The sequence below is a fragment of the Peromyscus maniculatus genome, chromosome X (genome assembly GCF_049852395.1).
Source record: "Peromyscus maniculatus bairdii isolate BWxNUB_F1_BW_parent chromosome X, HU_Pman_BW_mat_3.1, whole genome shotgun sequence".
NCBI lineage: Eukaryota > Metazoa > Chordata > Mammalia > Rodentia > Cricetidae > Peromyscus > Peromyscus maniculatus.
The window spans coordinates 107,610,694-107,682,782 of record NC_134875.1 but is presented as its reverse complement, the minus strand read 5'-3'; the positions used below and the strand labels follow the sequence as shown (position 1 = coordinate 107,682,782).

General features: G+C 39.0%; 1 pseudogene across 2 annotated transcripts; it reads left to right on the top strand.

The window, feature by feature from the left end:
- Nucleotides 1-46,490: 46,490 nt before the first annotated feature.
- On the top strand, nucleotides 46,491-53,217 carry LOC102913281 (claudin-34 pseudogene; annotated as a pseudogene). 2 transcript variants are annotated; one of them, XR_013047986.1, is made up of 3 exons: nucleotides 46,491-46,630; nucleotides 51,651-51,730; nucleotides 52,345-53,217. The product of XR_013047986.1 is annotated as a claudin-34 pseudogene, transcript variant X1 (transcript). The 2 variants fall into 2 exon arrangements; XR_013047987.1 differs by lacking the exon at nucleotides 51,651-51,730 and having other exon boundaries at nucleotides 46,497-46,630.
- The last annotated feature ends 18,872 nt before the right edge of the window (nucleotides 53,218-72,089 follow it).

Genomic DNA, 72,089 nt, shown 5'->3' with positions numbered 1-72,089 from the left:
AGCCCTTGGAATTCTCCTGTATTTGTTATTAAAAAGAAATCTGGTAAATGGAGAATGGTAACAGACCTTAGAGCAATTAACAAAGTAATTCAGCCAATGGGCTCTCTACAATCTGGAATTCCTTTGCTTACTCTGTTACCAAAAGGATGGCCTCTCATAGTTATTGATTTAAAAGACTGTTTCTTTTCAATACTCTTACAAGAAAAAGATAGAGAAAGATTTGCTTTCACAGTGCCTACTTGTAGTAATTCTCAACCGGTTAAAAGACTTCAATGGAGGGTCCTCCCACAGGGAATGTTGAATAGCCCATCTCTGTGCCAATATATTATACAACAGCCATTGGAAATGATACGTAAAAATTTCCTAAATCTATAATTTATCATTATATGGATGATATTTTACTAGCTGACTCAAATGCAGATACTTTAGAAAGAGTGTTTGAAGAAGTAAAGAAAATTTTGCCGTGCTTGAGAATTACAAATTGCTCCTGAAAAGATACAAAGAGGAGATTCTATTAATTATTTAGGATATAAAATAGAGCTACAAAAAATTAGACCCCAAAAGGTGCAAATTATGAGAGATAGACTACAGACTCTTAATGACTTTCAAAGATTATTTGGAGACATTTCTCATCTATGAACTCTTGTTGGGGTAAAAAATGATGAATTGAATAATTTGTTCAAAACCTTAGAAGGTGACAAAGACTTAAATGGATTAAGAGAATTATCACCTGAAACTCAGAAAGAATTGGCCTTGGTAGAAAAGAAAGTACATGAAGGGCATGTGGATCGTATTGATCCAAAACTGGATTGCATTTTGGTTATTTTACCTTCTAGGCATTCCCCTACTAGAATATTAATGCAGAGGGAAGATATTATATTGGAATGGATATTTTTACCAAATCAACCAAATAAAAAATTAAAAACTTATGTGGCAAAAATCTCTGACCTGATTTGGAAAGGAAAATTGAGACTTCGTCAATTAGCAGCAATAGACCCAGCAGAAATTGTCATACCTTTAACTAAGGAGGACATTGAAAAATTATGGACAGAAAGTGAACCTTGGCAAAGAGCTTGCAGTAATTTTTTGGGAGAAGTTAACAGCAAATATCCCAAAAGCGATAAAATTGATCTTATAAAGAGAGCTGATTGTATCTTGCCTTGAATTGTACAGGAAAAACCCATATCTGGAGTTCATACATTTTATACAGATGCCAACAAACAAGGAAAGGCAGGTTACAAATCAGAAAATCTAAGTAAAGTGGTTCAAAGTCCGTATAATTCAGTTCAAAAATCAGAATTGTATGCTATTCTGTTGGTATTAATGGATTTCTCAGAACCTCTCAACATAGTAACTGACTCTCAGTACGCTGAAACAGTGGTATTACATATTGAGACTGCAGAATTTATCCCTGATGCTTCAGAATTAACTTCACTATTTATTCAGTTACAAGATACATTCAGGAAAAGGAGTTATCCTTTATATATAACTCACATTCGATCCCATACTGGTCTGCCAGGCCCTCTAGCACAAGGCAATGATGAGATTGAGAAATTATTGATAGGAAATGTGCTGGAGGCCTCAGAATTTCATACAAAACATCATGCCAATAGTAAAGGCTTAAAAAAGGATTTTTCCATAACCTGGCAACAAGCCAAAGAAATAGTAAAGAAATGCCCTACTTGTTCCTTCTACAATCAAATACCATTACCAGCAGGATGTAACCCAAAGGGTATTCAGAGGAATGGAATCTAGCAAATGGACGTTTTTCACTTTGCAGAATTTGGAAAATTGAAATATGTACACCACACCATCGATACTTATTCAGGATTTCAATGGGCAACTGCTTTGAGTTCTGAAAAAGCTGATTCTGTAATCACTCATTTGCTAGAAATTATACCCATCATGGTTATACCTGCACAAATCAAAACTGACAATGCTCCATCATATGTCTCTGTTAAAATGAAACAGTTTTTTTGCTCATTGCAATATAAAGCATATTACAGGCATACCACATAATCCTACAGGTCAAGCAGTCATAGAAAGATCAAACAGAACTCTAAAGGATATGCTAAATAAACAGAAAGGGGTAACAAAAACCCCCAGAAATAGATTGCATAATGCTCTATTAACTTTGAATTTTCTCATTGCCAATGAGAAAGGAACAAGAGCTGCAGAGAGACATTGGATAATAGAAAAAACTACAGGATTAAATCAGTCTAAATACTTTAAGGATGTGCTGACCTCAGAATGGAAACCAGGGTATGTGTTACGTTGGGGATGAGGTTTTGCTTTTGTTTCTACAGAAGAAGATAAGCTGTGGGTACCATCAAAATTGATAAAGGTTCAATTTGAACAAGAGAAACCTCTTAATTAGAGGAGATGATAGTTCATCAACCAGCATGAACATCCAATTTAAACTAACTTATACCAGTAACACATGCCTTTTCATTTAATCAGATAATAAATTGCCAAAAAAGAACCTCCACAAAATTAGTCTTGGGGAAAGGTTTTTGTTTTTGTCTTTTAGGAGAATGAAGGTTAAGGAATCTAAAGAACACTGGACAAATGAGACAACTGAAGAAAAGGGACAAATCATCTATCCCAAGAAACAGAATGAAACGGTGTATGGGTATATATTATCTAAAAAATTTTATGTCTTCCTAAATGTTTGTTTCTGCTCTTCTCTAAAGAAATTTAACACTATTGGTCTTCTAATAGTCCCAGTTAAATTAAAATTTAAAGCTGACTTTGGAGTTGGAGAATGGCTCTCTCCTTCTTTAAACTCAAGCATGTTGTTAAAAGGAAAATGCAAACTCCCTGTATCATGCCAGAATAAAAGAGCCATCTTCTGCTATGGGACAGGAGAAAAGGCAAATTAATTAAGGGACTATTCTATTAATAATCTCAACTCTTTGATTCTATTCTGATTCTTTAAACTTTTCTTAAAGTATAAATTTTATATCAAAATTTACAAGATTAACATATATAGATATATAGATATATATGCATTTTAAACTTTGTTAAGATATGAATGGTCATATAGAGTACTAACCAATTCTAGAAAAAAAAGAAAAAAAAAAAGGCTTCAATTACCTGCATATATATGTCTTTGTGTTCGAGTCTCTTATCAGTTTTCTGCAGGAAATCACGGCTAGGCCTAACATCAACTGAAGTCTCCAGAAAAAAGATGGGGTCCCACAACAACAACAATTCCATGTGGACAATAATAATATCAATAAGCTGACAAACATCATCCATAGAACAGCTTTGAACTACAAGGTGCTCAGAGCAATTTTGAGATGACTAACTGAGATGATCCAGTCTCAAAGACTACTTGAATAAGGACTTGAGATAAACCCTGAACTTTGGCATTATACACAGACTGGATAATGAAGGATATAGTTACCTCTCCTAGAATTTGACAATTAACCTAAAATTTTTCTTTCAGGATAAAGAAAACTTCGCCCATACCCCGCAGGAAGCAATTTTCAGAATACGACGCCCACATTCCCAAAGAGGTGGTGTGGGGCGGGTGGCTTTTTGGTCTTTTTAATGGGTTTTGGGTCTGGGATAATTTTCAGTATTTAGGGGGGTTGGTTACAAGTTATTGTCAAGGGTTAGGAAAAAGGCTAAGCAAAGGAGATTAGATTTAAGGTTCTTGTTTAAAAAAAAGAAAGAAAAGAAAAAGATAATTACTAGTTTTAAATACTTTACATTAGATTGGATTGTTTTATATTGTATACAAATTTGAAACTGATATTGTTAGAAAATGCTATATGTATATTTCTAATTGTATTTATACCATTCATTTAACAATGTAATGCAAATTTCTGATCCTTGAATGTTATTATTACCAACTATTAGGATATAAAGAAATGAAAGTTAGTAGTTAGACATTACAAGAGAACTTGTAGTCATATTAGATATGTTTTAAAAATTGAGCAGAGATGTTTTAGACAGGTCATCTTCAAACCCTTCAGAGATCTACAGAATATGGCATTTAAAATGTTTTAATAACTTAGAAAATTTTTCTTTTTTGAGACATGTTGGCTCCTGGCAGTACCAATCTACTTCAGAGAAAATATGGGCATTGAAGAAACTGCATATTGAGTCAACTTTCATTGTGGCAAAAGTTAGCCACTGGACAACAAAGTAGCCTCAAATCAACAAGACAAAATGGACAGACAGAACACGAAACAAGGGACTACTGATTCTTGCCAAAACAAGTGTGGTTATGGCTTTATTAAAAGGCATCTTCTGAGGCCAGGACATTATGGCCCCATCACTGAAGTGGCTTTCACAATCCAGAAAAGGTACAGTGCCCTTTTCTTCAAGGGCAGCTTAACAGGCAGAGGGCCGATGGCTTCTGTTGTGCAATGGAACAGCAGCTGAAAGCTCACACCTCTCGATAGTAGACTGGCATTTAATAGAGGGATGTGGAGAAGAACAGGATGCTGAGATGAAGCCACATATACACAGCCAAGAAGAATGGACAGCTGAATTAAAAAACTGTCAACAATTTCCAGAATTTAAAATCCTGAATCATGATGGGACACTAGTGGAATTCAGGTGTTTCTGGTACATGGACTGCTCTCACCCAATGTGAGGTTGAACTGTTGACCTTGTGTACATCCTACTTCACAAATGAGTCTGTCAGATACACTAAGCCTATAGGCTGAAGATGATGCCCCAACACTGTGGAGAAACCCCAGGTGACTGCCCAGGCAGCTGGCTGTTTCTGTCAACTCACAAATTTTTTGGAAGTTGCTTTCATGTACTTCCTGTTTTTATTTTTGTTAGCTAATATTATTCCCTTCTTGGGTCTCTGAGGGAGTTGAAGATTAGTTAGTTATGGTTGAAGATTAGTTAGTTATAGTTGAAAATTAATTAGGATAGAAAGTACATTAGATACATCTTGGATTTACTAAAATAGGATAGATAATGGAATTATTTTCTCTGATTTGTCAAATACCTGTTTAGGTATTTATTACTTGTATATATTGTATATAGTTATTGTACTTTTGTATATAGTTTTTCTTGTGTTAGTTATAACCTTTTGCTTTCTTTTTCTTTTTATTAAAATAGAAAAGGGGAAATGTGGTGGTATTCTAATTGTACTGAAATGTGATTTTGATTGTATGTTAATAAATAAGGTTGCCCGGGGGTCAGAGCTATTAGAGCCATAGACAGAGTGTGGCGGTGGTCGCACACGCCTTTAATCCCATAGATCTCTGTGTGTTCAGGGATACAGCCAGCATTGGAGACATATGCCTTTAAGACCTAGGGGGCTGTACATTCAGACAGTGACGAGGCAGTCACGTGTTTGGGTTTACAACCCATGAGAAGGCAGAATGACTATGAAACGACTTACACACAGGAAATAGCTCTCTTTTCAGGAAGCTGGGATACCGCAGGAGGAATGGTGAGATTTTAGCTCTGAGTTCTGACCTCTTGGCTTTCTCTTTTACATTGGTTCTGTGTTTCTTATTTAATAAGACGGTTGGATACATCTACAGTGAGGGTTTGATATGATCAAGATATAGTATATGTGTATCTGTATGAAAATTTCAAATGAGAAATAAAAGTTAAAACAAAAAAGGCCAAGGTCAATCCTCCTTCAAGCACAAAGGCCTAGGCTACTGGAAAACTTAATGTACCCACCCCAGGCCATGTCCAACATGCAGAGTGGATTGTCTCTCTCCTCAAAGTTGAAAAGAGTCAGTTCCCAGTCAGTTTAAAACTGAATGTTGGCTTCTACTCCTGATTTCTCAATTTCTTCTGAAGAACCATAGGTTATACCAGCTGTGAAATGTAGGTGATCTCCATGCCCCATCATTTACTGAGGAGCTGATGATAACTGATAGTTGTTGGTGGAAGAAGAATCACTTCTACACATATGGACAGCATTAATTAGACTTAGTGGATCATAAGAAAAAAAACAGAAAAAAGCCATGAAGTTTGGGTGGGGCTATTTTGTTTTATACATGTATACATGTACAATTCTAAATAGTAACAAGGATGATGTCAATGAGCTTATCAAAGTGAACAGGGAAAAGCCCATGAGGTCTCAAGACTACAGAAAGAACTATAGGCAACTGAAAAAGCATGGAGTGCGGAGAGGTGTTCTTCCCCAGGGAAGAGCACGCCATTTGGTTTTCCAGTATCAAGTGGTAAGCCCTGAAAACAGACATACAAATCTATTATATGGACTCAACAGGTTACATTTAGAAATCTGTATCTAGATCTGTACCTATGCATGTACATATTGACATACAATAAAACTTAGTGAAAAAAGAGGCCATGAACTTGAAGGGGAGTGGGGCTGGGTATATTGGATGATTTAGAGGGAGGAAAGGGAAGAGGAAAATGTAATTAAATTATAATCTCAAAAATAAAATAAAAATTAAGCTGGTCTTCAAGTTGAAAGATGACTGGGAGAGTTTTGGGGGTTGCTTCTGCCCTGTTGTACATATAGATCAGAGAGCAGGAGTTTGGATCCTGAGGTTGCTAAGAGTTGAAATTAGACAACACCACATAATTCTCAGAACTGTAGGACAGTCTTTCCTGTCCAAATGCTCAGAGCTGACTGAGAAGCCAGAAAGAAGTCATACACCACACATGAGGGGAGCAATGTGTTCTTGGTCCTGCTGGCCTACCTCTCTGCCTATTCTGAAGCATTGCTGGTCACAAGTTCACTTGAAGATGCTATTCCTGGTCAGCAGAGGCTCTGTTCTTTCTTGTATATTCTGTGCAATGTTGGTTATATATACATATGAAAATTTACATCAGGCTTTGTAAAGTGCGCAATTTCATTATATATATGATAATATACATGATTATATATTTGTGTGTGTATATATATATATATATATATATATATATATATATGTATTCATAGTATTATAGAGCTATCACCAATCATCTTATACAACAGAAAGGGTGCCTTCATTGAACATTATCTCTTGTTTCTCCCTACTGTGGCCCCTATAAACTACCAGTGTGCTTTCTACCTCTGTGGCATTGTTTACTCCAGGGACATTGTAATGGAATAACACAGTGTTTTATCTTTTGTGACTGGCATGTTTCATGTACTATGATATCCTCAATCTTTATCTGTATGCTGTCCTTGTGTCTTAAGACTATACATAGGAATAATCTTCTATCATCTGTAGAATTATCCATTTATTTACCATGGTTCTATTATTTGGACATACCCTGTCTCTGGAGGTGCTATTTTGAGAGGTTCTGAACAGTTAAAGAGATGATATGTAACTGGAGGAAACTGAAATTAGCATCTGTGGTTTTGAAGATTTTGTCTTGTCCCCTGTCCTCTTCTACTTCCTGTTCATCAAGAGATGAGTAGTGTCTGACTCCTGAACTTACCACAGAGATGTTCTGCCTTGCCGTATTCCTGAACTAATAGATCCAAGGCCTATGTTCTCAAATCTATAGATATGCATGTGAATATTTATAATGTTTATTGTAACCATAAATAATCCATGCTCTCATGTAGTCAGAAAATTTACTATGTCCTACCCGGCCCATGATCAGGACAAAAATCTCTCATCTGCAGACCCATAGCCACTTATAAGATTATCACTCAGAGGCTTGATATTATTTACAAACTGTATGGCCTATGACAAGCTTCTTAATAGCTAGCTCTTTTGTCTTAAATTAACCCATTTCTATTAATCTATGTTTACTACGTGGCTCTAGAGTTACCAGTCTGTTGGCATCTTGCTGCTCCTTAGGCAGTGACTAGTGTCTCCCACCTCTGCCTTTCTTCTTCCTGTCTCTCTGATTGGATTTCCCACCTGCCTCTAAGCTGTCTTGCTATAGGCCAAAACAGCTTTTTTTTATTAGCCAAAGGAAGCAACACATATTCACAGCATACAGAAAGACATCTCAAGTTGGAAAGATGACTCAGTGGTTAAGAGCACTGGCTGTTCTTCCAGAGGTCCTGAGTTCAATTCCCAGCAACAACATGGTGACTTGAAACCATCTGTAATGAGATCTGAAGCCCTCTTATGGCATGTAGGCAGAACATTGTAGAACATAATAAACATAATAAATAAATAAATCTTTTTTTAAAGACATCTCACAGGACTTCCCCTTTTCTATCTAATCAAAACAGATGATTTTAACTTTAACATAGTAAAATTACATATAATAGAACAGTTATCAAACAGGAATTATAGTTACAATAGCTAGTCTATTTGTATTTGATAAAATTAGAGAAAATATTCTATCTATCCTACATTTGTGAGTTCATTTTTCAACATGGCGCTAAGTCATGCTTACTGCCCCAATTCTTGGAAGTAGTATTAAGTAATATGCTTATGCTTTTAAGCCTGCAGCTGTGCTCCCAAGTCCACAGGTAGCAGCTGAGATAAGCCTCTTTGTATTGTGGCCAGCTCATCAGAGACCATAGGAATCTGCCATGTGATGTTGTTGGCGAAGTCTTCCATGACCAGGGGACATGGCTCTTTATCATAGTCAGTAATGAAAGACATGAACTAGGAAGCTGTTCTTAGCTACATTTTAGAATCTCTTTTTAAAGCTTTCTTAGGTTTTGGGTAGAAACTTGAGCCAACACCTTGGGCAGCCAAATGTAGTCAGAAGATTTACTGTGTCCTGCCCAGTCAGTGGTTGGTGCAGCAAGCCACAAGAATATATTATAGAGATTCATCTGTATATAATATGCTATACCTTGACTGAGTAAGGTGTCCTTCAAGAGGAAGCCATTTATCAAGGAATATTTGGCATTATTTGGCTTATTAATATATATCAGCTATCTTCTGCTATGAAATTTTTGTCACCCATATACCACTAGGCCATTTGGTAAACAGTTTATCTTCTCAGACCTACTGCTGATCCACTAGTTAACACCCCTGCAAGGCCTAGGAGACATGTGGGATGTAGATGCATAGCTTTGTTTCTTGTGCAAATGAAGCTCAGACCTCCCTTCCCCAGACAGGGAAAGCAGCATTCCAGAGCATTTGACTCAGAACAAAGGAGGTTTTTGCATAACCAAGTGCAGTAAGGACTGGAGTGGATTCTAGAGGCAGGCAGAGGTGCATGTCCAGAGGAAAGGAGAGTTTCTGTAGATGGTGAATGGAGCTTTGTGGCCAGAGAGAAGAGAAGAAGACAGAATTTTCTCAGGGCCAGGGGTAAGGAGCAAAGAAGGAAAGATGGAAGGTGAAGGAACAAAGGATGAAGATGAGGTCAAAAGCATAGGAGCATAGTTAGGACTGTGAGAAGACAGAAAAAGTAGATACATAGAGGAACTGAGTGTCAGGACAGAACTAAAGCTGTATAGATAGAATTTAGTCTTAGAGAAATAAAGTAACAGACAAAAGAGCATGGTGTACATAGATTCTTTTCCCTCAGAGAATCCCATGCCAAATGTAGTGTCTTTCCCAGGGCTCTGGGAGGAATCTTCTCAGGGGAGGCCCCTGGGAAAATCCCATTAGGTCAGGACAAATATCTCTGACCCACAGACTCATAGCCACTTATAAAACAATCACTCAGAGGTTTGATATTATTTACAAACTGTATGGCCTATGGCAGGCTTCTTACTAGCTAACTCTTTCATCTTAAATTATCCCATTTCTATTAATGTATGTTTTACCATGTGGCTGTGACATTACTAGTCTGTTGGCATCTTGCTGTTCCTTGGGCAGTGGCTGGCATCTTTCCCTGCCTCTGCCTTTCTTCTTTCCATCTCTCTCGTTGGATTTCTTGCCTGCCTCTAAGGTGTCTTGCCATAGGCCAAAACAGCCTGATTTATTAGCCAATGGGAGCAACACATATTCACAGCATACAGAAAGACATCCCACAACACCCCTTTAAATTGTTCTAAGTCTATTTTAACCACAAATAAAGAATACAAATCAACACAGAAAGGTGCTTGCATTTGTGATGGTTAAACTTAATGATTTTTCAAGAATATTGTGATGTGAAGGATGCAACATGCTCAAAATTAAAAAAATATATACACTTTGAATTTCAACCTTTCTTAGAATATAGTGACATTCAATATGATCAACATCACTATCATGATGCTGGCATGGCTCTCAGTCTGCATCTCTTTGTCTTAATGTGCCATCATTGGTCTCACTCTGTCTTTCTTTCTATATAGCACTTTTTCTGTCTAAGTAGTGGAAATCACCATGTAAATACTAAGGAAATGTTTTCCAATGTCCAGCTGTCTCATACAGAAGCCCTTCTACTTACAGTTCCCCCTAATGAATGGATCCAACTGCTAGTCCTCTTGTTTATCTATGGTTATTCAGAGGCATAGAAAAGGAACGAGCTGGACAGAGGGTTTAGTGGTTAAGAAAGCATACCATTCTTGCAAAAGGTTCAAGTTTATTTCCCAAGAACCATGTAAGATGGCTTACAACCAATATAACTGTAGTTCCAGGGCATCTTGTGCCTCTGTTCTCTCTCAGTGCATGTACTCACATGCATAACCCACACAATACACATAAATAAAAACAAAAAGGAAATAAATGACAAAAATAGAAAATGGTATGTATGTGATTTATTTTTATCAAGAATACAATAAAATATTTGCTATTTTGTAACATTTAACCTAATAATGAATCTTCTTTCATCATGGTATGCATGTGTGCACATATATCTGCATATATGTTTTTATATATAGGTCCATGTGCCTGTGCCCTTGTCTATAATTTGAATAACTAGAGCAGACCCATAACTGCTTTCCCATTCCAACTGTTGCCCACTACAGGTGATGCTCCACTCTAAAGTTTGTCTTCTTGTCCAAACTATGTTTAGGTGATTCAAATCACTTAGCATAAACCTCATCCCAGAAAGAATCTTCCCAAGTATACAGAAAGTCACATGGATACTTCACCAAAGTTTCTATAATGCTACAGTACTCTGAGCAGCTTTTCTGATTTTCTAGTACCTTATCCTGCTCCTGTACAATGTCCTTAAACATCCTTTAACTCACTTGCCTCTTACCTCTACATGTGTGTGCACATAGCTCCCACTACTTTGAATTCCTTTGGGGATTTCGAAAGTATGACTGGACTGGAATACACAGCTATATGGTTGAATTGATGTCAGCTGAGTACAAATGACTGTTTAAAAGGGAGCTTTTCACCCAAGGACAGAGTCTACATTACATTACTTGGCCTACCTAGGGGATCTCAAAGGCATACCAAGAATTTAAGTTGTTTTTCAATGCACTGTCCTCATGAATACATCATAGTAGCCAGTTGTAAGCATGCATAGGCAAGGAGAAAAGCATTTTAAATTCAGGAGTGTTCTACACATTGTTATTTATTAAGCAGCACTGTTTACCATGAGAGAGAAACCACAAGGCACAACAAAACCCACTATAAGTATTTATTAAAGGAAGGGAATAGAAAAGGTGTGCATAGGCCTACAAAACGACTGTATTAGAAGCGAGAGAAGGAATAGGTGGAACTTTCTTTTATATTCCCCCACTCCCACCACACATGTATATGTACTTACATAGCTACACCACACATGTGCATAGATTATGTGATCACACTGCATGCAGACTATATAGAACATAAGGCTCTAGGATGACTAAACATCTTGCCTGGCTCTTGGACAGCACATGAGCAGTCATGTAGCTGGGAAAGTGGCTTGGAATTCTGAAACACAGTGCATTTGCATCCAGCATAGAAAAAACAGACGGCTTGTCTCAGAATGAAGCAAGAAACAATCAAACAACAACAAAGAGGATCCCTTTCTAGAGAACTCAAAGGATACAAGATCAAGTTGGGTGTCTTAGCAATACCCTTCCTGAAAGTATTTTTTTTTCTTTTTAAGGTTGGGGATATTGTTGCTTGGCAAAGAGCTTGCTAACATGCCTGATGCCCTAGCTTTGGCCTCCAGTATGAGAAAATAATAATTTCTTCAAGATAATTCATCCAAAAAGAATAATGTTTGCTAATATGTTCTCTACTTCCTTTGCTCTCTCCTGTCATTAATCATGATGTCAGGAATTTGCTTATACGAATCATCACCCTATGAGCCTGTTGATGGTATTCCTCCTGAAAACTCTGAACTTCTCTGCCGTGGAATGTCATTCTGTATGTTGTAAATGTGTGTTGCTCTGATTGGTTGATAAATAAAATGCTGATTGGCAGTAGCCAGGCAGGAAGTATAGGCAGGATAAGCAGATGAGCAGAATTCTGGGAAGAGGAAGGTTGAGTCAGGAGTCACTAGTCAGACACACAGGAAGCAAGATGTCAAGGCAGAACAAAAAAATGTGCCAAGTGTTGTGGCTAAACATAGATAATAATTATGGGTTAATTTAAGTGTAAGAGCTAGTCAATAATAAGCCTGAATTAACAGCTGAGCAGTTATAAATACTATTAAGCCTCTGTGTCATTATTTTATGAAAACGCTTCAGGACTGTGGGTGAGAGAGTTGTCCTGAGCACAGGCCAGGCAGGACACAGGAAAACCTCCAACTACATTTGGCGTGCCTACACGGGGCTCTTGAATTTCCATAAAGCTGAAAAGAGATTAAAAAGGGCTTCTAAACATACAATAATGGAGCCAAAAAACAGCTTTCTATTTCATGTCTCATGTGGGCCATGATATAGACACGCCAAGGTACAGAGATGCCATGGCCTATGGACTTGAGCTACACTATGGCATGTTACAGCATGTGAGCTTGAGCTAAACAGTATGGCAGATTCCCACAGCAGTACACAGTGGTGTCTCTGAGCCATGTAGCACATTGCATGGTAGATTTACCTTTTGCTAGTACAGGCAAACAACAACAACAAAAAAGAGGTTTCTGTGCAACACACTGCTTCTTAGAGACATAGACACACTGCTTCCCAGAGTTGGCGGTAGGCATACTTCTACTATGTTGGGAAGCTGAAGTGAGTGGACTCAGCAGCCAAGGCTGTCGTGTTCGTCCTAGCCAAGCAATTCAACGGTTTAATATCTCTCCTGGTCAGAGGATTATAGATTCACAATAAAACAGATTCAGAAGAAATAAAGCCCTAAACAGTTTACAGTGTATGTAAAAATGTATGTAGGCTTGGAAGAAAGAGGAAAAGGAGGATAAAGAAATTGTTTTAGAAAATAAAGTCTTTGAGGAAAAAGTAAAAGTAATATAAAAAATAAGTCATATAAAGATGGAAATCACACAGAGACTAGATTATATTGTCTTTGGGATTTTTAACTGCAGAGAGATATTTGATTGTAAAAACTGCTGAGTTAAATCATTATGTATATTTTAAAGATATCTTGATTTCAAAATTTATGTCTAAGGATACATTGCTTTTGGAAAAGAGGTTCTGCTTTTGTTTCTACAGAAGATGAAAACCTATGGATTTGTTCCAGGTTAAGATGAATCAGATTTGATCAAACCAGACCCCCTGAACTTTAACAGATGGTATCTATCAAAAAAGGTTATAGCTGGTCTTCCTAGGATTTGACCATTATCTCAATTTTCTCAGCATCCCTATAAGACTACTAGTACCCACAATCAGCAGGAAGTAGTCTAGAAAACTATATCCACATTCCCTAAAAATTGATTATGGATGTTTGTTTTTGTTTAGGTTGTTAGTTATAAATTGTCATTGGTCATAGTAGATCTCTTTCTGAAAAGAGAAAGGGGGATATGATATAGAAATATAGGGTATATCTGTGATAGGATAAAATGGTAGATTATTGAATCTACTTTTAATGAGCAAAAACTTGTTTAAAAAAGTTTTAAATTGCTCTAGATTTTAATTTATTGATACAAATTTAAATTTAATTTTCTTATACTGTATGTATATTTTCACTCTTGTTTAAGGTATTATGTTTGTGCAGCTCTTTTAAATTGTAATGGATTATTAAGAAATACAGATTAATAATTAGTCTTCTATGATAGTCAAACTTATAGTCATGTTAAGTTTTCTAGGTATACATAAATATAATTGTTAGGTAGGTAATACTTCAAAGACCTACAGAATATGGCATTTAAAATGTTTTAAAAACTTACACTTTCTGGACAGTGAGACACATCTGCTCCTGGCAGCACTGATTTACTTCAGATGGAAATATGAGCACTGAAGACATTCCATGTGGAGTTTATCTTCTTCTTGGCAAAAATAGCCATTTGGGCAAGAAACCGTTCTTGCCTGGACTGCTTGACAAAATGTTGTATCGAATGGACATGAAGGACATATAGGAAGGTGACCACTAAAATTTGCAAGGCAAAATGGTCCTTCAGGTTCCTGTCAGATCGCCTACAGGACACAAGGAGAAGTGACTGAGAGACTAGGCCTATAGGCTGAAGATAGATGTCCCAACATTACAGAGGAACTTTGGGTGACTATCCAGGCAGGCAGCTATCTCTGTCATTTTGTAAATTGCTTACAATGCATTTCCGGTTTACTTAGGTAATATATCCTTCTGAGGTCTTTGATGTAGTTGAAGACTAGATAGTTATAGTTTTCCTTATTCATGATAAAAGATAAACTAGATATGAAACTTTATATTTACAAATATATGATAGATAGAATATTTTCTTTAATTTTGCCAAATATAAAGAGACTAGATATTATAACTGTAATTCGTGCTTGATAAGTGTTTTGTTACATGTAATTTTACTGTATTAAAGTTAAAACCTTCTGTTTTGATTAGACAGAAAAATGGGAAGTACTGTGTGATGTCATTCTGTATGTTGTGAATGTGTGTTGCTCTAATTGATTGACAAATAAAAGGCTGATTGGCCAGTAGCCAGGCAGGAAGTATAGACAGGATAAGCAGATGAGAAGAATTCTGGGAAGAGGAAGGCTGAGTCAGGAGTCACCAGACAGACATAAAGAAAGCAAGATTTATTAAGGCAGAACTGAGAAAATGTACTAAGTGATGTGGCTAAACATAGGTAAGAATTATGGGTTAATTTAAGTGTAAGAGCTAGTCAGTAATAAGCCTGAACTAACAGCTGAGCAGTTATAAATACTATTAAGCCTCTGTGTGATTATGTCATAAAAAGGCTTTGGGACTGTGGGTGAGAAAAATTTGTCTCAACTACAGGCTAGGCAGGACACAGGAAAATTTTCAACTTCTCAACATCTTCTACTAACTGATTTTGTATTTGTTAATCCCAACTATTGAGAATAAGACCACTACAACAGTTTAAAGCCAAATTTGAAGGAAGCTTTAATTAAATCCTGGCCAGATGGATTGGCTCTGGCCAGGTCCATACCCAGGTTCCTGGGAAGTGGCCCAAATCAAGTATGGCAAGGGCTTAGGAAGGAAAACCCATAATTCATTGTATTTTCTATCAGGCCCAATCAGGAGCAACCATATATCCTGACATATTTCTTGCCTGTGAACCTTGTGCTCACATGTGATCAAGCACATCCAATGCAGATGGGTGAAATAAATTTGTTTAGGGCAATCAAAAATATGTGGCTTTTTATTTCCCATAAACAATAGCTTCCAGAATTTTAGGAATTATCTGTCCTTCAGCAAGGAGCTTGCAGATCAGAGGCATTTTTGTCTCGTGGATATCTTAGGCATAGTAACTAAAACTTAAAATGTAACTTTGGATCTCACATATCCTCTTCTGCTTCACTCTTCATTCATTTGAACCCAAAACTGCTGCTCACCAGCCTCCAAGCATAGACTCATTTTATCTCACCATTCAAGGTGGGTCTCAAGTTCATAATAGCATCTCTTATACCCATATCTCATACTTAGAAACCTTCTTTTGGTTGAATTAGGGGAAATATCCTTAAATATTTTATTCACCCCCCCATTTTGCCACTTGTATTCCACTATCCATTTCTGCTGCCCTGTAGCATGTATATTTTTGTGTTAGTTCCTGAGGGACTATCTATAGTAGCTGGCAATACTGTTATTAGAATTCATGTAATAAGGGAATCTATGAACTAAACAAAGGGGCATTAAATGATAATACCATGTTGAATCCAAGTGGGTATTTCGTTGAAAAGATGTTTTCAGATTTGCTTATAGTATGTATATGCTACTGATTTTGTAGAAAAGTGGACTTCAAGGAAATGAAATAGCTTGGGTCCCTCTCTGCCATCCATATCTTAAAATTTCTTTGTAGAACGCCAAGAAGGACACAAACGTGAAGAGTACCTGACAGTAAAACCCATGAACACACTTTTTGGGAAGGGTATTTAGGTACCAGTAGAGCATTTTCTTAGCATGCACAGTGCTTGAGTTCTATCCACAGCACATTAAACATATCTACTTACCATATAATCAGTATTTAGCTGGCTTCATGTAGGGTGCTTTTCCAGGTTCCTAAATAAGTTGTTTTGACATGTGGTGAATATTTCAGTGAATGGGTCCCCTTCAGTTTAATGTATTTTAAGTATTAGACTGCATACACTTACAAGGCCAGTTAATCCTCCGTTACTTGAAACTGTTGTTTGTCATTATTGATATATTCTTTTTCTGAAACAGAGTTACACTACACAGCCTTATCTAGCTCAGAACTTGCTACATAGACTATACCGGCTTTGAACTTTTCCATCTTATTTCTGTCTCCTGGGTAGTTTGATAACTTTATAATGAATTCTTTTTATTGTTTACCCATTGCAAAAAAAATCCTGCAGAAACATGTAAACCATAAATATCAAGGCACTATTTAAAGACCATAAGCTGGGGCTGTTATGTGGGCCTGGTTTCCTATATATAATACAGATCAAAGGAAGCTATCCTCACAGAACTGACTCTTGCACTGCACACAAAAGGAAGGATAGACTCTGGCAGATTACTCATAAAATTAGATCCTGAGAGGAAGGGGAAGCAAGCATGATCAGGATGCATTGTACAAAATTCCCAAATAATCAACAAAAATATTATATTGGGGAAAAATGAATAATTGAATGAAAACCTAGCCACCAGGGTACCTAGCAGCATAGGTAACTGCTGCAAGAGGGAAAATCTGTTTTCTCCAAGAATGACACTGGGTACACCAACCACTCCAGGACAGGACTCATATTCAGGCACAGTTGCCCAACATATAATGAACTACGTGTGTGTGTGTGTGTGTGTGTGTGTGTGTGTGTGTGTGTGTGTGTGTTATTTGGTTATAGTTTAGTAGGGTTTGTTTTTTCTTGTGTGTGTGGGTTTATTTTGTTAGTTTTGGGGGCACTCTGTTATTGTGTTAAGGCTTTGTTTCTTGAGAAATAACTTAGAGTTGGGTGGTTAGGGAGGGGGAGAGGATCAGGAAGGACTTGAGAGAGGGGAAGAATATGATCAAATTATATTTAAATTTGAAAATTGTTTTAAATAATAAAAAGTAAAGTATAATAAAAATAAATAAAACTAAACAAAAAAAGCCTGACACAGTAGAATATGACTATAACTTTAGCTGTGAAAGAGTCCAAAGAAAAAGGATTGCAAATATAAGGCCAGCCTGAGTGACATAGTGATTTAAAGGCATTCCTGGACAACTTTCTGATTGTCTCTGAAAAACATTTTTTAAAAAAAAAAAAAAAACAAGCAGTGTAAATGAAGTCATCTTGAAGCTGAGGGTGCAAAATTTTGAAACTACTTAATAAATCAATTCAACTGGTGAGCATCTACTTAAAAGAAATGAGAACATATATCAACAACAAATTTTGTATGCTTTTTCATCCATACAATGTTCATTGTCAGTAAAGCTTAGAGCTAATCCAGATGTGTAAACCTATCTAGTGAGCAGGAAAAATGTACCAGTTCATACCCTGTAATGCTAGTTAGCATGAACTAGCTAGTTAGCATGGAAAATTCACAATACTACAGCATGTGGACCTTGAAAACATGATTTTATTAATAGGATGTGGTGACTCATGCTTCTAATCCCAGCACTTGTAAGGGAGAGTCAGGAGGATTGTCAGAAGTTCAAGGACAGCATAAGGGTACAGTTGAAGAAACAAGCTAGGGAGTGCAGCCTCCTCCCCAGACCCCTCATGGCCTCCTTCTCAGGCCTATGTCTGGTGAGCTGGGGGAGAGGGATGGGGGAAGCAGCCTCTGTCTCTGTCGAAGCCTGATTCCTCTCAGCAGCCACAAGCCGGAGCCCCTATCTTGCTGCGACTCTTTCCTCATGAATGAAGCACCTCAATAGTGGCGCTCTCAGCACAGGGCCTTCTTGACTCCACCCTGCTCTCCAGGGCGGGGCCCAGAGAGAAGCCCCAGCCAAGCCTTAGACACCCCAGGTGTCAGTGGGCATGGCATGGCTCAAAGAATGGCAGCCACCTGACTTCGGGGCCTCTGCAGCCAGAGGCAGCAGGTCTGCAAGGACCGCCCCAGGATGAGCCCTCAGAGCTGAATGAACAGAGACCTTGGCCCTAGAGGAAGGTGAGCAGAGCCTCGCATAGCAGCAGGAGGAACCATAGATCATAGATCATCAGGCCATGGGTCCTCCTTCCACCTGAGAGAAGGTGGGATGCAACATCTGCATGAGGCCAGCTGGAAACGTTGGCAAAAATTTACCCGCCGTAGAAGGCCTTGTATATAATATGAAACAGCTGCTGTCAACCTTTCCCCCCACCCTTTTTTCTTTATTAAGAAATTTTCTATTCATTTTACATACCAACCACAGATCCCCCTCTCCTCCCTTCTCCCGTCCCCCAGCCTTTTCCCCCTCCCAACCAACCCCCCCATTCCCACCTCCTCCAAGGCAAGGTCTCCCATGGGGAGTCAGAAGAGCTTGGTACATTCAGTTGAGTCAGGTCCAAGCCCCTCCCCCTCCACCAAGGCTGCGCAAGGCATCACACCATAGGCACAGGGCTCCAAAAAGCTGGATCATGCACCAGAGATGGTCCCGATCCCTCTCACTGCCTGGGGGCCCCCTAAACAATTCAAGCTAAACAACTGTCTCACCTTTCCAGAGGGCCCAACCCTTTTAGAGAGACCTTTAGCTAAATCTGGACATCTAGCTGTAGAGATTGCCAACACAGGGTAAAGTGGAGGTAGGGAATCACATATGTGTACACAGTCATCTTTAAAAACATCATAGATATGCCTTTTAGAAGTGGCTTTGCGCAGAGGCAGGCGGATCTCTGTGAGTTCGAGGCCAGCCTGGTCTCCAAAGCGAGTTCCAGGAAAGGCGCAAAGCTACGCAGAGAAACCCTGTCTCGAAAAACCAAAAAAAAAAAAAAAAAAAAAAAAAAGAAGTGGCTTTGCAATGGAACTGTTTAGGCTGCCTCTGGAAAGACCCCAGGAGCGACACTGGTGTTTGTTCAGTAGGTTAGAGGACCCAGCAGGATGAAGAGGAGGTCAGGAGCCAGATTAGTCATGTGAAGAAGACATCTTTTTTTGATGTGCTAACTATTGTATTGTTTACACACTCTACTCCTCATTTTCACCCACCCCTGTTTGTGTGTGTGTGTGTGTGTGTGTGTGTGTGTGTGTGTGTGTGTGTGTGTGTGTGTGTGACAATGCCAAGTATTTTTTGGAAATACCTTTCCAGGTGCTTTAAAATGCCTGATATATTTTATAAGTAGTACTAAAACATCACATTATGCAAATATATTTTTGCTAGCATTCATTTGAAATAGTGTTTGGGAAGGAATAGCCAAATCCCTGCTGACCACATGGTGTTTTTGCCCTGGTTCCCAGGAGAAAGAAATGCAGAGCTCTAAGCCACTGTGTTCCATGGGCAGAAAAGAACCACTCTCCCATTTTGTTTGGCTTTGCTGTGTACCTAGTATATATAAAGGACAAAGGATTCCTAATTTACAATATCTAGTCACTCTAGATGTTAAAGAGGTTGCCAGTGTATGACAAAGACATAGTAGAACAACACATTTTGTATTAAAAAATTTTAATTATTACTCTTGTTATATGTGTGGTGTTTGCTGAACTGCTGTGTACATAGTAGACAATAGTCCGTACTTAAAGAATTTGGTCTATCTAGATGTTTAGAAGTGCCCAATGTAGGTTAGATGTAGAGGTAGTAAAATATCACTTTGTAATTATCTTTTTGCTAAATTTCATGAAACACTGTCTGTACTTGCTCGGTGGTTTGTAAGAAGTGCCGGGAGGCAGTGAGATCATGTACATGTGTTTATATGGGACCTCTCCAGTTGCTATTTCAATATATTTGTATTTTGTTTTGCTCTGTGTATACTGTATATAATGGAAAATACATCTAAAATTTTCAGCTTCTAGTCTCTAGATGTTAAAGGGATTGCCAGAGTATGACAAAGTAGTAAAATTAGCACATTGCAAACACTGTTAAAATTTAGAGGAAAGATTGTTCTGTAAAGGATCTGGGGATACAAATTTGTTCAGCTATCTCTATCTCTAAGCATTACATATGCTTATATTTGTCTACTGGTTTGAAGGCAGAGAGAAGGGAGAAGAAAGTGGGTCAAAGCCCAGATAGTTATATTTAGAAGATACCTCAGATAATAACCATTGCTTTGCATACAGTTTTATTTACCAGTGCAGTGTGAATAGCATATAAGGTCTTACATGAAATATCTAGTCTTTCTAGATATTTAAAAGTGCTTGATATGTTTAAAAATAGAAGCAGTAGAATAATATTTTGTGTAAGTATTTTTTTAAAACTGGAGAAATACTATGTTTGGAAATAAAATTGTTAACACTTCTGAGAACAGTATACTAGATGTATTTGTTCAGTAGATTGAGGAGGTGGGAGGGAAGAAACTGCAGAAGATTTCATTAAAGTGCTAGACATCTTAAGCTTATCCATTACCCTGTATTTGTATGCAATTGCTGTGCTATATATATTGTACATACTGGACAAATGAGTCCTAATTTTATGGTATCTAGTCTCTAGGTATTCAAGAGGTTGCCAATGTATGACAAATGTAGAGTTAGTAAACACATTCTGTAAACTTCTTTTATTGGAGGAAGGGCTTCGAGACAGGGTTTCTCTGTGTTGTTTTGGTGGCTGTCTTGGATCTCAGTCTGTAGACCAGGCTGGCCTAGAACTCACAGAGATCCACTTGCCTCTGCCTCCTGAGTGCTGGGATTTAAGGCAAGTGCCACCACCACCGCCCGGTCACATTCTGTATATTTTGTGTTAAAATTCATAGCAATGTTGTCTTCTGAAAATAGATGTGAAAGAGTATCATCCAAGCAACAGGTGCCTGTGTCATATAATACAGCAGAGGGACTGGAGAAAAATAAAAAGTTTGGACAGAAGCCAGAATACCCTCACCAGAAGACACTTTGAGATCTAACCATTGTTACATGTGTGTGGTTTCAACACTACTGTGTATATAGGGTATGAATTTATGTCCTCATCTGAAACATCTAATCCTTTTAGGTATTTTGAAGTTCATAAAACATGTTAAAGGTAGATGTAGTAAATAATACATGTAGACTCTCCTGTTTAAACTCATGGTGAAATGCTGTCTTTGGAAATGGAATGATAAAAACCACTTCTGAGCAATACAGACTTGTACTGGTTTGAGAGGGAGGAATAAAGAAAAGCATACGAAGGGCCTAATACTAATGAAAGTTTTGATAATGAAAGATTAGTCATTGTCTGCTGGGGTCCAGTCTCAGCTCATGTTCAGGTCCTGAGACAGGGAACAGGTGTTTGTACAAGGAAGAAATCTGACCACCAGGTGGATTGCACTCAGGTGGCCCTGAATAGCTCGAGCCATATTTATTTATACTTAAACAGTTGTTCTTACCAGGTTACATGCACAGCTTTATTATTGGCTCCTATTTTTGGATTTTAGGAAATGCATGATATTATAAGAAATACATTGTAATTATTATGAAAGGCCCCCATTGTTCCCCTTTATGCTTCTCCAAATACACTTTCCCACTCCCTACCTAGCCTTATTCTAGACATAGAGTTCAGCATTTTTGAAGGCTTAACTAAATATCAAGCCAGACACATCCTGCTCTTACAGTATTTATGTCAGCTGGCAGCTACTGAGGTTACAAAGTTAAAAAGTAATAGACATGGGCACAATGCTTTAAGGACAACAATATACAAACCCAAACAATTTTTTCTTGTTTGTAAGATATGCTTTTATACAGTTCCCTTTTCTACAAGAGGGTCCCATGTCTCAATATTTCTATAAAAGACAGACCTTGATAAGGCACTCTTTTCCCATCTCACTGTACCATATTTCTTCCACCAATATAAAAGTTTATGTACGGTAAAGATGGATCTCTCCCTCCCATATTTTACATTGCATTTTCCCCATTGGATCATACTAGATCCTATCATTGAGTCTATATTCTTGATGTCCAGGGAACTTACTCTCAACAGTTGGCACTATGTGCATTCCTAAGGTTTTTCCCGTATTCTGTGTATGCATGTCTACTCTCTTTCCCAGTACTGTGAGATATGGTTAATGTTCCAAGAGTTGTTTTTCATACGTACCTAACTCCATTGAGTCAGAAAAGTTCCCAGGATTAGGAGTTGTGGTTAGTAATTCAAATAAGAGTTCTGAGAAGCATTAGTACCCTGCTGAAACTTAGGAGAAAATATATTAGAAAGAAAAGAATTTCCAGGGAAATTACAGCTATTGCATGTGTGACTGACAAGGTAAAACTAAAAACTACACAAAGAATCACCAATATAATGAGAAAGAAAGAGCCTGCAAGCTGCACTTATTTTGCAAATTTCTATTCTGTCCCATGAACTACTGGTCCTTGCTAAGTGAGAGTCCATTTTCATGGGTGCCTTGCCCCAAGGAAACCCACTGGACATGTAGTCATATGCTGATCTGAGACTAGGGGTCATGACTCCCAATTGTCCCTTTTATCTGTGCATCTTATTTTGCAATGTACATTGTATACAGAAGACAGAAAATTCCAAATATGTAGCACCTAGTCTTCCTAGATAGTAAAGTGGCTGGCTACCAGTGTGTAACAAAATAGAATTAGTGAAAAGATATGTTTTAAAGTTGTGTTAAAATTGATAGGAAAAAACTTTTAAAAGCACGTAGGAAGTGAAAATCGTTAACATCCCGCACAGAAACAGGACAGCTACATAAATCTGACCCCTGGAGTGAAAGAGATGGGAGGGGTTCTAGACCAGAAGATTGCTGTTTAGAATGCAGTTTCTGATTATAATCTTTGTTAGGTGTGTGCAGTTCATTAACTACACTGTAGGTAAACTGGGGGAACTGAAGTGATTAGTGGAAATATCTAGTCTGTGGGCCTTTAAGTGCATGGTAGACATAGTGTGGTAATGCACACCTTTAATCATAGGGTGAGGCTGGTAATCTCTGATGTCCAGGCCAGCCAGGGATACATAGACTTTGTCATAAAATGGTAAGAAAATGTGTATAATGGACTGATAGAATGGCTCAGCAGGTAAAGCTGCTTGCTTCCAAGCTGGTGGACCTGAGTTTGATCTTCAGGATCCACATGATAAAAGGAGAAAACTGATTCACAATTTGTATTTTAGCCTCCATAAAAGTGCAATGGTATGCATGTGCTCAATGCATACACTAATTTATAAATGTAAAAGTTTCATGACATGGTAAAAGTAGAGGGTTAACACCACATTTTAAGGATTGTTATTTCGTAGGAATGGTTACACTGAGGAATGGAATTGTTAGAATTGGTCTTGAACAGATGCTGTTATGTGGTAGAGGTGGGCAGGGGAAAGAATAGTGCAGAAGGAGTCACTGTACCTCTTGGTTGGTTCCATTGTTCAGGTGTGCATCTCAGTTACTGGTACTAGGCATTGGGGGATATGTCCCAATGCCCAAAGGATGTTAGAAGTAGCAAAAATAATCATTATAAATGCCCTGCTAGTCTTTTGGAAGAGCTGTCTTCTTGGGGTGGCCTTTGTAATACTCTCACTACCATCTTTCTGAAGTGGAGTTGTGCACAGAAGATGACAGATGAGGGAAGAACTCTTTGCTAGTATCACCACATCTAGAAGATTGTTTATAACTATACCTAGGGGTCTACATTTGTGTTTCTTGTAAGATACTTGTGTTTATTTTGCACCCACTTCATTCCATGGCATCTGAATCTTATAAATGTCCTAAAGGAGAGCATATGGTTAAAAGTGAAGCTTAATGTACATTTAATATGTTAGAATTGGCAGAAAAGGTTCTTCTTGAGCATAGAATTGTTGAGCCACATCTGGACAATGTGAGTTAATTCATGTTGCTAGGCTGACTGTGGAAGGGCAGATGGAGGCTCATAGGGCGAGATATGCAGTGCTGTGCTGTGTTGAGACTGACATCCTGAGAACCCCTGCCATAGGTGCATCTTCAGCTACTCCATAGGAATACATTTATTGAGCAGGAACATGCCTTCTTGATATTTTAGTATATAGATCTGATGATAAACTTAGGAATTCTGTACTTAATGTGGTCGTTTGGTTTGTGTTTCCTTGTAAGCTGAGCACTGAAGGAATGCAGAATTTTAATTCTAACTTCACCAGTACTTCTATCTAGAGACCTGATGTCATTTTTGTATTCTATGAAATTTTTGTTGACAAGAAAGATAAGGTTACAATTTTGGCAGATTGGGATGGCGTGGTGTGTTCTTAGTTATGGAAATTCTCATGTAGTGTTGGGTTTTTAGTTGATAAGTATTCACAATGTGGGGGAAAGCATGGTGCATACTATATAATCTCAATTACCTATGTATGTTCACTTGCAGAATCTAGAAGGATATCAAGTTGAGCTGTTTGTAACTGATTGACTTTGTTCTTAGCTTCTTGTGTTTTGTTTCCTATAATGCACATGTTTAAAAAATAAATAAAAGCTTCTTTTAAAAGCTAAAAGAAAAGAATATAGCTCAAGATGGAGAGTCATACACCTACTAGGAACAAACAAACACCAATCAATCATAGTAACTGTCAAGTGTTAAGTCCAAAATATCACACATTGGATATATGATGCACATGTATAATGTACATGGACATATAGCTCCATGCAGTGGAATTAGCATAAATTACCTATGCAATTGTCACACATGAAGTAATTTGCCAGTTTTTCATATGACAAATGGTGCATTTATGACCATCTTTGTGTTTAAATATTATGGCCATACCGATTGTGTGTCTGGAACAATAATCAGAAGTGGAAGCAGTAGTAGGGTATACAAACTGTTAGGCTGTCAGTAAATATTGCCTCAGGGCCCTCATAATTTACTCAGACCACACTCCTAGCAGAAGATCACCAGAACAAAGTCCAACCTTCTCAAACATAACATTCTTCTGGAACTGCTCCTACATAGATATTATTGAGGGTGGCAAAGTAAAAATCCCTACCTTTTCTAATTTTCTTTCTTTTGCTGTGGTAAAGACCATAACTAAAATCCCTTTGAGGAGGAAAGGTTTATTTGGCTTGCACATCTCTATCACAGTCCACTGTGATGGGAAGTCTGGGCACATATTCAAGCAGGAAGCTTCAGGCTGGAACTGAAGCAGAAGCCAGAGAGAAATCAAGTTTGTTCAGTCGGATTTCTTCTAACTCCAGGACCTCCTGACCAGGCATTGTACTGCCACAGGGTCTGGACCCTCTAACATCAAACATTAATTTTCAGAAATGCCCCACAGAGTTTCAAACAAGTCCAAAGTATAACAATGTTTCTTAACTGGGGTCCCTGCTTTTCAAGTGATTCTAGCTGTGTCACGTTGATGCAAATTAGTCAGCATACCACCTCACTGAGCACTTATTTTTAATTATTATTGTTGTTTGAAGCAGGACCATATCAATCTCAAATAATTTATCAGGCATAAAAACTATTGGTGGTTAAAATTTTATTGTAAGTAATGGTTAATTTTCCTGGGATCTGGTACCAATGTATGCTTATTTCTCCAGTCATTCTGTTCCAGACATCAGGAGGAAGCTTCAGGAAAGCAGGCAATGGGCTCTTAGACACTATAACTTAACTTTTAAGTTTGGCTTTTGGAGTTGTTAGAACATAGAAAAAATAAAGACAGTCCAAAAGTCCTGGCAAAATAATTAGAAACATAAGATCAAGGAAAAATGATGGCATTAAGGAAAGGAATATATTTCCCTAGACAGTTTAGTATCTACTTCCTCTGAGAAACCCAAAGACTGCAAAGAACTTCTCCTTGCCAAGCTTGTGGGAATCCAGGGCAATAGAAAACGGCATCCTTGGTGGGATTCAAAGAAGTGGTGCTTTATCCACTCTGCAAAGCATAAGGATTGTAGAAGGGATGATGTCCCATCTCCAAAGGGACATCAGCTTCATTGATGGGTGCCCAGTGTTCCCCAACAATAATAGATTCAAATGACTTCAGAAATACTCAGGTGCCAGTGTCACTGTTGATGTGGCAAACAACACTATTAAGTTTAAATAAATGCAGTAAGTGGTGTGAATGGAAACTCCAAAAACCAAATGAGTTGTCATCAAGCCCTGCCATGGTATTCACTCAACATGTGACAGAGGATAAGGCATGTTATTAGAAATACTCACCTAAAAGGCCCAGCCATGAAGTGCTTAAAACAGTCATGATGCTTAGAAACTGCAAAAGCTTAAAATAATGCACTGAAAAAAGTACTTCTTTCTGTGTGTTATACCTTGAAAATTACAACTTATTAGTGTTGACAATAAATATATAGAATAACATTTTAATATTAATATTGAAATAATGGCATAATTACACTATCCTCTTCTCTCCAAACACTCCCATGTACCCCTCTCCACTCTCTTTCAAACTCATAGACTCTTTCTGAACTATTTGTGTGTGTGTATGTATAACTTCTTTCTTTTTGGTCCAGGTTTTTTTTTTATTTCCTTTTCCTCTTCTATTAAAAGTAGATTCTTTTCTCATAAAATATATTCAGATTACAGCTTCCCTTCCCTCTCTACTCCTCCCACTTCCTTCTCGCCTTTTCTATCATACAGATTCAATCCCTTTCTGTCTCTCCTTAGAAAAGAACAGGCTTCTGAGAGATGACAACTAAACATAACAAAATAAAATTTAATAAGATAAAACAAAAACTGTCGTATCAAATTTGAAGAAGGCAAACCAACAGAAGAAAAGAGCCCAAGAGAAGGCACAAGAAGCAAAGATCCACTCATTCACACACTCAGGTGTCCCATAAAAAGACTTAAACTGAAAACTATAATATGTATACAGATGATCTGGTGCAGATTTGTGTAGGCCTTGGGCTTGCTGCTTCAGTCTCTGTGAATCCATATAAACTTGCTCAGTTGAATTAGAGGACCTTATTTTCTTGGTGTCCTCCATTCCCTATGGCTCTTACACACTTTCTGCCTTTTCCATGAGGTTTCCTGAGCTCTGAGGGGAGGGATTTGGTGGAAAAAGCCCATGTACAGTTGTGTGTTCCAAGGTTCTCTCTCTCTCTCTCTCTCTCTCTCTCTCTCTCTCTCTCTCTCTCTAATGAATTTTTTTGGGTTTCTATTTGTTCCCATCTTCTGTAGGAGGAAACATCTCTGAATAAGGCAATGATCTATGAATATAGCATAATATAGGAGTCATTTGTCACTACTATTTTTTTTTAAGACCATTGGTATTTGGTTTTACCCTAGTTCTCTGGGCTCTCCAATCTCTGGTTCTTGATAATTCAAGCAGGATGGATCAGGTATGGGTTCCATCTCATGGAGTAAGCCTTAAGTCAAACCAGACATTGGTTGGTTCCTCCCACAAGTTTTGTGTTACCATTGCCCTAGCATATTTTGCAGGCAGGACAGATTGTAGATCAAAAATATTGTGACTACATTAGTGCTTATCTTTCTCTTTTGGTATCCTGTGGAATGCCATCCTGTACCAGACACTAGGATGTAGTGGGGACGGTTCTATGCAGGCATCAGCTTATTCTTTTCATGTTTAATGGGATGTGTGGGTGTTGTCAACAGCAATGGAGCCTTGCTGTCAGTTTGTAAAGAGTAACCTATTGCCTTGGCAATGGCCTGGGTTGTTGGGCATTTCAATGGGACCCCTTTGGCCAACAGCTCAATTAGATGAAACCAAATCCCAGCAATGGAAGCTTTGTTTGATGACAAGAAATGGTCAGTTGGAACTCATTCTCCCTCATTATTTGGAGACTTCATTAGGATCACCTTCATATATTGTAGAAATTTAAAATGCATTAGGTTTCTATACCATCTTAAATGCCTTCCAGTTCCAGCTGTCTCTCCCCACATTCCCTCCCTCAACCACATCTCATCTCCCCCTGCCCAAATGATCCTCCCATTCTCACCCTCAGACCCAGTCCACCCATAAGATCTATTCTATTTCCCCCTACAAAGAAGATCAACATGTCCTCCCTAGTCCCTTTCTGTATACATAACCTCTCTGCGTCTAAGGATTGTACCTTGGTTATCATTAATTTAAAGGCTAATGTCCACATATAAGGAAATACATGCCACATTTATCTTTATGAGTCTGCACTACCTTACTCATGACTATTTTTTCCTAGTTTCATTCATTTGCCTGCCAATTTCCTGATTTTTTTAACAGCTGAGTAATCCTCCATTGCCTAAATGTATCACAGTTTCCTTTATCCATTCTTCTGTTGAGGGACATCTAGATTGTTTCCAGTTCCTGACTATTATGAAAAGAGCAGCAATGAACATGGTTTGGCAAGTGTCCTTGTGGTAGGATGAAGCATTCTTTGAATATATGCCCAAAAGTCGTGCAGTAGCTGGATTTTGAGGTAGACTGATTTCCAGTTTTCTGAGGATTTCCATAGTGACTGTACAGGTTTGTACTTCCACCAGAAATAGATGAGTGTGCCACCAGCAAGGGATGAGTATTCCTCTAATTCCACATCTTTACCAGTATGAACTGTCACTTGTGGTATTGATCTTAGCCATACTGACAGGCATAAGATGAAATCTTGAAGAATTTTCAGTTGTATTTTCCTGATGGATAAGGATGTTGAACATTTCTTTATGTGTTTCTCAGCCATTTGAGTTTCCTCTATGGAGAATTCTCTTTATGCATATATAGCCCATTCTTATTTGGACTATTTGGTTTTTGATTATCCAGTTTCTTGAGTTCTTTATGTATTTTAGATATTAGACCTTTATTGGATGTGGGGTTGGTAAAAAATTTTTCCCATTCTGTAGACTGACCCTTTGAATAAATGACACTGTCCTTTGCCTTACAGAAGCTTTTCAGTTTCATGAGGTCTCATTTATTAATTGTTAATCTTAGTGCCTGTGCTATTTGTTTTCTGTTCAGGAAGTAGTCTCTTGGGCCAATGAATTCAAAGCTATTCCCCACTTTCTTTTCTATCAGATTCAGTGTATCTGGTTTTATGTTGAAGTCTTTCATCCACTTGGACTTAAGCTTTGTGCAGAGTGAAAAGTATGGATCTATTTGCATTCTTCTACATGCAGACATCCAGTTTGACTAGCACCATTTGTTGAAGATTATGTCTTTTTTCTAGTGTGTATATCTGGCGTCATTATAAAAATTAGGTGTCCATAGTTGTGTGTATTTATATCCGTGTCTTCAATTCAATTCCATTGATCAATGTGTCTGCTTTTATGGCAATACTATGCTGTTTTAATTACTATAGCTTTGTAGTAGTACTTGAAACCAGGAATGTTAGGACCTCCAGCAATTCTTTTATTGTTCAGTATTGTTTTTGCTATTTTGGGTTGTAGATTGATTTTTCTTTGGGTCACCAGCTCAAAAAAAAACCCACAGAGACTTACTATAAATTATGGAAGCTCAGCCTATAGTTTAAGCTTGTTTCTAAGTAGCGCTTATAACTACATGGCTTGTGGCTTTTACCTCTCCTCCTGCATGCCTTGCTCCCTCTGCATCTGGCTGTTGACTTTACCTTTCTTCTTCACAGAGCTCTTTCTGTCCAAAAGTCCCTGCTATACTTCCTGCCTATCTATTGGTTGTTTGGCATTTTATTAAACCAATCAGAGTAACATATCTTTATACGGTGTTATCAAATATCTTGCAATAATTCCTTCTTTTGTCTAAATAAAAAGGAAAGGGTTTTAACTCTAACACGATAAAACTATAAACAATAAGGACAATTATACAATATCCACTCCATTTGCATTTGGCAAAGTCAGAAAAAATACTCCATTATTAATCCTATCTTGGTGAATCTAAGGTTTTGTACCTAATTTACCTTCTGTCATAACTAAGGAAAACTATAACTATCTAGTGTTCAACTTTATCAAAGACCCCAAAAGGGTATAATATTACCTGAGTAAACAGGAAGTGCAGAGCAAGCAACTTCCAAATATAAGAAACAACAGTGGCAGTTGGCTGCCTGGAAAGTCACCCCAAGCTTCCTCTGTAACATTGGGGCATCCATCTTTGGTCTTTGAGCCTAAAATATTGGACAGATTTTTCTGTGAAGCAGAAAGTTTTGAAGCACTATCCTGCCCTGTCTCAGCAAAGTTTGGTAATTGCTTTCTTTTATGTCCTGCTCATCTCATTTGACAGCATACTGTCAGCATTCAAGGCAAGGGCAGTTTCTTCTCCAAATGGCTAGCTTCTGCCACAAAGAAAGCAAGCTTTATATGGAGTTTCTTCAAAGTGCATCATTCTTTTTTGGAGTAGATTGGTGCTGCCAGGAGTAGATGTGTCTCACTGTCATGAAAAGCCATATGTTATAACATTTTAAATCCCATATTCTGTAGGTCTTTGAAGTGTTTGAAAATCACCTATCTATCTAAAATGTATCTCTGTATGACCTTGAAAACATGCCTAACATGACTATATGTTTGATTATTATAGGTGACTAGCTATTAACTTGTATTTCTTTATTATCCTAAATAGCTTTCAAGGACTAAAACTTTATAATACATTTTTTAATGAGCTGTATAGGTACAATACCTTAAACAAGAATAGAAACATATACACAGTATAACAAAAAATAACCTTACATTTGTATCAATATATAAAAATCAGTACCAAAGTAAAATATTTGAGACTAGTGGTTGCTCAAAAGTAGGCCCAACAATCTAGCCTTTTATCCCATCACTTAAACACTATATTCCCCCCTTTTTCTCCAGAAAGAGAGTCCTGAATCTAATCACCTTTGTTTAGCTTTCACCATGACCATGATAAGTAACAATTTGTAACCAATCCCCATAAATGATGACAAATAGTCCACCAAACAACCAAAAACCAACCACCCTACCTCTTGGGAATCTAAGTGCTGTGTTCTCTAGACTGCCTCTTATTGTCTTGGGGTAATGGCATCTTTGGGGATCCTGAGAAAATTAGGACAATGGTCAAGTCCTGGAAGAGCTGGTCATAATATTTGTTGTCCAGTCTCTGTGCAATGGGGAAGTGAAAAGCTTATCTTAAGTCTTGGCTGGAGTAGCCTGTGAGGCTGGGCCATCTCATCCAGCACCCTTGAAGCTGTTTTGGATGTAGAACTCTGAGGAAACTGCAACAGAGGCACTCTGAGAGGCTGGATCACCTGGGCTACCTGTTTTCATTAGTTTCTGGTTCCCTTGCTCTGAAAACACACTAACATTCAAAGGTAACATATATATCTGTATTAACACAAAGATGGAATTTGTGTTGTATACAAGCTAGCCAAAGATGTTTTTTTTTTGTTTCATGTCCGAGCAGGTAAAATATATATTACCTGTCTTATAGTTTTGTAGGTTTATTTCTTTATATCTATAGTCAAGATTTTCAGGAGGTTCCCCTGGACAAATATGATTCTCTTTAAGCTTGAACAAATCCAGAGCCTTTAGTTTCATGTGGAAATCAAAGCATAACCTCTTCCCCAACACAATGCAATTTTTGAATTCTATTTTAAAGTTTTTTTTTTAGTAAATTTATTTTACAACATCATTAACATCATTTAGTTCAACATAATAGCCACAGATTCCCCTGTTCTCCCACTCTCGCCCCCCTCCCCCTCCCCCCACCCTACCCCCCATTCCCACCTCCTCCAGATCAAGGTCTCCCCCGAGGACCGGGATCAACCTGGTAGACTCAGTCCAGCCAGGTCCAGTCCCCCTCTCCCAGACCAAGCCAAGCGTCCCTGCATAGGTCCCAGGATTCAAACAGCCAACTCATGCAACGAGCCCAGGACCCGTTAAGGCATTTCTAAAGTATCTGGGCTGGTTTAATTCTGCAATCCTTCTTACAATCCAATGTCTCTTAGCAGCTGTTGTTCACTCATCAGCAATCAAAAAATGTAAAGTCAACAAGATACCATATAGGATCCAACCTTTCTGTGTATTTTCCCTCTTTATGTGGGTTATCATTTTTATACTTTTTTCTCTATTTAAAGACTTTATCTTACTTTTTATTAACTTTTTTCTGTTACTGTCTATATCCATTTTGTTTTTTAAGCCTACACACATTTTTTAAATGCACTGTTGCTGTGGGAGGTCTTTCTGTATGCTGTGAATATGTGTTGCTCTGATTGGTTGATAAAGAAAGCTACATTGGCCTATGGCAAGGCAGCTTAGATGCAGGAGGGAAATCCAAGTCAAGAGACAGAGAGAAGAAGAGTGGAGTGAAGAAACACCAGCTACTGCCTAAGGAGCTGCAATATGCCAGCAGACCGGTAATGCAATGGCCACATGGCAACTTAAAGATTAATAGAAATGGGTTAACTTATAAGAAGTAGCCAGCAAGAAGCCTTCCAAAGGCCATGCAATTGGTAATTAATATTAAGCCTCTGAATGATTATTTTATAAGTGGTTGAGGGATCATGGGGCTGGGCAGGATTGGAGGAATGCTGGACTGCAGGTCCTGATGGGACCTGAGAAAACTTACAGCTATATTTGGTGCACAACGTGGGTCATTGATCCACATAGACCTAAGAAAGCTTAAAGGTTCTGAATTCACAGAAATGGAGCCACACTGGGCTTCCTAGTCTCACAGTCTCATGCCAGCAACAGTGCAGAGGTTCATCTCCCGACAGCTGCCTGTGAGATGGAGCTGGCCACCAGCTGCCATAAGCTAAGCAGCATGGTGGATTCCCACCATGGTACACAGTGGTGTCACCAAGCCATACAGCATGCTACATGGTAGATTTACCTCTTGCTAGTACAGAAAAAAAAGAAGACATTTCTGGGCTCCATGCTGCTTGATGGAGGCATAGACCCACTGCTTCCCAGAGTCAGTTGGTGAGCATGGTTCTCCCAGAGTTGGCTATAAAGTTACCTCTGCCATCTTGGGAAGCTGAGGGGGGCTGAGTCAGCAGCAAGGGCTGTGCTTTCATCCTAGCCATGCAGCTTAATAGTTTAAAATCTCTCCTGGCCAGAAAAGGATTATAGATTCACAATAAGGCAGATTCAGATGGAATAAAACTCTAAACGGTTTACATTGTGTGTAAAAAATGTACATAGGCTTGAAAGAGAGAGGAAAAGGAATATAGAAATTTATATAAAGAGAAAAATAGTTTTAAAAAAAATAAATTCTTTAAAGGTACAATAGGAATAATATGAAAGTTAAGCCACATAAAGATGGAAATTACACAAAGAACCTGGATACTACATATTATTATATTGTTTTGGGGATTTTCTACTGCAGAAAGACATTTGATTTTAAAGGCAGCTGAGTTAAGTCAATACACACACACATACACACACACACACACACACACACACACACACACACACACACATAGTATCTTGACTTCAAAACTTTCATAACTAAGGTTATGTTGCTTTGGAAAGGAGGCACTGCTTTTGTTTCCAAAGGAAGCAAGAGGCCATGGATTTGTTCCAGTGAGGCCTCCTGAACTTTAATATAACAAAGGTTATAGCTGGTCTTCCCAGGACTTGAACATTATCTTGAATTTTCTCAGGATTCCCATAATATCGCCAGCACCCCCAACCAGCGAGAAGTAGTATGAGAAGCTACACCCAAACTCCCAAACTATTGTTTATAAATGTTTACTTTTATTTAAAGGGGTTTGATTATAAATATAATCTCTTTTTGAAGAAGAAAAGAAGATATTATAGATATGATAGGATGAAGGGGTAGATTATCAAATCTACTTTTAAAGAGCAACATCTTGTCTAAAATGTTTTACCTTATTATGGATTTTAGTTTATTACAAATTTAAAGTTAATTTTGCTATACTGTATGTGTATTTCTACTCTTGTTGAAGGAATTATGTTTATGCAGATCATTTAAAAATGTAATATATAATTAAAAATGTAAATTAATAGTCATCTATAATAGTCAAACTTATAGTCATGTTAATTAGGTTTTCTAGATATGCAGGGATATATTTCAGATAGGTAATCTTCAAACATTTCAAAGACCTAAAGAATGTGGCACTTAAAGTATTTTTAAGAACTTAGACTTTTCTGGACAGTGAGACACATCTGCTCCTGACAGTACTAATTACTTCAAAGAAGATGATGGGCATCAAAGATACTACATATGGAGTTTACTTTTTTTTGTAGTAAAAGTTCGCCATTTGGGCAAGAAACTGATCTTGCTTGGACTGCTTGATAATACGTTGTATAAAGTAGACATATAAGACCCATAAGAAAATGACAACTGAATTTTGCAAAAACAAGGTGAGATGGTCCTTCAGGTTCCTGCTTCATAGAGGAGAATTCCAGATATTCTGCAGGACACAGTGGGAAGCAATTAAGACACTTTAGGCCTATAGGTTGAAGATGGAAGCCCCAACATTGTGGAGGAATGTTGGGTGACTGTCCAGGCAGCCAGCTGCTCTGTTACTTCCAGAATTTTGGAAGTTGCTTACAAAACACTTCCTGTTTACTTAGGTAATATTATGTCCTTCTGGGGTTTTTGATGGAGTTGAAGACTAGATAGTTGTAATTATAGTTTTCCTTGGTTATGATTAAAGGTAAATTAGATATGAAAATTTAGACTCACAGAAATAAGATAGATGTTAGAGTACTTTCTTTAATTTTGCCAAATACAAATAGACTAGATATTATAACTATATTACTTGATAACTGTTCTACTATATGTAATTTTACTATGTTAAAGTTAATACCTTCCTTTTTGGTTAGACAGAAAGGTGGAAGTGCTGTGGGGTAGTTTTTCTGTATGCTGTGAATATGTGTTGCTATGATTGGTTATGAAGCTGCTCTGGCCTATGGCAAGTCACTTTATAGCTAGCGAGGAAATCCAAGAGAGCGACAGGAAGAAGAAAGGCATAGTTGAGAGAGACACCAGCCCACCACCCAAGGAGCACCATGCCAGCAGACTGGTAATGCCATGACCATGTGGCAATTCGTAGATTAATAGAAATGGTTTGATTTAAGATGAAAGAGCTAGCTAGCAAGAAGCCTGTCATAGGCCATACAATTGGTAATTAATATTAAGCCTCTGGATGATTATTTTATAAGTGACTGTGGGACTGCGGGCCTGAGCAGGACTGGAAGAACATGAAACCATAGGGGTTGGGCAGGACCTGAGAAAATTTACAGCTACATACCGTAAACTGTTTAGAGGTTTTATACATCTGGTTCTGTTATTACTGAGCACATGTAGTGTTTCTGATTGTGTGAGACAAATCTTAAACTGCTATGTCAGCTGCTAGCATGGCTCAGTTTAGTACATGATCCTGATGGCTAGATTCATCCCATAGGTAGCAGGTAGTAGCCATGCCTCTGTATACCACCAAACACCAGCCCACCTGAGAGAATTTAGAACTAGGAAGCTACATCTGGCTCCATGTCCACAACTTTTCTTAGCTTTCTCGAGCCCTATGTTTGGATATTTGAGCCCCACACTGGGCACTATTTTAGACACATTTCTTTGGGCCACCAGCTCACAAAGAATGGCATGGAGTCTTATTAATTATGCACTTGGTCTACAGCTTAGGCTTGCTTCTAACCAGCTCTTATATCTTAAATTAACCCACTTCTATTCATCTACATCCTGCCACATGGCTCATGGCTTTTACCTCTCCCCCTGCATGTCTTGCTCACTCTGCATTCAGCTGGAAACTCTGCCTTTCTTCTTCCTAGAGTTCTGTCTGTCCAGAAGTCCCTGCATAGCTATTGGCCAGTTAGCTTTTTTTTAAACCAATCACAGTGACATATCTTTATACCAGGTAATCAAGTATCTCATGACCATCGTTTTTTGTTTTGTTGTTTTTTTTTCATATGAAGCTGAAAATTGTCCTTTCAAGATCCATGAAGAATTGTGTTGAAATTTTGATGAGGAGTTTATTGAATTTGTAGATTCTTTTGATAAGATGGACATTTTTACTATATTAATCTTACCAATGAATGAGCATGAGAGATCTTTCTATCTTTGGATATCTTCAATTTCTTTTCTCAATTTTTTGAATATTTTATCCTTCAAGTCTTTCATTTGCTTGGTTAGAGTTACCTCCAAGATATTTTATATTTTTTGAGACTACTGTGAAAAGTATTGTTTCCCTCATTTCTTTCTCAGTCATTTGTATATAGGATGGGTCCTCATTTTTATGAGTTAATTTTGTATCCAGACACTTCGCTAAAGATATTTATCAGCTGTAGGAATTCCTGGTAGAATTTTTTGGTGTCACTAATGTATACTATCATATTATCAGCAAGTAAAGATAATTTGACTTCTTCTTTTTCAATTTCTATCCCTTAATTTCCTTAAATTGTTTTGTTGCCCTAACTTAAAGTACTATATTGAATAGACATATATAGAGAGTCGATAGCCTTATCTGGTTCCTGCTCTTAGTGGAATTGCTTGGAGTTTCTCTTCATGTAAGTTGATGTTGGATATGGGCATATTGTAAACTGCCTTTAATATATATATATATATATATATATATATATATATATATATATATATATATATATATCCTTTTTATTTCTAACCTCTCCAGGACTTTTCTTCTGAAGGGGCATTTGATTTTTTTCAATGACCTTTTCTTCATGTAACGAGATGACTATGCGGTTTTGTCTTTAGGTTTTATTATATGGTAGATTACACACTTTTGCATTTATGTTCATAAAAGAAATTGGTCTGTAATTCTCTGTGTTTGCTCTTTGTGTAGTTTAGGTATCAGGGTAACTGTGACCTCATAGAATGAATTGGTGGGTGTTTCTTCTGTTTCTATTTTGTAGAACAATTTGAGGAGCATTGGCCTTAGATCTTCTTTGAAAGTCTGGTAAGATTCTGTGCTAAAACCATCTGGTTCTAGGCTTTTGGGGGGTTGGGAGCTTTTAATGACTGCTTCAATTTCACTAGGGCTAATATGTCTGTTTAAATTGCTTATCTGATCTTGATTTATTTTGGTAAGTGTTAACTATAGAGAAAACTGTCTGTTTCTTTTAGATTTTTCCAAATTTGTGGAGTACATGTTTTTGAAGTATGACCTAATGATTCTTCAGATCTCCTCAGTGTCTGTTGTAATATACTCCCTTTCATTTCTTATTATGTTAATTTGGATATTCTTTCACCACCTTTTTGTTATTTTGAATAGAGTTTGTCTGTCTAGTTAATTTTCTCAAAGAACCAACTCTGTAATATTGATTCTCTGGACTCTTCTCTTTGTTTCTATTTCATTGATTTCAGCTCTGAGTTTGATTAGTTCCTGCAGTCTACTCCTCTTGACTGTGTTTGCTTCTTTTTGTTCTTGATCTTTTAGGTGTTCTGTTAAGTTGGTAGTATGAGATCTCTCCAGTTTATTTATTTTTTATGTAGACATGTAGTGCTATGAACTTTCCGTTTAGCACACTTTGGGTATGATGTATATACATTTTCTTTTTTTTTTTTTTTTTTTTTTTGGTTTTTCGAGACAGGGTTTCTCTGTGTAGCTTTGCGCCTTTCCTGGGACTCACTTGGTAGCCCAGGCTGGCCTCGAACTCACAGAGATCCACCTGGCTCTGCCTCCCGAGTGCTGGGATTAAAGGTGTGCGCCACCACCGCCCGGCACATTTTCAATCAATTCCACAAAGTCTTTAATATTTTTCTTTATTTCTGTCTTGACTTTTTTTCATCCAATAGTGTGTGCTTCGGTTTTATTGAGTTTGTAAGCTTTCTGTTGTTGATATCCAGTTGTTTATTTTTTTTAATGAAATGAATCTATTATTTACTTGTTAATTATTCCTGTGCCCACTCTATACAGAACACAAAACTGGTTTTGAAAAAACAGCTTAACACCTAATTTTAAGGAAATATTAATGAGTCAATATTATGGAAAAGATAAAGATCAAGGCTATTTATACTTGTGTTTCTTAACTGTTTTTTTCCTGTCATCACCTCAAACCTTTTTTTCTTTTTCTTCAACATAATTTCATTATTGATTCTTTGGTAATTTCACATCATGTACCCTAATTCTGCTCACCTCCCAGTCCCCCCATATCCTCCCCTCATCCCTGTAGCATACCCCAAAATAAAATTAAAAAAAAATCAAGATGCACAGATGCCCTGATGTCATGAGGCTCTGGAGGGCAGATGGCACCCACAGGGCAGCCTGGGTCCTTATGTCTGGGCTTCTAGAAGCATCTACAGGCTTGCCTAGTACCTTGTGTATGTCAGGTGGATATAAGATACCCATGGGACAACCTGGGTCCCCACAGTCCAGGCTGCCTAAAGCATCCATAGGCTTACCCAATGTCACAGGCACTGGCAGTTGGGTGTCAATAGGATGAGGAAGTATATGTTGGTGAATTTGGAGAGAAAGAGAGGCAGAATGGTTCATGTGATATTGTAAGAGGCAGTTCTGAAGAAGCAAGGGTTGACGGGAATGGGCTAATGTTGGTGGCTTGCTTGTCAACTAGGATCAGGGTTACTAGGCCTGGGCTGCTACCTATGGCCATATCTTTATCTTCAACAGCCAGGGTATGTTGACATCCATGACCCATGTTGCCACCAGGGCCATAGGGATGCTCAGGGTGTGGGCTGCCACCTGTGGCCATTGTGGTGTCCATGGACTGTGCCATCACTGGGGCCATGTTAGTCTGGGTGGATTGTGCTGCCACCTGGGGAACATGGTGGCATCGGGCCTGGGTTGCTGCCAGGGGCCATATCTGGGTTCATTCCCATGGATAAGCCAGTATCTGTGTTGATGTCTAGGGCTTCAGTGACCACTGAAGGCTGTGAGGGCAACTGGGCTATGGTCAAACACTTGAGTCCATGTTGGTCTCTGAGGGCCATGCTTCTTTTGGGGCCATGCTAATCTGGATGGCCTGTGCATGGGACCATGTCTGAGTCTGTGGTCCTAACACAGTCAGGACCATGCTTCTTTTGGGGCCATGCTAATCTGGATGGCCTGTGCATGGGACCATGTCTGAGTCTGTGGTCCTATCACAGTCTGTGATGTCTGCAGCCTGAGGTGCCACCAAAGACCACACAGATGCCTGGGGTCTAGGCTGCCTCTTATGACCATGTTGTTATCTGGGCACTGTACTCCCACAGGAGTCATTGTGCCTTTGGGGCCAGGGTTGCTGCTGAGAGCCATGTCTGAGTTCGTGGCCCTATTGCAGCCACAGTCTATGTTGACACCAGTGGCTTCTGATAACATCAGAGGCCAATGCCAGGGTCTGAACTGCCCCTTGGGACCATGTTTGTGTCTGAATACCACACTGCTGTCAGAGCCATGCCAATCTGAATGGCCTGTGCTGTCACCAGGGCCATAGTGGCATCCAAGCCTAGGCTGCTGCCTGGGACAATGTCTAGGTCTGTGTTCCTATCACAATCAGAGTCTGTGAAATCTGTGGCCAGTGGTGCCACCAAAGGCCTCATGGATACCTAGGGTCTAGACTGCATCTTGTGGCCATGTTGGTGTCTGAGAGCTGTGCTACCATTAGGGTCATGGTATTATCTGAGCCAGGGCAGCTGCTGAGAGCCATGTCTGAGTCTGTATCCCTAAAGCAGCCAAGGTCTTTGTTGATGTCCAGGGGTTCCTGATATCATCAAAGGCAATGCCAATGCTACGGGTCTGGGCCTAACCTGTGGCCATGTTAGAATCCAAGGGCTTCACTACCATGAGGATCAGGACAATTCAAGGGGCCTACACAACCACGTGGGCCCAGGCCCAGGGTGCTGCCATGGACTGTATCTGGGTCCGTGGTCCAAGAGCAGCTATGGTCTGGGCTGATATCTATGACTTATGTTGCCCCAGGGAGTCATAGGAACCAAGCATGTTGAAATCCTAGGGCTGTGCAGAGCCAGCTCTACCCTTCACTGGACCTTGGATAGCTGGCCCTGCCCCTTGGTGGCACTGTAACAAGAGAGTTGACCATAGGAGAGCTGACCACAGCACTCAAGAGAGATGGCCCCATACCACACCATGAGTGTGGGAGAGCTGGCTCTGCCTCTCATCTGAGGGTATGGTCCAATGATCCAGACCGACCAGCTTGACTACCACCCAGACCCATATCCTGGGCCTTGTGTTGGCCCACCCTAACAGCTGCCTCATCTTTGACCTCCTGGAATTCTCAAATGGACTGGTCTTACAGAATGATAACCAAAGAAACTCCATGACTTGGGACAACAATAGGATATCTGAGAAGAGTTTCTTTGAGGGCCCAGCCCAATAATCATGGTTTACCAGAAACCAGAGGCCTTGAACCAGACCAATGACTCATTGAAATGAACATTTTGAGGTGGGGCTGATTGGACAAAAGGGGTATACTGCATGATACACTATAGCTCTCGATGCCACTAGGATGAATGAAGAGGTATTGGAAAGATGGAGGAGTGCTGTGGAACAATCTTTGTATGCTGCAAATATGCATTGCTCTCATTGGTTAATAGAGATTGGGAGGGAGAGCCAGACAAGGAGGATGCTGGGAAGAAGAAGGGTAGAGTCTCAGTGTCACAAGGGAAACACAGAGGAAGCAGAAGATAAACATGCCATACTGAGATAAGGTACTGAACCATGTGGTAGAACACAGATAAAAATATCGGTTAGTTTAAGTTGTAAGAGCTAGTTAGTAACAAGACTATGCTATCATTCCAGCATTTATAATTAATATTAAGTCTCTGTGTGATTATTTGCAGCTGGAAGGCAGGACAGAAAAAGTCTACCTCCAGAGGAGTGAGGTGGTATTTTTTTTGGTTGTTTTGTTTTTAATTAATTTGGGGGGCATACTACAGGGGTGAGGGGAGGATAAGTGGCATTGGGGTGCATGACATGAAATTTTCAAAGAATCAATAAAAAATTGTTTAAAAAATCAAAACAAAGCAAAATAAAGCAAGCAAAAAAGCAAAAACAAGAACAAAACAAATCAAGAAAACCTCTTTGCTTCTCCTTCTTTCCTGCCTCTCCAACACCTCTTCATTCATCCTGGTGGCATTGGGAGCAGTGTGTCACATAATATACACTTTTGTCCAATCAGCTTTACTAGCAAATTGCAATGAGTCACTCATCTGGTTCACATCCAGTTTTAATCTGTGGTGGTTAGATAGGATGTAGGGTGATATTTCAATTTTCTTGTATCTGTTAAGCCTGAGTGTGGTCTGTTTTGGAGAAAGTTTTATGAGGTGCCAACAAGAAGGCAGATTCCTTTGTGTTTGGATGTAATGTTCTTGTAAATACCTGTTAGGTCCATTTGGTTAATGTCTGCTAGCTCCAGCACTTTTCTGTTTAGTTTTTGTCTGGACCACTGGGGTATGGAAGTCATTGTGTAAGAGTTGATATGTAATTTAAGCTGTAATTGTGCTTCTCTTACAAACTTGGCTGCCCTTGTGTTTTGAGAAAATGTCATCTTGGCTGATTTTTCCCTTGCTGAGTGTGAAATGTCCTTCCCTATGTTTCCTAATTAGTTTTGGTTTGAAGTCTATTTTGTTAGATATTAAAATGGCCACACCTGCTTACTTCTTATGTCTATTTGCTTGAAATATCTTTTTTCAAACCTTTACCCTGAGGTAATGTTTATCATTGATGTTGAGGTGTATTTCTTGGATGCAGCAGAAGGATGGATTCTGTTTTTGCTTCAATTCTGTTAGTCTGTGTCTTTTTATTGAGGAATTGAGGCCATTGATATTAAGAGATACCAATGACCAATGATTGTTGATTCCAGCTATTTTGTAGTTTTTGTTGGTGGTGGTGGTGATGGTGTGTGTGTGTGTGTGTGTGTGTGTGTGTGTGTGTGTGTGTGTGTGTGTGAGAGAGAGAGAGAGAGAGAGAGAGAGAGAGAGAGAGAGAGAGATCTCTAGCATTTCCTTTTATTTGATTTTTTTCTGGTGTGAGATTATTTATTCTCTGTGTTTTCATGGATTAGTTAACCTCCTTAGATTAGATTTTCTTTTTAGCACCTTCTCTAGGGTTGGATTTGTACTTAGATATTGTTTAAATTTTGCTTTGTCATGGAATATCATATTTACTTCATGTATTGTGATAGAAATTTTACTGAATAGAGTATCTACATTGGCATCTGTGGTCTTTTAGAGACTACAACACATCTGTTGGTACCATTCTGGATTTTAGAGTCTCCATTGAGAAGTCAGGTATAATTTTAATAGGTTTGCCTTTATATCAGTAGTTCTCAACCTTCCTAATGCCGTGACCCTTTAATACAGTTCCTTATATTGTGGTGACCCTCAATCATAAAATTATTTTTGTTGTTACTTTACAACTGTAGTTTTGCTAGTGTTATGAATTGTATTGTAAATATCTATTTTCCAATGGTCTTAGGCAACCCCTGTTAAAGGATTGTTTGAACCCCAAAGAAGTCACAACTCACAGCTTGAGAACTGCTGCTTTATATGTTACTTGGTCTTTTCTCTTTCAGCTTTTAGTATTCTTTTTTATTCGGTATGTTTAAGGTTTTGATCATTATGTGTTGAGGGTAAGTTCTTTTCTGGTCCGGTCTATTTGGTGTTCTGTACCTTTATAAGCATCTCCTTATTTAAGTTAGAAATTTTTTCTTCAATGATTTTGTTGAAATATTTTCTGGGATTTTGACTTGTGTTTCTTCTCTTTCATCTATTCCTATAATTCTTAGATTTGGTCTTTTCATAATATCCAAGATTTCCTGGATGTTTTTTGTCAGGAGTTTTTTAGGTTTAATATTTTCTTTGATCAATGTATCTATTTCTTCTATCATATTTTCAATGCCTAAGATTTTTTTCCTCCATATCTGGTATTTTGTCAGTGAAGCTTGCCTCTGTAGTTCTTGTTCAAGTTCCCAAATATTTCATTTCTAGAAAATCCTCTTTATTATTCCAGAAATCCAGAAATAAAGAAAGTTTGGGCTTTCTTTATTGATTCTATTTCCCTTTTCAGTTTAACTTAAACAGTTTAATTCATTCTTTTCAACTGCTTGGTTTTTTAAAGGATTTCTTTTCTTTCAACTGTTTGTTTTTAATGGATTTTTAAAGGGATTTATTCATTTCTTCCAGTTGTTTACTTATATTTTCCTGGATTTCTTTAAGAAATTTATTAATTTCCTCTTTAAGGACCTCTATTTTCTTTATTTAGGCTGCTTTAAGGTCTTTTTGTGCTTTAGCTATGTTGAAACATTAAGGACCTGCTGTGATAGGAATGATGGGCTCTAGTGCAGCCATATTGCACCAGCTATTATTGATTGTGTTTTTACACTGGCATGTAGGCATCTGGAGTTAGGATAATTATAGGTCTAAGTGGTGATTTCTGATTTTTGTTTCTATTGAGTAGGCAATTTGCTCCTTGGTTTCTTTTTCTTCTGTGGATTTTTGGAGATTACTGTGGCTGAATGCTGTCCAATAGGAAATTTTCTATGGACATGCTAGTTGTGGCCACTAGGGGTTCCAGGTAAAATATGTTTCTGGATATTGGGACCAAACACTTAGAAATATGGGTAAGCTAAGTGTCTGAAGGGGTTCACAGGAAGGAGAAGAGCAGAGTGTTCAACCAGGATCTGCTTACTTAGTGTCCTTTGAATAAGGATAGTCAGTGTGGTTAGGTCACTCAAGAAGTTCTCTTATAGCACTGGAGATGAAACTGGAGTATTAGATCTGGAGGAACAGAAGGAGAGGAAAATGTATACAGTCAGCTTAACAGCTTCCTTGGTAGGAGTGGCCTGTGGGTTAGTTGAGGGTGTTTGCTGGAGTTGGAGTCTCGCTTAAAACAATGAATGGGGAGAGAGTTTATGAGGGGAAGGTCTGTGGGATGCATAGGAGATGTGGACTGTGGTGGGGATGGGTCTGCAGCAGGTGTTCTGCTGCAAAGCTGGGGATGAGACTGGTCTGTACAACATTTAAAAATGATATTAAGGTAAAAATAGAAACACTGCTCCAAGATTGTGCCTCTCAGAGCTGGAAAGAAAGCTGAGCTGTTAAAGATGCTCTTTTCTCTCAAAGAAGACCTGAGTTTGTTTTGCAGCCATCTGTAACTCCAGTTTTAAGAGATCTGATGATTTCTTCTGACCTAAGCAGAAACAAGTTATGTACATGGTGCACATACACACATGAAGGCCAAACACTCGTGAACATAATATTAAGTAGATGGAATCTGTAGTAAATTAGTAAATAAAATCATTGTGGCTTTTTATAACTTTAGTCATGTCACACTTATGGATTTTAATTGCCCGCAACATGTCACTTGGCCAAGTGAAAACCAATCAAAATCCCAGAAAAAAATATGAAAGGCCTCTTTTACTTCCTACCTGCAGGCATTTTGCAAATGACTTCTGAGTGCCTATGTCATCTTTATAATTGTAGATAAACTGTAGTTAAAAGAGCAAATGGGCTAATGTCTTGGAACCACAGCCTGATAATGACAGTGAGTCTAATCTGTAGGTATAGTTGTTCCTTTGTTTACAAGCATGCAGTCTAGGACATAATGACTACTGCAAACCTCACATAGTATTGCAAATGTACGGGGGGGGGGGATTCATGTGTCTTATGGGTATCCAATAGTCATGACCAAAATATAGGTCAATATATTATAAAATATTTAAGAATGAATATAATGGTTATTAATCTCACAATAAAATGTTAAATATGTAGGAATGTTTAAGAAGGGTGTGGTGGGACATGCCTAAGATCCCAGCCCTCTGCAGTGTATATAACAGAACACAGTTTTAAGGTGAATGAGGGATATATAATGAGACTCTCTAAAAAATCATGGAAAAGATAAAGTAAATATTATATTGGTATTTATTCTATATTTTCCTTCAGCACTCACATCATTTTCTACTTCATCTCTCCTTTTTCTTATAAACAAGAAACCATAAAAGATTAAAGACATATTTTAAAAATTAATTTTTTTTGGTTTTTTTTTTTGAGACAGGGTTTCTCTGTGTAGCTTTGTGCCTTTCCTGGAACTGCTTGTAGACCAAGCTGGCCTCAAACTCACAGAGATCCACCTGGCTCTGCCTCCCAAGTGCTGGGATTAAAGGCATGTGCCACCACCGCCTGGCTAAAAATTAATTTTTTTAAAAATATATTTTCTATGTATTAATGTGTTGACTATATATATGTCTAGGTGCCACTTAATCCAGATGCACCTGAGCGCCAGAAAAGGGCAGTGGCTCCCTTTGAAATGAAGATACAGATGGTTTGTGAGATACAACATGAGTGTTGTGAATGGAAACCATATACTAAGGAAGAGAAGCAAGTGCTATTAATCACTAAGATATTTCTCTAGACTCCAAATTTTTAAACTTATGTGTATGTATGTGTGTTCATTTGGGCATATGCCATGTATGTGGATATATCTTTAGAGGCCTGAGGAGAGAGTTGGGTATCCAAGAGAAGGAGTTAGAAGTAGTTGTGAGCCATGTGACATGGGTGTTTAGAACTAAAATTGCATCCTCTAGAAGAGAGGCAAATGCTCCTAATCTCTAAGCTATCTCTCCAGCCCCAAATAGACACATTTTGAATATCTACATTCCACTAAGCTATAAGGAAAACATTCTTCCAGTATATTTTGATGTAGTGAAAAGTTGCTCTATAATACTCTGTACCACAAACTATAATTGTTTATTCATTGTAATTTGTAAATATGTTTGAAGAGTTTTTTCATTGCAGCTATAATCTCATTGGCTGAAGAATTCACCTGGAGCTTTCTTCACATCTCTGATGTATTAGCTGGGTGCTTTCTTTGAACATTGATACCAAGTCTGTTATTCCAATAATTAGGGACAAAGCATTAATACATATGGTTCTATGGTGGCCATTCTCATTCATACTACTACATTCCTCTCCCTGACGGGATATATATAAATGCATTTTATCTAACTTCAAAAATCCCTGGAGACCTTTACAGTCTCACCAAGGTCTCAAAGATCATAGTCTTTCCTGATTCTCAAGGGAATCTCCTAAGTGTACCCCAATGTACATTCAAAAAGCAAACCACATATTTCCAACATAAAATGCATCTCTAAGTGGCAATGAATTTTCTAAAGTATCACCTCCTCCAATGACAGAGGATAGAAACTATTCTTCAAAGAGGGAGAAAGGGAAAGCAACTGATGATAGGTCTGAATCAGTCAGGTATATAAAGACCACGAAGAGGGAATCCCATTGGTAAACAGCAAATCCTGCAAATGTTGACAAGAAAGTACATCACAAAAGAGAGCACAGACAATGCCACAGTCTCCCCCCACCCCACCAACAGTGTCAAGACTCAAACATTAGTGACAGAAAACAGGTAGGTGAGATCAAGTGAGGCTTGGAATTTGATGACACAATAGAATTCTTAGAACTAAAAGTAGCCAATAAAAGGCCAAGAGCCCAGAGCTCACTGTGAAGTCAGCAAGAAGCCTCAGAAGACACATGAGAGGAGCAGATTCCTTGTCAGCTCCACTGGTCTCTAAAGCTGGCTGTCCTGTTACATCACCTACCATCAGTTCACTTGACGGCAGCATCTCTGGTTAGTAGAGCTTCCATCTATCTTTATTGTGTACTCTAAATAATGAGGTTAAAAATTTATTCCTATCAAAATTCACCACTGACCATTTTGAGTGTATAGTTCCACAACAGAAAGATCATACACGGCTGTGTTGGGAAACCTTCAAAACTTTCTATCTTCTCTAGCTAAATTCTATAATTATCAAATGTCACCTCTTATTTCTCCATGCTCTGGGCCCTAGCAACCATCATTACATTTTTTGACTCTGTGGGGTTGAACCCCCTAGACTTCCTTAGCAGAATCCCATGGTATTTGAGATAACTTCTGTCTTATTTACTGTTCTATTACTGTGGAGATATATTGGTCAAGGCAACTCTTATGAATGTAAGCATTTAATTGGAGACTTGCCTACAGTTTTAGAGGATTACTCTGTAATATCATGGTAGCAAGCAATGAATCCATAGCTGAGAACTCACACCTGATCCACAAATTGCAGGCAGAGAGAAAGGAAAAAGGGGAGAGAGAGAATGGATGAGCAAAAGAGAGAAAAAGAGAGAGGGAAAGGGAGAGAGGTGGAGCCTGGGCCTTGTATGAGCTTTTAAAACCTCAAAGTCCACCACAGTGACACACTGCCTTCAACAAGGTCACACCTTCTAATCCTTCTCAAACAATTCCACTATCTAGGGACAAAGCATTCATACATATTATCCTAGGGGGGGTCATTCTCTTTCACATCACTACACTAATTCCCTGGCTTCCATAGGCTCTGTAACATTCTGAAAGTGCAAAATGCATTCCATTCAGCTTCCAAAGTTCCTGTGGTCCTTCCCCAGTCTCATTACTCTCTCAAAGTCCAAAGTCTCTCCTAACACTCAAGACAATTTCTTAACTGAAACCACATATAAAATCAAAAAGCAAATCATATACTTCCAATATAAAGTGGCATAGAACATGCATTATCATTCCAAATAAGAAGAAAAAGGACATAGTGGGGAAATACTGGACCAATCCAAGACAAAAAGACATCAGGATAATTCCAAGTCATGTCTCTCTATGTCCTATGGCAGAGGATATAGAAGACTCTTCCTTTCCAGCCTTATTGTCTGCAACTCAGGTCTCTGTCTTGGGCTGGTTTCCTACCTTGTCTGCAGTTCTTGGCAGGTATCGCACAGGATTTCATCTCCAACATGTTGGGGTCTTCAGTGCATGCCAGGTTTCACTTTCACAGCTTCACAAAGTGGCCCCTCTGGAGCTCCATGCAGGGATACTCCTGCCACAGAACATGCCTTGCTGGCTTTTCTTAACCGTGTGGGAGATTCCACAACCCTTTTCCTGTATCTCTCTTGACTCTAAATCTGAAACGATGTGTCTGATATTTACAAGTTATGCTGGCTGTTGGGGGTTGAGCTAGGCCCAGTCCTTGAATTACATTTTCATAAGATTTCAATTACTTATGGCTTTCTTTTCTGGGTAAGCTTTCCTTCATTTCTTTTCTAAAATTGGAATCTCAGCTAGATGGAGTCTTTCTCTTTCTCCTAACTTCTCATATGCTTGGGAACAGGACTTGGGTCCAACATTGTATTTCCTGATTCTTTTTTCCCATCTAACTCTACAGTCTGTATTTCTATTTTACCTATCTTTTTCATTGTAGATATGCATAGCAATGATCACCAATAATCATGTTTTTTAGTCAATATTAGGCTGTCATAAATTTCCTCTTTCAAAGACATTAATTCAAAAGTCTTCTGTTTAGCCTCTGGCAAATTTTTGGAAGGCCAAAAAGAAGCCACATTCTTTTCAAATGTTTCCCAAGAATGGTATCTATTTCAATGGCTGCTATTTGATCCCTTTTGAAGCCTTTTGACCCAATCCTACATACTTTATAATGCTCTCAGCACTACTATTTTCCAAGCTCCTACTAGGATGACTCATTAAGCCCAGTTTAATGAATTCAACCACTTTTCTCATTCAAGACCCAGAAGTCTTCCATATTTCTCTGTCTCCCCATCTCAAGGTGATCTGTACATCCCTCTTAGGGTCCTCCTTGTCTCTTAGCTTCTCTGGAGTTGTGGGGTGTAGTCTGATTATTCTTTGCTTTACATCTAGTATCTACTTATGAGTGAGTACATACCATGTTTGTCTTTCTGAGTCTGGGTTACCTCACTCAGGATGATATTTTCTAGTTCCATCCATTTACCTGTAAAGTTCATGATGTCTTTTTTTTTTTTTTTAACAGCTGAGTAATACTCTATTGTGTATAAGAATCTCATTTTCTTTATCCATTCTTCAGTTTAGGGGCATCTAGCATGCTCCCAGGTTTTGCCCATTATGACTAATGCTGGCATGAACATAGTTGAGCAAGTGTCCGTGTGGTAGGCTTGAGCATCCCTTGGGTGTAAGGCCAAGAGAGTGGTATCACTGGGTCTTGAGGTAGATTGATTCTCAATTTTCTACCTCAGAAAATTCTATAACTCCATTCCAAATTGTCTGAGCATGCCAGCACATACAAGAAGGTTGTGAATCATTTAGGATTGTAAGCAGAAGGACTGGCCCAGGCAAATACAAGAGGTTTTTTAAACCATTTCCAGTTGAATTTCAGGCAAATACAAGAGGTTTTTTAAACCGTTTCCAGTTGAATTTCTGGCTGGAACTTTTTTGCTAGAAAACATGCCTGTATTCCTTTACCTCACCAAACCCGGGAAAGACAGGCAGCTCATGAGGTACTTCAAGAATTAGATGAAATGATTCTGTACCCTGATATGATGCCTCTGCCAATGTAGTAATCCAAATCAAGCAAATTTAAAATAAAAGACCTAGTTTATTGGGCAAAATGTTCCCAGGTGATTTTCCCAGTCCCCAGAGATGAGACCAGGAAAGAAGACTGGAAAATAAGCCCACATGATTATTCTCCAAGAAGCTAGAGGATCACGACTTCAAGTGTATTCTGGGCTCCAGAATGATCTTAATGGCAGTTAGGCCTATTCTATGAGGCTATTTCTCAGATCAAACAAACCAACCTCAGCAAAAAAACATGTGAACATGGACTACTCTTGGAATCAAGACAAGTTTGTTCACCTTTCAACATAATGTCTAATAATAATAATTCAGTAGTAGAGTGCTTGTCTAATATGTATGCCCCCCCACCTTTAATATTCAGCAACAAAGAAAAGTATGTTTAGGATTATCAGGTCAAACAGAATGATGGTTATTTATGAGGCCCTTTGCAGAAAGCCTCTGGGTACAATAATGTCAACAATTCCTCACCTTATGCCAATATATTACTAAGAAAGACTCTTAAACACACTCCCAAATGTTTTCCAAATGTTGATTTGGATGACTTCTCTAGCCTCACTCTCTTCATTCACCTTCAACTACACCTGCTATTGACCTGCACCCAAGGATAGACTGATAATCTGAGCCTTCATTTCAGATCAGGTCTCAGGTACAAGGTGACATCCACTCTCCTCATTTCTACCACTTTGAGTCTTCCATTTGATTGACTTAGAACTTCTGTGCACATGTGGCTCTGTCTCTTCATCTTTTGCTCAATTAGAGCATATATTTACATATATACACGCACTGACTCCCAGAGAGACCATCTTTAATAAGCACTGCCTAGAAATCATGCTACAAGTACAACCTATGGTATTAACAAAGGATTATTAAAAGCCATGTTGCCTCTAAATACTGCTTCTTGATCAGCAAAAGACAAGATGCCTTTAGATCCTTGTTTCTAGTTGTTAAATTCTCCTGATTTGGTAAGTGTTGACTTCAGGGACCTGAGTTCTCTTTGGCCCACCTCAAAATAATCCTTAAATTTTCTTGTTGGGGACAGGAGGAAGGACACACATGTACAGACTTCTTAAAAACACATCCTGTGGAAAAGCTTTCCCAGTTATAGGGGTATGGATTCATGGTAGTACATTTCAGTAAAATTCAATAGTCCTGGGAACCTACCTTTCTCTCTCTCTCTCTCTCTCTCTCTCTCTCACACACACACACACACACACACACACACACACACACACACTGCAAGCATCATCACCATAAAAACCCAACAAAAATCCTTACACAAGTTATGTATGGTAGTCACACATATAATCTCAGCACTCAGAGTCTGAGAAAGGGTTGTTTCACATCTGAGTCCAACGTGGACTACATATGAAGTTGGAGAAAAGTTGGGCTAACATTGTAAGATCCTGTCCAATATAAACAAACAAACAACAACAACAACAAAACACAAAAAAGTTCAATGAGAAAAGCAATGCGACAGACATTTAGCTTAAAACAAAGGTACACCAACCTGATTCCAAGGGCTCAAGTTTATCATATTAAAATCTACTCAACATAGTTTAAGATAGACAAAGTAAATACAAACATGAATGAATAGATGCAACTTATGCTGTGTCTCTTAGTTTTTCTTTCTGTTTCTGGCATAAAATACTGTAAAACAAACAAAAAAACAGCAACTTACTGGAAAAGGGTTTATTTGGCTCATATTTCCAGATCAAGATCCATCAAGTCAAGGTGGCAAGAACCTGAAGCAGCTAGGCACATCACATCCACAGTCCAGAACAGGGAACAATGAATTAATGCATTCCTTTTAGCACTCAGATGCAGTTCTACACTCACATACAGCTCATAATCCCCTTCTTGGGGAATGGTGCTACCCACACTAGGTAGGTTTTCCTACTTCAATTAGCATTATTAAGATAATTCTTCACATGCAGGCCTACGGACCAATCAAATCCAGACAATTCCTCATTGAGACTCCCTTCTCTGATCATTCTTATATTGTTTCAAGTAGACAATCAAAACCAACCATAAAACTATGGGTATACGTATAGTTTCTTTGTGTTTTACAATTGCCTAAGTGTGAGCATTATCCATATTCACAAATTTTCTAGGATACAACATATTTTAAGTATTACAGTGAAATGAGTTGCTTAAAGATAATGCATAATATGTTTCATATTACACATATCAGAATAATTTAATTTTCTACTACTTTATGAGTTTCTATTTATTTGCTATCTTTCAGTATTGATGTGTTGGTGTATTGGACTCAGCTAATGAGAAGGAAGTTAAAAAGAAGTTGAAAATTTCCAGATTAGCTACTGGGTATGGAAAACTCATGCAACTGGTGTGAAAGTGTTCTATAAATTCCACAGTGTAAACTGTATGAACTTGACACTGTGTCTCCCTCAAGTTGAATGCCTTAGTATCTTAAATATCTTAGTATTCAAGAGAAATGACAACACAATGTATGTTTCATGTATGAATTCTCGTTTATGGTAATGTCCTTAACAGGTGAAGCTTTGAGCTAATCCAAATGTCCAAGAACAATGAATGATCAGGCAATGTTTGTCACATCACTAGGAAAAACTTCTCACACTTGCTACCCCTGTGTTCCCCTGAAAATAGCATGCTACTGATCAGATGTCAGGTCTCATGCCTCTCATACTAGCCCTTGGGAAGGAGAGGCAGCAGGATTTCTGGAAGTTCATGGCAAATGTAGAATTACACAGTTCAGAGGTTGTGTGGATTATCTACCTGCCTGGACATATTGCCACAAGGGCCTTCTCAGACTTTTCTCATACCACATCCAAGTCAGCAGATCTTTAGGCCAAGGCCCACTCTGTCAAACATAGCACTTTTCTCCAAGTACTGTAAACCCAAGTACACTGTCCTTGTCTTGAATAACTGTCTTCATCTTGTCCTGTATATCTTTGCAGTTCTCGAGTATTTGCTGTCATCATCATGTTGAAAAACTATAATCACCAAATAATAGGTTTTGCTTTGACCATGGTAGCCTGGATACTTTGCTGCATCTCCATGGGGCTCCCTCAGTGGCAAGAATGGCACTACGAAGATCCTATGACTTTCAAGCCTACAGTAGCTTTTGTGGGCATATGGAAAGCCTGTGTTTTCCACAATGACAACAATTCCAGCAACATCAGAATATGTCATCAATACAACTACCGTGACTCCTTTGTTCCACTGTATATTCGAATAAACCAGCACCTGCTGCTGGTGTCTAGCTTGCTTGGGCTCTTTGGGAAAATCACCACCATTATTGCTCTTTCGACCATGTGTATGAGAAGAGTACCACGGAATGCCATCTGCAATCCATTCAGCCTTTCAGGGATTCTGAATGTCATCGCTAGCAGCTTTCTTTACCTTGCTATTTTATTAAATTACGTATCCACCATTCGCAAGTGGGGGGTTGCCTTTCCACCATCTTTCAATATGCCTTCCCACCCTGACACTCAGAAGATGGGCAGTGCCATGGCTCTGGCAATTACAGCTGCTGTTTTTTTCCTCCTCAGTGGCACAATTTTCCTTTCTTTGAATTTAGCCATAAGCAAGACACCCCGTTCCAAAATTTAAAAGTAAATTGCTATCTTATACCACCTTGATACTCCAACAAAGATAGCATTCATCATGTGTTTACATAAGTTTTCAAAGAACTCAAAATGATGCCAAATGTGGCCTGTGGGGGAAAAATGGTCAAGTTGACCTTCTCTTATCTTTTTTTGTTTCCTTAATTCATTATTTGGATTATGGGCTTTCATTAAATAAAATCTCATTTGAATTGTCATATAAAATCTGTGTTTTATTACTGTCAACAAAAGTAAATACTAAACTTAATCCATATTGAAGTGAGTGTCAGAGTACATTAATCTCTCACATTGCTCTTGAATCCAAGGCTCAAAACAGAACCTGGACTGTTTCTCCCTTCCCTCTTATTTATCTATATCATTCTACTCTATGTCCCTTTCCTTGGGAAATTAATCTCTCCTCCCTGGTCAAATACTCTGTAACTAACCTCTGGATTGTAGTTTTCTTAATGAAGCATTAACAGCTAATAGCTACATAAGCAATACACTCATTTATAAAATGTTAGTCTTTCTGTGTCTGGGTCACCGATTATTTTCTAGTTCCATCCATTTACCTGAAAATTTAATCATTTCATTTTTTTAACAGCCAAGTAATATCCCATTCTGTAAGTTTGTTTTTCCACATTTTCTTTTTCCACTCACTCATTGACAGACATCTAGGTTATTCCCAATGAATGGATATTATGAATAGAGCAACAGTGAACTTGTTTGAGCAAGTGTCTTCTTGAGTCGTGGTTCAGAAGGGTGGAACAATTCTTTGTCCTTCTCTTCTGTCACCTTCTTTGGGACGCTGACCCCAGCCTACATATGCTTTCACCCCCATAGTACTGTGGACTCCTTACTCTCTGAAGTTCCCCCCTTCACTGTCACTGCCTGCTGCCCTTTGACTGTGGTAGTCTCACCTCAAACGGCATATTTTATTTTGTTCCCTTCTCTTCTTCACTCTCCTCCTCTGGACAGCTCCCAGATTTATACCTTGTCTATACCCGTATAATGTTCTGAACTATAGTTATTTGTCGTTGAGTTTCAATTTGAGACTATCCTTCATTTATTTTACTAATGAGTCTAAAATCCACAAGGGGGAATTTCCATGGTGATGTATGTTGGCTCCACTGGGACACTCCATGATTCCCAATAATACTTCAGTTTCTGTCTTTTATTTCAGTAATGAGAGGAAAAAAATGACCTGTCCCTGAACTGCTAGACAGTATCACATTGGAAGCCACCCTGGGGTTTATTGCAGAAACTGCCAAAGAGGTCCTTCAAACTGAGATTGTAACTTCTCCAATAACTATCACTGTTTTTCAAGGAATATCCTAGATTCATTACTTTCAAGTCCAACCTTAAAGATGAAAGAAAAATGGAGAAGAATCCATTAGACAGAGACTCTTGTGAGATCAAGGAAATTCTAATAGAGTTTGATTTGAACATTAAAAATATGTTGTTTTCTGGCTTCCATGACTACAACTTCTCTTCTAATAACCATTACTATGACATCTATCTCACCTCTGTGTCTACATACAGACTTCGAATATCCTTTCCCTCTTACACATTGCTGTTTTACAAATGGAACTGTTGATGTAATTTTTGGTCCTCCAATAAGGACCTCTGAATGGGTAACTCAGGTACCAAATCAGGTACTTCCCCTTAGATGCTAGCTCATCCCTGGGTGGAGTCAGCTTATCGCTTTTTCCTGGATCCAGGTGTTTCCTACCAATAAGCCTGTCATGGTAACTGTGTGGTCAAGCTGTTTTGGGTCCCCCACACTTAATAGTTAGTCCTAGTGATCATGTCATTGGAAACAACCTAGATGTTCTTCAACAGAGGAATGGATAAACAAAATATGGTACATCATCACGATGGGATATAACTCATCTGTTTACAAAAATGAAATCATAAAACTTGCAAGTATTGAAACTAGAAAAAAAATCTTCCGAAGTGAGGTAATGCAGACCCAGAAAGACAAATATAGTATGTATTCACTTATATGTGAATATTAGCTGTTAAATCCATGATAACCAAGCTATGATCTGTAGAACCAGAGGTCAGGTGTAAAGTAAGGGACTAGGGTGAACAGATAAATTTCCCTAAGAAGGTGAAATAGAAATGGTAGTTATGAATTGATGAGGGGAGGGAGATTGGTGTGGGAATATTTTTATTTATTTGTTGGTGTTGTTTATCAAAAGTGAGAAAACACAAGGTACAATGGAATCCACTATAAGAGTTTTTATTACGGAATGGAAAAGGTGGAGGTGGGTAAGCCTACTGAAAAGAAAGGTGTGGGGTTGGATGGGGTGGGGTGTGGGGAGAGGAGAGAGAGAAGTGCATGCTACCTCTGTCGAGAGGAAGAGCGGGAGCAGGTAGAGGCTGCTTTTATTGGTCACCTGGCATGTGCATATATGGGCTTACATAGCTATGCCACGCATAGATTATGTGACCACGCTGGGCTGGAATTACATAGTACATAAGGCCCTGGAGTGACTAAGCATTTTGCCTGGCTCCAGAAGTGGAGAGGGATAATAACAAGTATCAAGTTGGGAACTGAAGGGAAGAGGGTGACAAGGGAGAGAATATGAGGAGAGACAGCTAAAATTAAGGGCCATTTAGGTGGTAGTATGGAAACCTAATACAGTCAGAGCTTCCTAAAATACCTACATTATATGAAGGTCATCTAAATGAAAGTGTCAAATAACAGGGGACACAAAGCTGGCAATCTTTTGTCACAAAATGAAGCTTCCAATAACGGCAGTAGATTACATTTAATTGAATTGCTGGCTAAAGTGGTTCCATAGCAACCCCCAAACAACCCAGGCTTTTCCCAAGGCTACAAGGTGCCTTCCACAAACTGACAACAAGGCTGCATTGCTGAAGAAAACATCTACACAACTCATTGAAGATGGAGATGGAGAGCTGGTGCCAACTCAGAGTCTTCTCTCCTACAGGATTGTGTTATTGGTACTGTGAGGTACTCTGCACACTATCAAATTAAAAATGCAAACACAAAATCAGCTACAAACCCTTTGTTCTACAATGGTGTCCTGCAATCAAGATATGTTAATACAATGGTCTCACAAATGCAATGGGATTAACTACCCAGTATCTGTGTGGTGGTTTGAATTAGAATAGCCCCCATAGGCTGATAGAATTGAATGCTTAGTCACTAGAGAGTGGCATTATTTCAAAGGATCAGAAAGTGTGGCCTTGTTGAAGGAAGTGTGTTTGGGGGGAGAGATTTGAGGTTTCAGAAGCCCATGCTAAACGCAGAATCTCTCTCTGCCTTTGCCTGTGGATCAGGATGTAGCTCTCAGCTACTTCTTTAGCACCACACCTGCCTGAATGCATTCTGCCATGCTCCCACCATGATGATAATGGACTAAGAATCTGAAAATGTAAGCAAGTCCACAAATAAATGTTTCCTTTTATAAGTATTGCCTTTGGCATGGTGTCTCTTCACAGCAATAGAACACTAGCTAAGACAACCTGATTTGATTTAAGGCCGACTCCACAAGATGGAACCCATAGCTAGCACTGATTGGGTGATGAAGAACCTGAGATTATACAGCCAAGGAACCTAGGGTAAATCCAAAACTTACCATTCTACTAAAGTAACATAGCAATAAAATGACTCCTCCTAATGATGCTCTGCTATACTCATAGATCAGTATCAGTGCTCAGCCATTATCAGAAAAGCTTCCTCCTGCAGCAGGTGGAAACAGATACAGAGAACCACAGCCAGGCATTATGCAGAGAGTGAGAGAACTTGGAACACTCAGCCCTAAATTAGATACCTTGATCAAACCTCTCACTTCAGGGCTCAGAGAACCTCATAGAACAGGAGGCAGAAAGAGTATAAGAGCCTCAGGGGATGGAGGACACCAAGGAAACAAGGCCTTCCCTTCTAACACCAAAAGACTACTGCAGCCTGAAAGACTAGCTCTCAGGTTTGCATCCAGGGTAGCAGAAAGAATGCTTTTTAGAGTAGCAGGGATTAAGAAAATTTCTTATCTATAAGTAAATTCATAAATGAACTGTTCAGGTCATGCTCTTTATTCTTCTGCCACAGCTTCAACTTTCCAAGGCTTATATATACATACAACAGCAAACTCTGGTGATAATAAAGTTACAGAAACTTCTTCTGAGGGTCACAACACATTCCTTAGTAAACGATAAGGGACACATGCAGAATAAACTTGTCAGGTTTTGATTAGTGGTTGGCTGCAGTTGTGGTTGTAAAAGTTTGGCTTATAACATTATCTCTTCAAGGAGACAGCTACAAGGGTTACAAAGGCGAAAAGCTGAGCTATGGGGAAATCAAGGGATGAGTAAAGGAGTCACGCACTAACCTACATTTCTAGGGTACAACTAAAACATTATAGGCTAACATTTTGTTATCAGCAAAACATATCCTGGGCCAGTAAGCAGCTTGAGCCTGAAAGTGCAGCCCCTGCTGGAAGCAGTCTGTGAGAAGACAATGGGAGGGGATAAGAAGTCTGTGAGTAACCATGGCAACCCATGCAAAGCAAGAGGCAGAAGCACACAGTGTGCGTATCAGCAGTTTCGAAAAAGGCTGGCATTGAAAAGCATCCCAAATGTAAAATACATTTTCTATCCTATGTGAAACCTCAGAACACAAGGAGAGAACCTTGAAACTTTGGCTGCAAGGACAGACCACCCTCCATAGCCCTAGCTGTCTGTGAAACCTTTCCCACAATGATCTGGGCACAAAGCTGTTTCCCACCCTGACCCACCCCCACCCTCATCCCCACCCTGGACTTGGTTAATTGATTAACTGCTTAATTGCCTGCTATCCACATAAAATTCAGGACTTAAACATAAACAGTTAACTGAGCCTAAAATATTGTACCGTAAACTGAGGTAGAGGGATGCATGGATCACCCTAGGAAAGGGAAATAGATGAGATCTCAATGAGTAAACTGGGGGTGGAGTGCAATAAAGGGTAGGGAATGAGATATGAGAACACAAGGGAATAAGATGGTCAAGCTGGAACAAGGATGGAGTGGGAGAGCAATGAAAAAGATACCTTGATAGAGGGAGACTTGGGGATAGGGAGAAACCTGGTGCTAGGGAAATTCCCAGGAATCCACAATAGTAGAGAGAGTGCCTGAACTGGCTTACCACAGTAATCAGATTGTTGAACACACTAACTGTCATCATAGAGGCTTCATCCAGTAACTCAAATGATCTTCAGTTCTAACTGTCTCACCTCACATTTTCCCTCAACTCCACTACCCCCCTCTTTACCTGATTCACCCCATACCTTCCCCATTGTCTCTAGTCCATCCATAAAATCTATTCTATTTTTTCCTTCTAGGGAGATCCACACAACACCCCCTATAGTCCTTTTTCTATAACTAATTTCTCAGGGACCATGAATTGTAGCTTGGTTATCATTTATTTAAAGACTAATATCCATATATAAGCAAATACATATCATATTAATCATTCTGGGCCTGGGTTACCTGAATTAGAATGATTTTTCTCCTGGTTCCATCCATTTGCCTGTGAATTTCATGACGTCATTTTTTTAAACAGCTGAGTAATTTTCCATTGTGTAAATGTACAGGATTTTCTTTATCTGTTCCTCTATTGAGGAACATCTAGGTTGTTTCCAGTTCTACCTATTATGAATAAAGTAGCAATAAAAGTTGTCAAGCAAGTGTCCTTGTGGTAAGATGAAGTGTTCTTTGGGTATAAACCCAAGAGTAATATAGCTGGGTCTTAAGGTATCTCAAATTCCCTGATTCCCAATTTTCTAAGGAATTGCCATATTGATTTCCCCACAACACTCCCCACAGCAACAGATGCTTGTTCTCCTTATTCTGCATCCTTTCCAGTATAAGCTATTGCTTGTGTTACTGATCTTAGACATTCTTGTGGGTGTAATTTGAAAACTCTAAGTATTTTTGGTTTATAGTTCCCTGATGTCTAAGAATAGTTTTCTCCTGGGCCACTGAGTTCAAGGCTATTCCCCACTTTCTCTTCTATCAGGTTCAGTGCATCTGGTTTTATGTTGAGATGTTTGATCAATTTGGACTTGAGTGTTGTGCAGGGTGATAGATATGGATCTATTTGTATTCGTCTACATGCAGACATACAAGTTTTACCACCACCACTAGTTGAAAATGCAATTTTTTTTCTAGTGTGTATTTCTGGCTTCTTTATCAAAAATCAGATGTCCGTAGGCATGTAGACTTGTGTCTGGGTCTTCAATTTGATTCCATTGATTGATGTGTCTGTTTTTATGGCAATACCATGCTGTTTTTATTACTAGAGCTTTGCAGTTCAACTTGAAACCAGGAATGGTTATACCTCTAGACATTCTTTTATTGTTCGGGATTATTTTAGCTATCCTGGGTTTTTCTATTTTTCCATATGAAGCTGAAAATTGTCCTTTCAGAATTTGTGAAGAATTGTGTTGGACTATTGATGGAAATTGCATTGAATTTGTAGATTGTTCTACTAGGATGGCCATTTTTATTATGTTAACTTTATTGATCTATGAGCATGAGAGAGCTTTCCATCTTCTGATTTCTTCTCTAAATTCTTTCTTCAAAGTCTTGAAGTTTTTATCATACAAGTCTTTCACTTTATTGTTTAGAGTTACACCAAGATGAGGCTATTGTGAAAAGTGTTTCTCTGATTTCTTCCTCAGACCATTTCTCATTTGTTTTTAGGAGGGCTGCTGATTTGCATGAGTTAATTTTGTATTCATCTACTTTGCTGAAAGTGTTTATCAGCTGTAGGGGTTCCCTGGTGGAATTCTTAGTAGCATTACTTATGTCTACTATCATATCATCTGCAAATAAAGGTACTTTGACTTTTTCCTTTCAATTTGTATCATTCTTATGATTCTCTGAATTTTCTTGGCAGGCAGATCTTTGTGAGTTTGAGGCCAGCCTGATCTACAGAGTGAGTTCCAGGACAGGCTCCAAAGCCATACAGAGAAACTCTGTCTCGAAAAAAAAAAAGATGCAAAGCAGTTATCCACACCATGACTGTCTTTGCTACATTTGAAGCAGGTGGAAGTTCTTCCATGTTCCTTGGAGGAGGTACAGGATGCTGCTAGGAGCTGGCATTTCTCTATCATGAGAAACTTTTTTTTTACTAAGATGCCATATTCTCAGATCTCTGAAGTGCTTGAGGATCAGGGATCGTTATCTGTTAGGTATATCTAAACTAGACAAATGTTGTCCAGGCTTTACTTAGTTTACCCAGTTAGCTACAGCTTACCAATGCTAGCAAAAACAAGAATATCAGAAGGACTATCTTAGTCCCTAGATTTTACCTGTGGTCCTAAGACATAATCATAATGCCAAACCAAGTTTCACATTGCAAACAATTTAGTGTTTTTTAAAATCATTAATAAAGGGAATTCTCTTATACTATAAAATCTGTCAGCAAAATACATTCCTGCACATGAATGTATGGAGGTATAGATTTTTTTTATAAACTTTGTTTTTATTACAGGACAGGGATTACCATACAGGAAAAATATAGTGGAGACCTAATGTCTCCTTGGTGAGGCCACTACAAGTGGTTTCTTTTATTTAAGATGGCGGTGAAGTCATATGACCTCTCTCATTAATCTTAGCCAAAATGGTGGCAGCTCATGTGGCTGGCTGTACTTAATTAGAGTAGTGGTAGACCACTTGTTATTTTCCAGAGCAGTTCCAATTTGGAGTTACAAGTTTTACAGATTTTTAACCATATCCCATTTCTTTTTTCTTTTTTCTTTTTTTCTTTCTTTCTTTTTTTTTTTTTTTTTTTTTTTTTTTTTTTTTTTTTTTTTTTTTTTTGGTTTTTCAAGACAGGGTTTCTCTGTGTAGTTTTGGTGCCTGTCTTGGCTCTCATTCTGTAGACCAGACTGGCCTGGAACTCACAGAGATCCACCTGCTTCTGCCTCCAGAGTGCTGGGATTAAAGGTATGCACCACCACTGCCCAGCCATATCCCATTTCTTGGATATGTTTTCTTTATAATAAGGTAGAACAACATAAAATAACATTCTATGTCATCATATTCTGAGCCCAGGCAACTAGTTGTAATAACAGCTGAGTTATTACCAAGACATATAGAACACACAAAACCAAGTATCCAAGACCAGTTAAAAACAAGCATGCAGTGGCCACATCATTCACACATTTTCATCCATACACATGAAATAGATGGTACTTTCTAACAGAAATATGAGAAAAAAATTTCCGAGGAAACCATGTCAGATGACCAGCTTAAAAATCCTGGAACAAGAGTTTATAGCATTCTTCCCAAGGGGCAGCATGTCATGCACCAGAGTCTGGAGAAGGTGCTGCAGGATGGATGGAGTGAAAAACATAATAATAGCAGGCTGCCCGAGATCAGAACTGAAACAGCAAGTGGAGGATTTGGCAGGAATAGAAAGTAGGCAGTAGGGCTGGGCAAGGCGCTGGGCTCAAAAGCGGTAGCGTCCGGTGCATCTGAGTCCCAAGGAGAAGGCACTGTGGAGGGAAACTGAAAAACACAGTAGCAGCAGGCTGCCTAAGACTGGAGTGAGCTGGAACAGCAAGTGGAGGGTTGGGCAAGAAGGGAGGGAGGATGGGGAGAAGTGGGAGGAATGGGGGGAGGGGGACAGGAATGCAAGGCTCAAGAATCCTGGGTGAATTGGGGTAAACTTTATAAAAGACACCCCAAGGGTGTTTGGGGATATGATTTCAACTCGTAGCTGTCCATTTCACAAGTCTGTGCCGGAACCGGGGCCTAAAGCAATGTGTCCACTGTGATAGGCTTTTGGGTCATGTGGGTAGAGTAAGATCTAAAGCCTGAATATCCTGAATTGAGTGGGAATGGGTCAGGCACAGCCGCATCTTTGGTAGGGTACCCTGAAATTAGGAGGGGTCCCAGACCCTAAGAGCAGTGACTTGGAAGGGGCCACTTACCTGGCCGAAAGCTCCTCTAGTCTGGTGGAGAGTGGGGGTGTAACAGGTAGTGAGAGTGGCTTCCCATGACTGTGCCAAGTGGTTTTGGAAAGAAGCAACTCACCAGAGCCAATGTACCAGATGAAAGGTTTCCGTAACCCGATATTAGGCCACTCTGCCGATGCAGTAAATCAGATTGGACCAAATTAAAGTCCAGGCTTTAATCTGAGCAATTGCGGGGTTTGGAATGGGGCCCAAGATGGAGATCCCCAACAAAAGTGTTTATATGCATGAGAACATGCTAGACAAGATTTTAGAGAGTTATCCACCCATTTTCTGTTTTATGGCTCCTCTTCTTATTATGAATATCTGAACACACAGCTATGTTCTCAGCTGTGGGATTTCAGGTTAATTTAAACAGTCTTCTAGATAGGCATGTAGAATGAAATAGATGTTCGTGTGTGTGTACACACAAAGAGACACACACAGCAGAAGCAAGGGCATAGCTCAGTAGTAGAGCAAGTGCCTGCCATGCACAAAGTTCCGAGGTGCATGTCTAGAACGACAAGCAAATAAATGAAACCTAGGATTGGATTTTTGTTTTGAACATTAAAGAAGGAAAGCATGTCAATGACCTATGCAGCAAAAGCTTAGGCTAGAAGAAATTACCAGAGTAATTTAGAATATGTGTGATCCTCCCAAAAGAACTGTGCCAGTTAGCAAGCAGGAGGCCTGACAGTCTACAAACATGATCAGTGTTTAATCTGTGAAACAGGTGGGCAAGTTTACCCTAAATCAGAATGAGACCTAGAAGAGGTAGTCTTGAGCTTTCACATCGGTGGGTGTTTGTACAGACAGAAAGACACACAGAGATGGGGGGCAGAGGGAGAGGAAGGGAGGAACAAGGGAGGGAGAAACTCAAATGTGGAAGATGATTACCTTTGAAATTTTCTGGGAACAAGGGAAGACCCCTCAATTGATTATTCAATACAAAATGCTCAGCTGTGAAATCATGTACATAAAAGTAATATAAAGACTGAACAAGTATATTTAAAAGTATAAACACACACACACACACACAATTCAAGAAAAGGAGTCAATGATTTTGAGGGGGCAAAGGAATTATATGGGAGGAGCTGAAGGGAGGAAAGGGAAGGAGAGAAATCATGTAATTATAATATAATTTCAGAAACCAAACTATGTTAAAATATAAAAGCATCTGGGTACAAATGCCATGTTTGGTGAAATCAGATAGTATGAAATGCAGTATCCAGTGACAGGTCTGTAATGTTCCTCCTGGTACCAGTTGTCTCATGTTCATGGAGAGAGGTTTTCCTACTTAGAAGCTGATGAAATCAAGTTAGCTGTAGTTCACTGCACCTTCATTGTAACTGCTACTTACTGGGTACTTGTAGTATACCATGCTCTAATCTGAGAACTTAACAGACCCTCAGTATCTCAGTCTTCTTCCTTCCAGTCCTTGAGGCAGAGGCTGCTGCTGTCCCTGTTTTGTTCCAGGACCCTCTGGCCTAGAAAACCTGGACTGGATTTGGTGTCTTGCCTGAACCTCCTTGCTCTGGGCTGAAATCTGCTGGTTCCCTTGAGATCAGACTCTAGAAGTTTGTGTTAGAGTTTCATACTTACTCTGGTTTGCATACCTGACCAGTTTTCATTCTGATTCCACTTATAATGTTCTCTGCTGTGTGGACAATATATGGGAGTCATATCTGAATTGGCTCAAGGACTCCTTGGTCTAAGAGCAGTGAGAGAATTGTATTAGTATTAGTTTCCCAAAGCAGTTCACTGGCTTGTTTTCTAACCTTTTTTTTTTTTTTTACAGTTCTTGGGATAGAAATTTGGGCCAAAATCATCCTAGGAAAACACTCTACAGCTAAGCTATAACTACATGCCCATTTCAAATTAAAATGAATGGTGTGTGTGTGTGTGCGTGTGTGTGTGTGTGTGTGTGTGTGTGTGTGTGTGTGTGTGTGTGTGTGTGTGTGTGTTGATGTGATACATGTATGTGTGTGATTTTTTTTTTGTATTTGAGTGTGTTTGTATGTCCTCTGTGCATGTGTAGAGGTCATGGGTAGATTTCATGTGTATTTTCTCTATTATTCCATACCTCAATTTTCAAGACAGACCTCTTGCTGAAACTAAAGCTTTCTGTTTTGGCTAGGCTACCTGGACAGCAAGCCCAGGGCCCTGTCTGTGTTGTGAAACGGCACATAAGGGGCCTTGGCGGGTTTGAGCCAAGGAGCCATGCCATGCCTGCAGGAGCCAAAAGGGCACACCATGCAGGCATGGCATCCACGTGCAAAGTTTTATTATTAAAGGGGGAGGCGAGAGGGAATGGAGAGAAAGACGGAGGGAGGGAGAGAAAAAGAGAGAAAAGGAGAGAAACGAAAGCAGAGGTGCACACAGTCTCATAAAGAGAGAGAGGCAGAGAGGAGGAAGAAGGAGAAGGGCTTTTTCCCTCTTAAAGGTGGTTTTAAGTAAGATGTCAGGATGCTGGGCAGGTCCCCAAGGGGCGGGCCTGAGTGCCAACAGTCTGTTTCCTACTCGCCAAGTGCTAATGTTACATTTTCATGCCATCATGCCTCGCTTTTCCAAACATAGGTCCTCCAGGTGACACAGCAAGCCCTTTCCAAGACCCTCTTCCAATTTGTATTTATTTATTTTCAAATTTTCAATTGGATTTTGTCATATAGTTGAGGCTGTAACGCCATCTGAAGCCCAGGGACCCCTGAAACTTCCAATTCTCTTAAGAAAAGAGCAACATCTGCAGGCATGAGGAAAGTAAAGGTGAACATGAAAGGCAGGAGCAGGAGGGCCACAGACACAAAGAATGCACATGTATCTTCCTCAGAGAGAGAAAAGAGAATGAAAACGTTTTAGAACCTATAAGCAGCTCACCTGAAGGGAGGGGCCACAGAGCTGGAAGTTGGCCCAGGGTCCCCTGAGTAATAACATGGCACATGCCTTTAATCCCAGAACATTAATACCTTTAATCCAAGGCAGAGGTAGGCGGATGTCTGAGTTTGAGGCCAGCCTGGTCTACAAATGGAGTTCCAGGACAGCCAGGGCTACACGGAGAAACCCTATCTCAAAAAAACAAAACAAAACAACAACAAAAACTAAAGAACAAAACAAAAGAAAAGGCTCATGTGGCCTACCCCTTTCCTGGCTCCTCCTGGAGCCTATCCCCACTTCTTCCCATTAGCAGTTTGTAACAATTGTAGTAGTGTGTGAAAGCTGTAACATCTTGGTAGAAAGGGGACAAAACTGAAAGCAAAGGTCAGCTGTTCTTAAAGAGATCCGTGCCTGTTTTTTGAGTTTTTTGTTTGTTTGTTTGTTTGTTTGTTTGTTTTATCAATCCAAGTTTATCTGACCCTTCTTCAGGGAAGGGCCTATGGTCAGCTCAAGTATAGCAAGCATGGCTCTGGCAGGCCTTGCCCTTCTCCTCAATTCCTTCTGCCTTACTAAAAACAGATTGCATTCCTAAAGCTAGTCACCAAGGTCTATTCCCTTATTTGTCCACTCCATCCTCCCAAGGGTGACCACCAAGGCCCAGCTATCAAAGTATTGAAATACAACAACCAAAACCCCCTTTGGTTGCCCTAATTACCTTACCCAATTAAAATTAAATACCTCATCCTAACACAGGATTTCCCATTTTACCTTTATAAACCATCATTTTCCTATGTGCCATGTCTGTCTCCCCTCTAGAGGACAAATATCCCTGCCCCCTCTCCCTAGTTCCCTTCTCCTTCTCCCTCATCCTTATCTCCTGTCTTTGTCTCTTATTCCCTGCCCTTTGTACCTCTGGGACAGATAAATCTCCTTTGTGCTGAGAACTCTGCCTTGCAGGTCCTGAGCCTACACTTTTCCTTTCATTAAGCCCACCCTACCCTCTCACCCATCCCAGAGATCAACACTACTTTGGGAGATTGGGCAATGATTGCTCTGGCTACTTACTACAGAGAGAGTGATGTTTTAGGGTTTCAGAGACACAAGGGTCAAAGAGGTGGTTCTCTAGGACTGATCCAGAGGACCTTAATAAAACTCATTTCACTATGTAATTCTGAGGTGTCAGACAACCTTCAATAACAGTGTGCTGTATGGGTGAGGTAATATCTGTAACATAAGAGTTAGAATGAATGAGGTACCCTATTGAAAATGTGACTAGGAAATAATTAAGGCTACTTTCCATTACTAGAAAAAAAAGTACAAAATAAAGTACTAGGAAAAAAAAAGAAGAAAGAAAAAGAAAAAGAATCAGTTAAAACAAAACTTCCAAACCTCTATAGACCTTTTCATATGTCAGCAAGGCTGATAATTACCTTGACACCTTTGTCCAATGCACAGTATACACCATGAAGACCATTAAGATATAAGGGCAAATAAAGTTACCTTTTTTTAAATGACTTTTTATTCTTTGAAAATTTCATATATTTAAATTATATTTTCCTTCCCCCAAGCCCTCCTACATCCTCCCCTACCTTTTGACTCACCCAGCTTCCTGATCTCTCCCTTAAAAATAAATAAAAACACAAAAAGCCCCATAAAAGACCTTGGAATACTATTTTCTTGGCCAACTACCACACCTACATCAATCATTGACCAAGAAAGTATCCCACAAGATTTCTCACAAGCCAATTTGATTGAGGCATTTTCTCATTTGAGGTTCTGTTTTATCACATGATTCTAGCATGTCTTCCATTGACAAAACTGACCTTAAAAATCGGGAAAAGTTCACAATGCCTCAAGGCTGTACAGAGAACTTCAGGCAACTAAAGCATTCTGAAAGTATGAGAAATAGTCATTGAAATGAATGATAAGTGGCACTGGTGGCCCTGGTTACAGTGTTGAAAGGTCAAGGTCATGCCAGAACCCAGTATTAGTTCTAGAGCTTTATTATGAGGAGGAGGGGGAGGCAAGAGAACCAGGCCTGGGGAGGAAGCACATGCAGAGAGAGGGAAGATGGGGGGGCGGAGAACAGAACAGAAAGAGAGCAGAGCAGAGAGAGAGGGTAGGGTCTGAGTCACAACTCTTTAAGGTGCAGATGGGCTTACAGAGCCATGCCACGCATACATAATCACTAGAACACACTGATGACATAAGATGCAAGACCTTTTGCTTAACTCCTGAACTGCATATGTGCGGTCATATAGCTAGAGTGAGGGCAGAATTCTAACAGTCATACCTAGGTAACAGCACACTAACTGTTTACCAAATACCAATATATATAACAAACAAACACACACACACACACACACACACACACACACACACACACACACACACACACGTTGTGCAATAAAAGCCTGTGTAAATAGGAAGTCGTGGCATTTTGGAGGCTACAAAGCTGGTGAGATAAGGTGGTTGGTTGCTCTTACTATTTCCCTGATCTCTAAGGCTTTTGCCCCTGTATTTGGCTCTGTGTTCTTTATTTAATAAGACTGCTTAGAAATTCATCTACATTTGTGTATGTGTAACACTATGCAGACTGAGCAGGCTATATTGAGAAATATATATGTATATATATATATATATATATATATATATATATATATATATATATATATACATGTATGTAACAACAGTTGAAAAAGAGACCACGAATTTGAAAGAAAGCTAAGAGATATATATGGGAAGATATATATATATATATATATATATATATATTTAGGGAATAAAGCAAAAGTTTAAAGGATGCAATTATATTCTAATATCAAAAGTGAAATAAATAATTAAAAAAACTAACCAGGACAGAGGCCTTTTTTACTGACTCTCTTTCTCTCAAAGTGGCCCATTCAGTCTCACTGCAATAGTCAGGTCTGTACAGATTCCCCCTAGTAAGTCTCTTCTACTTTAAAGGGAGGCTACAACCTTCAGGGACCTCTGCACCAATGTTTTTATTGGCCAGTTCTGAAATAATCATCAGAGAAACTGGTTCTTCTGACAGATCATGGCCTGAGTACATTTAGGGTAAAAGTGATATACTCAAAGTCTGGAACTATCCTACTGAAGGCCAAGTGTAGGCTTCCAGTGTTATCTGGTCTAAAAGGTGAGGTTTGTGTATGAAGACTTCCATGTCCATTTATGGCCAATAGATCAAGATGATATTGTTCCATTTTTCAGGTTGTGTGTGTAATACACCACTGAGGTCACTGTCTGGGTCACTTGCTTCAGTCACTTGACATCTGGCTCAGCCATCAGTTTTTGCAGTTTCCTGCAGCTATCTGGGTCAGACTGAGGCAGTCATTTGTCTCTCAGTATAACCTCATCCTCCAAAGACAATAAGTCTACATTACTGTGCTTTGTGATTGCCTTCTTAAGCTTCTGGAAGAAATTCATAGAAGGTTATTTCTACTTTTCAGCAATTTATACCTCAGGTGCTTCATTCTTGCCTGACTTTGACCTTGTGATAGGTAATTGAAGCATGGTCCTAATTAGTCTTATTTAAAAAAAAGTAGTCAAATATCAGAGTAATAACCTGAAAGATCAGAGAAGCAGAGCAGCAGCCACTAGAGACTTCTTACCTCTATAAATCCTCAGACAGAAAGGGGGGCCAAGATCCTGTCTCCACCCACCTTATATTCCTGTCTCCACCTCCTGATTGCACTGGAATTAAATGTATGAGCCTCCCAAGTGCTGGGATCAAAAGCATGAGCCTCCCAAATGCTGGGATTAAAGATGTGAGCCCCCACTGCCTGACCTCTATGACTAACTAGTGGCTAGCTCCACCCTCTGATCTCAAGGCAAGCTTTATTTGTCATAGCAAAACAAAATATCACTCAATAGTTAAAGTGCTTCCTATACCATGCCTCTAGCTGATCCAAATTGTTACAAGAGTTCAATAAGGCCACTCCTGCTGCAACAGTATGGTTCACTACATCAAAATTACTGCCATTGAATTCATGGAAGTCATTATCCATAGTAATTTCCCTCTTTGTGACCTGTTTCTCCACTGAAATCAGGATCTGGTCTAGAATCAGAGTAACATCTTTCCAAGTCAGGGAACGTGTTTGTTAGGAGGCCTCTATAAATTTCAGTGATGTTATTCAGTTCCTTTTAAATATCTTTTCTTTCAGATAGTGAGAAAATCCTAAGAGCAAAGTTGTGGCATTCTGTGCTTGTTCTAAACTCCTATAAAGGATATTTTTTTGGTACTTCAGGAGGAAGTCAAAGGGATTCTGATGGAGTTTTCAAAGAGTGCCTAGAAAATGGGGTCATAAATGTCAAACAAGGTAAGCTGTAATATAGAGACTTGGGAGCATCTGGAATAAGAGGAAGAATTGTATGTAGAACTCAGAAGTATAATATAGAAGGATTGTTGTCCTTTAAAGAATAAGGACTTAACCCATGGACCACATGTAGCATAACAGGCTCTAGATGATGTTTCCTGGCTAATTCTGGGTACTGTCCTAGATAGAAAAACCATTCATATAGGGCACCTCCAACAATTTTCCTTCATTTTTACAAAATAATACACAGAGAGTATTGAGGCCAAGTCTCCTGTCAGGGAAAGATCAGATTGTTTTTCTTAAAGTTTCAAGGTTTCTAGTTCTGGCAGATGTTTAAAGAGGCAGCCAAGTGATGGTTCTGGAGGAATCTTGGAGTTGGTTTGGTACATATACAATGAAATGGGGGCAGAAAGATAGGGAAGTCTTGGGTGGCGGTCATCCTTTTCCTACCCACATTCTTTGGTCAACCTAGAAGGGCAGATTCAGCCAATGAGAAGGAACAACTAGTGTGGTCTAGTCAGTCTCAAGAGACAGTGCTACAAGTAGTGTGGTTCTAGCCCTTATCTGTGACTCAACTCTCAGCATCTCCCAGATTCCTCCTCTTTCCACCCATGAGGTCTCCACCAACAGGAAATTGGGCCCTGATCCTGATCCCAATATGTTCCTGTTATTAAATTTATTTGATCTCATAGATTGTAGTCTGTCATGAATGGAGGTCAAGGCAGAAACCTAAGCCTGGAACCTGGTGTGAAGAAGTGAAGCAGAGACCCTAGAGGAACCTTGCTTACTAGCTTTGCACTTAGTATCTCTTTTTCAGATACCTTTATTTTATATATTTTTAAAAAGTTATATTTATAATTATAATATTTATTAATATTTTAATTGAAAATAATGTTTCATATATTATATTCTGATAACAGTTTTCTCCTCCCCCAACTCCTCCCAGATCCTCTCCACCCTACTACCCACCCAACTCCATGCCATTTCTCTCTGTGTCTTTAAAAAAACAAGTGAAGCCGGGCGGTGGTGGCGCACGCCTTTAATCCCAGCACTCGGGAGGCAGAGCCAGGTGGATCTCTGTGAGTTCGAGGCCAGCCTGGGCTACCAAGTGAGTCCCGGGAAAGGCGCAAAGCTACACAGAGAAACCCTGTCTCGAAAAACCAAAAAAAAAAAAAAAAAAGTGAACAAACAATGAAGTGATTAACCCCCCCAAACCACAAAAACAAAAACCAAAATATACAAGTGAAAGACCAATAAGAAAAAAATGTTTCCCAAAAGGAAAATTAGAGAAAAAAAATATACAAAAATACCACTGAGTTCATTTTGTGTTGGCCAACAACTCCTGGGCATGGGGCCTACTTAGAAGTAAGGTTAATATACTTGGTGAGACTCCATTAGAGGAAACTAATTTTTCGTTTCCCAGAAATCATGAGTTAAAAATAATAACTACCTGTCTTATACTTCTCAGAACAACCTGCCTGAGGGAAGCAACAGCCACTCTGGATTGGTACCTCCCATATCAATCACTAATCAAGAAATTTCCTCATTCCCTGGAAACCTTCTGTCCACATCTGTCAGGGAAGCAGTTAGGCTATCTTTACACTCCATCCTGTTTTCCAAATCCAATCCCTAAGTCTTATCCCTAGCTCTGCAGCAGACTGCCTGCTGTGGCTTCCTCTCCTCTCTGTCCTAATCTCCAGAGGATCCTGCAGTTTTTTTCCTACAGCCTTCTTCATCACCCCATTACTTTGTCTCTGCAGCCAACTCCCTTGGGAATTCCCTGAAAACCCACAGGCCAGCCTGCAAGGGATGTAGGTAGGCAACCTTCACTCTCCTTCCTCTCCTCCAAATCCATTTCCCCATTCTGATTCCCACCTCTGTAGTGAAAAACCTGTTGTGGCCTCTCCTCCCTCTCTGACCCCAATCCCAGGGGACTATGGAGATCCTGGTAGCATACCCTGATTTCTTGCTTCCTGTGGACTCCCAAGACCCCACCTTACAGCCTATCCCCCATTTATGTTTCAGCTCCCAATACCTAGAAATATATTCTACCTAGAACCCCCAGTAGCTTTACCTGGCAAGATCTCAGAAGCATTTCCTACCAGGCAACTCAAAGCTACTACACTATCCTAAAAACCAAAAAGGGAAACAGAAACCAATGAAAGGAACATCAGTCCAACAAAGACCAGATATCAGCACCTAGAACAACAACTATCCAAAACCCAGATGCCTAGATGCCAGTATAAAAAATACAATCAATATCAGCCAGGACATCATGGCTCCATTAGAGCCCAGTAATCCTACCATAGTAGGTCCTGAGAAATGAAATATTGCTGAAGCACAAGACAAGGACTTCACGATCACTTTTCTGAATATGTTAGAGGTTCTTAAAGAGGATATGACTAAATCGCTTAACGAAATCTATGAAAACAAAAACAAATAGTGGAAGGAAATGAAGAAAACAGTTCAAGACCTGAAAGTAAAAACAGAATCAAAAAAACCTAAACTGAGGGAAAACTGGAAAAAAAAATTAGGCACTTGAATAGCAGACTCAGAATCAAGCTTCACCAACAGAATTCAAGAATTGGAAGAGAGAATCTCAGGCATTGAAGACAAGATAGAAGAAATGGATACCTTGGCCTAAGAAAATGTTAAATCTAAAAAAAAAAAATATCTGGCGCAAAATACCCAGGAAATCTGGGACACTATGAAAAGACCAAATATGTAGCATGAATCTTAAAAGGTCTTATTAATAAAAACAAACCTGGTGCCAGTTATTAGGGTGAATGCTGAACGATCAGAGAGACAGAACAAGCCACGGCTATCTCACCTTGCCAAATTTTCAGCTGATACTGTTTCCTCAGACTGGAAGCCTCTGAGTCCTCATCCAGAATGAATCTCAGCTTAACTGCTGCTAA